A 72089-nucleotide genomic window follows, 5' to 3' on the forward strand; every position below is an offset into this window, starting at 1 on the left:
TTTTCTTGTCTCTAGGCCATAAATTATGTTGGGTGCTCTGATGCTGGGACATGCCATTCAGAAATGTAACAGAACAATGAGTACCACTGGGGACTGGTTCAGATGTGACCTATTGGGAAGGAAGAACTACCAGCCCCAACAATTACTGTGGGGGCAGTGGTCTTCTCATCAGTGGGAAGCTCAGTGACGTTATTTTGGTCGAACAATCTGTATATGGATTGAACACCTTTTTAGCCAGGGTAGCAGACCATCGTTAGCCTTCCTTCTGTGGAAATGTCGGCACTAAAGCCAGCGACGCAGTCCAGACATAATTTTGTTACAAAGATGTATGTAGCTTCAGCTGCACAGTGTTCTTTTCTGCCATCTTTACGCCTGGAGCCATCTGACTCATTCTTTGCACTGGTGTTCACATCGAATTAACATAAACTCAAGACAAAAATATCTCCAAATTACCTTAGGAATACGGACTCATTTATTTTTTGCTGTGTTAATATTCCCTTATTATCCAATTTTACTAATGCGTAGAACATTCATTTTAAATGGGAGTAGCTTTACTGACAGGAGAAACCCTGAGGTGATTTCCCTTGAGGGGTAAGAGTACATCCTGGGGCCCACACTGCCTGCATTTGAATCCCAGCTCTGCCACTTACTCGCTTTATAACCGTGAGCAAGTTACTTGACTTCTCTGTGCCTCATTTTTCTCCTAAGTAAAATGGGAATAACAGCACCTTATAGGACTGGAGCGGGAATCAAAGGATTAATCCCCATCAAGCGCTTAGGACAGTGCTGGACACATACAACATCCTCCATAGATGCAAGCTGTTGGCTTTTATTTTAGATTAACTAAGAAAATGATTTACATTACAAAATTTCAACCTAAATACTGAATACAGTATTAGGACATTGGATCCCGCTTGAGGAAATTCTCATGAGCTCAAAAGCTAGCACTCGCATATGCTGTAGAAGCCGAAAAAGGTAAAGCACAAGAACAAGGTCTTGGGTTCTAGTTGTCACTGTACCACCACCCAGCAGTGGGACCCCAGGCCTTGCTTTGGTCATCTGTGCCGCAAAGACCTTCGTCTGCACATCCTCTGAAGTCCCTGCCAGCCTCTAATGTGCTCTAATTCCTCGAATTCCCATCTTTCTGTTGTCAGCCAAGTAGTACTACTTACACGAATCTGAACAGAAATAAGTATCTGTAAAATAGTTTTCACGACATTAAAAACTGGAAAAAATAACCTGGAGGGGTCCCAAAGTCCAAACTCCAATTTGGGGTGCCTTTGTCCCTTGGACACATTTCCTTGTGTGAACACATTGATGCAAATTCCACTAAATATGGGAGAGACGAGTTCAAGAGCCTTTCCAGGATTTTGCAATGCACAGTCCTGGGATCTGGCCTAACCTCAGGGCTGACCGCCGGTGAGTCTCTGGGCCTGTGACTCCATTTCTAATCCTGATACTCTTACATTGACAATGTGATATTCCATAAATAGCTTCTCGGGAAAATACAAAATTGGTGCTACATCAAGTAAAATTATGATTAGATTTCTAAGGTCATGGGACTTCTGAAAAACTTGTTTTATCTGAGATGCCTAAAATTAAAACTCATGAAAAATGACAGAATGATGGTGTATTATACACTGATTTATTTTAAAGCATAATATATAAGAAAAGGTACAGTGTCTTAAAAAGCATTTGATAAATAGTTTTAAGTACAATTTTTAAGCTCTAATTGGGATGAATACACACCCTTCTAGCCATAAAAGTGCAATTTTAATGGCAGATTTCAGACCTCTGAAGCTACATGTTAGCTAATGGGCAAATTAACGACATTAAAAATATGCATTTATAAAAATTTGAGGAAATTCATGAACATGTTTTGTAAACATTTATAAACATCTATCATAAAATATCGGAGTTTTCACGATCTACTTACAAATATTAAATCCTATCTTTTATAATATTATACAAGTTATTATAATGTTTGCATTATAAATTCTTATGTAAACTCCCTTACGTCCTCTTCACTAATATCAAGCACAGGTTTGTATATCATATATATATATATATATATAAACACACTACTTTTTCCCTTGTGTAATGCCCCCTCATAAGGATATACTTGGTCTGTGGGGCAATCAGAGCATAGCAAAATGCTGCTTTAGCTGCTTAATTAAATGTTGGGTATCCACATGATCTGGAAATGCTGCTTCCGACTTCTGAGCAGCAACATAGCTTCTCTGTAGATCTCCAATCTGTAAGAAATACCAGAATAAGACCACAGAGTGAGATCAGGAAAAAAGAGTAAGAAAGTAAAAAGAAAAAAAAGGATATAATATCTGTACTGTAGAAAATCAAAGGTTTTTAAGGGTAAAGCGTTTGATTATGCCACTTTGATTTTAGAATTCTTTCACTTAGGTTACAATTCAATCTTGAAAAATATGAGAAAAATAAAATAACCAATTATACAAATAATTTCTGCTCCATTACGGCTGTCTAGTTATGAATTCATAAACCTTGTTTTCTTTTCCTGTCACAGGTAGTATTATAAAAATAAAATAACATTGGCATACTACAACAGCCAGCTCTATATAGTTTCCAAAAGCCTTAGGACAACTATTTGTAATGTACCATAAAGATTTTTTGGTTAGGGCATTATCTTTTAGACAGAAAATTCAAGCAAAAATGATTGTATATAAGATACAATAACATGTGGGGCGCCTGGGTGGCTCAGTCGGTTAAGCGTCTGCTTTCAGCTCTGGTCATGATCCCAGGGTCCTGGGATCGAGTCCCGCATCGGGCTCCCTGCTCAGCAGGGGGTCTGCTTCTCCTTCTCCCTCTGCTGCTCCCCCCTCCCACTTGTGCTCTCTTGCTCTCTCTCTCTCTAATAAATAAAATCTTTAAAGAAAAAAAAGATACAATAACATGCTCAGGGAGGTTTTAAATGGAGCTAGCAGAGTAATTTGGGGGAAGATATCTGGCTTTAGAAGTTTATTAAGGGTATCTCTGATTTTCAATAAAGCTGGTATTTAAGTCCAGTCCCAAAGAAAAGCACACAGTATCTGGATCCATCTGAATAGATCTGGATTCATGCATACATTTATAAAAACCAAGAGCTTTTTAGTGTGTGCATGGACACAAAAAACCTAGATAATTCAATTCTGGCAGGTTTTTGGGGTTTTTTTGAAACATGTAATACATATTAAAAACATTTCCTTTTTTAAAACCCATAGCATTTCTTTTTAAGATACCATTTTCTTTTATGGAAAATATAACCTTTGCTTAAAAAAAATCTCCTTTGAGTTAGGTATTATTAAAGTGTGATAAACTGAAAGTGGTTTAAGGAAATGGCAGCACAGAGCAGTGGAAAACACATGGGCATCGTTGGGTGCTGGGTATAAATTCCGACCCCGCCACGGCCATGTGACCCTAGGGGACTCTAGGGGGGTCTTTTAAGCTCGACCAGCCTTGGGTTCCAGTCGAATGTAAGCTGCATGAGGTAGAGGTTTTGTTTTAGTCACTGCTGACATCCTCTGTGCCAACAACAGTGCCAGGTACACAGCAGAGGCTCCATAAATGAAACATCAGTTGTATGAAGAGAGGAGTCAGGAAGGTGAGGGAAACCTACGCAACAGCTTGTTGGGAGAATCAGAGAGGGTGTGTAGAGCCCCAGGGACAGTGGCTGGCACCTGACAAGTCCTCAAAAATGACAGCTTAGTTCCAAAGCAGAAATGAAAGTGAGGATGGCTTCGTGTTTGTGCTTTGAAAAGTGACATTTTCATAATGTCTTCTGGTCTAGCAAGAGTCTTTACATCAGCAAACACTTTTAGCCATCTCCTTAGCCTTCAAACTCACTTTCCATGTTAAAGGAAGATTTCTCAGTAAAAGTTAGTTATTGGATACCTTTTATTTGTTGTTCTTATTGAAAATGGCATGATTCCTTTTAGCGCTTGGATATTAACTGACTCGTAACACAGTATTAACAGCTCTATTTTGCCCACATTGTTCACAGCTAAAATAGCTTCCTCTCATATCCCTAATTTTAGAGCAATTACGCCAGAGCCTTGACAGCAGCATCAAGGTCTACAATAAAATACAAGACTTCTTTGCTCTAAAAGCCAATTACTAAATCCTTCCTCAACCAGGAATTACTTAATGAGTATTTTTTTCTTTTTTTTTTTTTTAAAGATTTTATTTTATTTATTTATTCATGAGAGACAGAGAGGAGAGAGAGGGAGAAGCAGGCTCCTCGCTGAGCAGGGAGCCCGATGTGGGACTCGATCCCAGGACCCCGGGATCATGACCCGAGCCGAAGGCAGACGCTCAACCATCTGAGCCATCCAGGCGCCTGATGAGTATTTTTTTCATGACTAAATGTCCTATTTTAAAAATAAAATCATTCTGCAATTGATATTCTGCAATAATCTATAATGCAATCTGTAATATTTAGCCCATATTCAGTGATAAATTTCTTTAAGGTTTATTGAACTGTCCCCTGAAGTGAAGGACAGATGGATACAATATTTATAAAACCATTTCTTTCAAAACATTACTAGAATTTCCTTATGTATCTTTCCTTATTTAGCTGTACTTTTTTTAAAACCAGGAAAGAAAAAGAAACAGATCAGATGATGAACTGATAAAGAGAATACCTTATCAGAGACCGTTGCAAAATTAAAATGTGGCTCATACATATGGGGTGCTAAAGACGATGCAGTTTGTAGCAGTGCTCTTGCCTGTATTAAAAAAAAGGGGGGGAGAAAACCAAAGGTATATGAGCATCTATCAGCACGATATTTGTGACTTGTGTGTGTGTGTGTGTGATTTGGTATTTTTTGTGGGTTTTTTGTTTTTTTTTTGGTAAAAGAATCCTTTACCCAAGATACAGGACCTTAATAAACATGATCCTGTGATAGATACAGATGACATTCCTTGTGAAATATGACTTACTGAAATACAATTAATACTTACAGCTTCCCAAAATTAATGATAAAAACGCTTCAAAATATGAAGAAACTTAAGAGTAGATTTAAAGTCGAGAACAACAGATCTTGTAAAGTTTGTATTTCAATATGACAAATCAAAATATAATCCTTTCAATGCTAAAAAAAAAAAAAGCCTTATTAACCTCATTTTTATTGCTATTGATTGGTTTCTTAGGCTTCTAATTACCTGTTCTCTAATGCTACGACAAAAACAATAAAAAAAAATAATAATAAATTTCCAAGCTCCAAGTTCTGTGCTAGAAGACTGTGATAAGCATTTATTACAATGCTGACCTCAAAATAACATGTGAATGCAACTGAAAAGGACAAGCCTTCTGTTCTCTCAAGTACTCAAAAAACAAAGTTGGCATCCCCTACAGGCTCAAAGGATCCTTAGGACCACAAACTCACCATTCCAAGCTGCTGACCACCCCTCCGATTTCTAACTAAATCCAAAACCTCCACCCATGACCTGTGGACAAATGTGTGTATTTTTTTTTTAATGGAAAATAACCAATGGGATGGTAGATACTGATTTTTGTTTTATGAATAGCTATTTTTCTTTTAATCGAGGTATAATTTTTAGTAATAAAATAGAGGTTAGTAGCATGAAAACTTTCACCAAAACCTTTCAAATCAGCTTAGTAGAGAAACTGTAACAAGTAGGAAACAAAAGCACCAACATGGGAACAGAGAAGATCGCAAAAGCACTTGTTTCATATGGACATAGGTAAAGTTCCATCACAGAACAAGTTCCCATTTTAGACTACAGTTACTCAACAACACGGGTTTGAATTGCATGGGTCCACTTAGGTGTGGATTTTTTCAATAAATACAGTACTATAAATGTATTTTCTCTTTCTTATGATTTTCTTAATCACATCTTATTTTCTCTAGCTTAATTTACTGTAGAATACAGTACATAGTACGTATGACACAAAATGTGTTAATTGTGTACGTTCTTGGTAAGGCTTCTAGTCAACAGTGGGTTCTTAGTAGTTAAGTTTGGGGGGTTCAAAAGTAATACTTGAATTTTCAACCACATGGGGGGTCAGCACCCCTAATCCTGTGTTGGTCAAGAGTCCTCTGTAGTTAGTTTTTGTTGACAAAATACAAACCCATCTTTTTTGGGGGGAATTTCTGAAATAAAGGCAACATCCAAGGATGTTTCTTTTCTTGTTGTGTTACAAGTTCATCACGGTGCTTAGGAGACCAGGCGGGAGGTTAACACTATATTTAGTGTTATATTTAACGCTATATATCCCTTAATATTTATCAGACCAACCTGATAAATATTAAGACCTATTTTTTAAATAAAGTTAGAAGGTAACTTCTGCAGGTAAAGTTACTTACCTTCCTTGAGTCCCTGTTTCTTCATCTTTAAAGTCTAGAATGTAGCACTTATCTATCCTTGATTGTCAGTAATATTGTAGGAGTATATTTAGCGTTTTAAACTTTTTAGTAATAGAATTTATTATTATAAATATATAATAATATAACTTATTAATAATAATATAATTTGTTAAGCATCTACCGTGTGCTCAGTCCTAGGCTACCATGTCCAGCGCTTTTCATGCATAATCTGCTTATCCTCACAGAACACTTTCAGGTCTTGCTGTTACCTCACTTTATATGCTGTCTGTTCACTTCACAAATACGGACCCACTACCCATCACATGCCAGGCACTGTTTTTGATGCTGAAAATACAGCAGTTGGAAGACAAAGAAGGTCCCTATTTTCACGTGGCTGCCATGCTCCATTCTACATATAAATATGAACATATCTGATAAAATAAGTATGGTGAAGAAAAAATATAGTCAGAGATGTGATAGTGCCTGAGGGCTCCTTTAGACAGATGTTTGAGATGACCTTTCTAAGGAGGTGGTGATTAAGCTAAGACCCGACTGACAAGAAGAAAAGTCACTGCGGGATCTGAAAGAAGAACATTCCAAAAGCTGTAAAGTAAGAACGGGCACAGCATATTTGCAGAGCGGGGAGGCAGCTGATGTGTCCGGAAGTCAGTGTGAAGGGAGAAGTGATGAAAGATGTGGTCTGAGGGGGAGCTAGAGGCCGGATTATGTGGGACCCTGTAGGCCAAGATTTGAATCCACATTTCATTCCAAATGAAAAGGAAAGACTTTGGAGGATGCCGAGCAAAGCAGTGATAAATCATTCTTGTTTTTTTAAAAAATCCCTTCCGCTGTTGAGAGGAGGACGTGTTACAGGGTACAATTACTTGCTGACCTAAGTGGAGACAAAAACCAGTGAGGAGACCGTTGTCGTAGAGTCCAGGCAAGAGAGGAGTGGGGTCTGGAGAAGGGTGGCAGAGGTGGGGTAAAGCGGCCAGGTCCGGGATGGGGCTTGGAGGTAAAACTCGGCAGGGCCTGCCGAATGCGATGGGGTGTGGGGTGGCCACACGAGGCAGCTGGGACAGAGAGGTTTCAAGTGGGGCTCCTAGGACTTTGGCTGGAGCACCCAGCTGGTGGATGGGGGACTGGGAACGGTGCAACAGCTCACTAAGGGAGGGAGGACCAGGGAGGTACAGATTTGTCCTGATAAAACCAAAGGGTAAGAGAAAACAGAAAGATTAAGTAACTTGTCCAATGTCACATCACTAATATGTGCCAGAACCGGGATTCAAATCTAGCCAGTCAGACTCTAGAGCTCATTTTTCAACTGCAGCATGTAAGGGGGGCCTGGGTGGCTCAGTGGGTTAAGCGACCGGCTCTTGATTTTGGCTCAGGTCCTGATCTCAGGGTCCTGGGATCAAGCCCAGGCTCTGTGCTCAGCAGGGAGTCTGCTTGGGATTCTCTCTCTCTCTCTCTCTCTCCCTCTGCCCCTCCCACTTGTGTTCTCTCTCTCTCAAAGAAATCTTTTAAAAATAAACTGCAGCATGTAAAGACAGCTACACCTGACAGCCCCTCTTTGAAGAAAGCAGATTGTCCACTGTGCCAAGTAGTTCACTGACCTGCTCGACGTGGCCCTTCCGCATCTCCAGCACGGCCAGGTTGTTGTAGGCCTCGGCGTGGTGGTTGTTGTTGACCAGAGTGAGCCTGAAGCACTGATGGGCCAAGTTCATATCCCCTATGCCCTTGAACAGAAAAGCATGTATTCGCACACACAGATCCATACACTTCCGCCCGCCATCTCCTCCCTTCTTTCCTCGAGTATGTCTTTTCTGCTACCAAGCAACAAGTACTGATCATAATCAAGTGTGAATTGTATATACAAGGAGTTAACCTGAGACAATACATTCTAGGGTGACTCTCAGAAATCGCTCAATCGCTACAGAAGACCATAACTAACCAAACCTGGATTTACGATACCCGAACATTCCTTCAAACTTGTGGCTACCTTTTCTATACCAGAAATTGCATGAGAGAAACAACCTACCACAGCTACGTGGCCCAGGTTGTACCAGACATCGGCTGCCTCTTCTTCATTTTCAGCCAGAGCAAGGGCACGTTCGAACGAGGTCAGAGTCATATCATACTGCTGGGCATAGAAGCAGCAGAGCCCCAGATTGTTAAAGAGCTGACAGTTGTAAACACCCATCTGCAGGAGTCGCCTTTTTGAAAAGGAGAACACATATTTTGGTGTCAGACCAACCTGATAAATATTAAGACCTATTTTTTTTATAAAGTTAGAAATGTTTTATAATTTTTAACATCCCCAAAGAATAGAAGGTATTACAGGAAATGGAAAAAAATGTCAAAGCAAACACAAAAGCATGTCTTTTTTAAGGGTACTGGTCATGGGTAATGTGTCCAGAGGCAAGGTCAGAATCAACTTGCGTAAGTTCTTTTCCCCAAAAAATTCTGCTAGAGAAAACCAAGCTACAAAAGTGTCACATAAAGTAAAACCCACAACGTTTTGCTTCATAAAGGTTTGGTGTCAAGCAGTAAACCCCCGAGACCTTCTAATCTAATTTGAGGGCTGTGTTTAGGATTTACCTTCAAGTTCTCAGCTAAATTAAATCTTGGTTTTGGTTATCTGTAGTATTTTGTGGTTTAGCTGTGTCTACTGACCTTCCAGTGAGCTTCCACCAAGGAAGACAAGACCATCAGTGCGATCCCTACCTTATCCACTCAGCTCTCATGCTAGAGCTCAAAAAACCCATTTGTTTCTATGCATCATTAATCCCAAAGGACAAGACCATTCACATAAGCAAATGAAAATCCACTTCAGCAGCCCTGAGGAACCCATGACCCATTTTCAGGGTGGGAGAGCAGAGGCAACTGCCTGTGCCTAAAACAACACTCATTTTATCATATTTTATGCTGCCGACATATATTTGGAAAGAACTCTCATCAGCAGCCAGTTATCTCCTTGTATATTACCTAAGGGCAGAAGAGGAAATCAAAATTTAAAAATTAATCTCAGAAGCCATCTGTAAGATGAAATAAGAATGTGCTCAAAAGAGAACCAGAGACCAGAACTTATTTAGGCTTTGAAAACTTATTTGGACAAGAGTGGACAATACTTCACAGAACAGGGGAACCTGTTTCAGGTCCTCGACAGGGCTTGGAACCTGGGACCCACTGCTCTTTGCAAATCTCGTCACTGTTTCAGCTTCGGGGTCTTTATAGGCCATGTGGTGGTATTAAGGGAAGCAGTGATGGGGAGAAGTGTTTCCAGGAACTATTAAACAGTTATTCATTGACAAAAAAATGGCTAACTCATACAATGACATGGCATTAAAAACGCAATTATCCAGGTATGTTTCTGCAAGATGCCAAATATCTGCACATTTTCAAATTCTTAGATGTCACTTGAATGCTCATAAAACCTCTGGGTGCTTGAATGGTTAGTCTCCTATAGACATGGCCTATATATTATGTGTCTACATTTTCACACCATCATTACTGATGCTGCACCAATATTTCACAGGAAAGTTCTATGCAGAGAGTGTAAAGCACACCTGTAAAACCGAAGAGCTATTTCTGGCTGATCAGAATAAAAGTGGTTGCTTCCAATGCACGCAATGGCTTCCACATGAGTATTGTCCTGTTTCAGAACTTCTCTGTAGTATTCCGCTGCTGATGAAATATTGTTCATTTCCTATTCTCCAATAAGACAGAAGAGCAGCACTTCAGTGCCAGGAAATTATTTTTCTTCTGGCTGATTTATGTTCATTCATTCAACAAATATTGAGAGCCTACCACGTGCCAGACTGTGTTCTAGGCCCTGAGGACACAATACGAACAAAAAGACAAAGCTGCTATCCTCAAGGAGGGTACAGCTGGTAAGGAAGACAAGCGAATGAACAAATAGGTAATATAATGTCAGGCAAATATAACATATGAAGAAAGGCAAGGAGAGGGGTGCCTGGGTGGCTCAGTCGGTTAAGCGTCTGCCTTCCACTCAGGTCATGATCCCAGAGTCCTGGGATCGAGCCCCCGCTGAGCTGGAAGCCTGCTTCTCCCTCTGCCCATCCCCCTGCTTGTTCTCGTGCATGCTCTCTCTCTCTCTCTCTCTGCCCCCCCCTCAAAAAAAATAAAATCTTAAAAAAAAGAGGGAGAGAGAGAGACCAGAGAGATGCTCTCTCTCTCTCTACCATATGAGGGTATAGATAGAAGGTGTCTGTCTACAGACCAGGAAAAGGGCCCTCACTCAGAAATGAATTGTCCACCACCTTGATCTTAGACTTCCCAGCCTTCAGAATTATGGAAATAAATTTTATGTCCTTTAAGCCTCCCAGTTTATGGTATTTTGTTACAGCAGCCTGAGAAGACTAAGATATTGTCCTTCCAAAGAATAATCTCCACACCTAGGCAGCAACCTGACCACTGAACATAATGGCCCTGAGCCGCCTGGGTCCCCATGAACATGACTTTTCTGGTTTCCAGGGCAACAACATCCTATAGTGCAAGGCTTCAGTATTACTGTTGTCCAAGTTGGTGTCTTAGTCTGCTCGGGTTCCTACACCAAAATACCACAGACTGTGGCTTAAACAACAGAACTTTATTTTCCCACAGTTTTGGAGGCTGTAAGTCCAAGGTCAAGTGCCAGCATGGCGGGGATCTTGTGAGGACTCTCTTACAGGCTTACAAAGGGTCACCGTCTCACTGTGTCCTCAAAAGGCAGAGCGAGCACAAGCACACCCTGGTGTCTCTTCTATTAAGGGCATTAATCCCACCATGAGGGCCCCACCCTCATGACCACATCTAAACGTAATTATCTCGAAATGCCTCATCTCTAAATACCATCACACTGGGGGTTAGGGCTTCAACATATTAATTTGGGAGGAACACGATTCAGCCCAATGCAAAAAGACTCCAGCCTGAATGGATAATTGTTTCAAGGCTTTTCAGTTCTATAAAATTACCTTGGAATGTTTGTATACTTGATTGATGGGCACATAATTATGTAATCTTGAGGAATTTTAGACTGAAGCTAATTTGTGTTTTTGGCAACCCCATATGTAGTTTTTTAAACGTGTTATTGTAAAATATGTGCTTATGCTAAATAAATTTAAACACTGAAAAAGGTTATAAAATGAAAAGTAATAGTCCCCTCTCCAAATCCAGTCAGAAGTTCTGGAATAGTTTGAGTATTTTTCAAGAAACTTTGTTCATATATGTGTAGACATACATGTATGCAAGTTTTTACCATAACATAATCATTCTACACATTCTGATACATGGTTCATTGTTTTTACTCCCAGTGTCTTGACTCTTTCCATATCAGCACAAAGGGTTCTACCCTGTTACGTTTTTATTTCTGCATAGTTTTCTATCAATACATAGACCATAGTTTATTTAACCAGCCCCCTTTTGATGAAGCATTCATTTTTTTTTTTGCTATAAAAAAATACTATAAAATCATCCTTGTTCATATTTTCTGAACTTGTATGAAAGCATCCTTAAGGAAAATTCCTACAAATGAAATTGCTGGGGCCAAAGAGTATGCATGCTTGGAAATCTCATCAGTAATCGCAAACAGCCTCCAAATGGGTTGTGCCAACATACACTCCCAGCATCAGTGTTCATATGTGAGGTGTGTTCCTCACAACCTTGACAACCCTACATGTCCTGGAACTTCTCCATCTGTGTCAACCCAATTACGTCAAAAAAGGCATCTCATTATTTTAGTTTTTATTTCTTCAATTATGACTGAGGTTAGGCATTTAATACACACCTATTTATATTTCCTTTTCTGTGAACTGCCGATTCATGTCCTTTGCCCATTTTTCTATCCTATCTTTTGTTCTTTTACTATTGGCTTGTGTTATGGGGGCTTGGGTTGGAAACTGCCCTCCTGGATACAGGAGAGCTGGGGGCAGACGTGTGCCTCAGAGATCCCTGGGCACTGACTCTGTTTTCTCCTTCCAGATTAAACAAGTCTGCTGATGTGACTTAAGTTCAAAATCCAGGCAGTCCTGGTGTTTATAAACATTTCCTTCAGAGGAGAAGTATAGATGGTTTAAGGTCTTCCAGATGGGTCTTACCGAGCCCCAGTATGAAAGGCAGTGGTGTAGCCATGGTGTAGCTGGAATTGGCTGTTGTCTCATCTCTGGGGTGATTTTACTTGCATGAAGAGGATCAGCAGCCACAATGCAGGCCAGTAGGAAAACAAGGGCTAATGCAAAAGCCACACCACGATTTCGACCCACAACTGCTCTGAGGAAACACCTTGTTTCCATAAGTGTTTACAATCTTGACTAAATGAGAACCTGTATGTTTGTGTTCATGCACACTTGTGTGTGTGTGTGTGTGTGTAATTCTCCCACAACCTGGAAACCACCTGAAATTCAGCAACTTTTAAGCAATGTATAGATTGAGGAAATTAAAAGTAGTCTTTTGTCTGTCTCAGGTATGGCAAATATTTTCCCCGTTGGAAATTTTTATACTGTTTGTTTTGGTTTTATTTCTATTTGGTTTTATTGAAAATTTAACTTTATAGAACACTTATTTAACTCTATAGAAAATTTAACTTTTATCTTCTCAAATTCAGTCTTTTCTATTATGGCTTTCGACTTTTTATCACACTTAGAAAGGTCTTCCTATTCCAAATTTATACAAATAATTCATCTGTGTCTTTTTTCTGGAACTTTCATGGTTTTAAATCTGTGAGTCATCTGGCAGTAATAGACTCTTTTAGTATAAGAAATCATTATTCCTCCAGCTCTATTTTTTTAAAATAATCTAATAATCCAATTGGTTAAATAGGCAGTCTTTAGAACATTGTAAATTGTCATATGTATGAACATACATAGACTCTATTTTGCTCCTTTAATCCATTCCTGCATCAGAATTGTTTAAATTATAGTAACTCTAGAATAAATTTTGTTAATGTAGATTTAAAAAATATTTTCAAATCTATAAATGTCACCTCAAGTATATAAATAACTATGGTATCAGTTAAGTGATGTTGATAGTGGTTATTTTGGAACAAATTCACAAAACACTATAATTTAAGTTATTTAAAATAAAACTGCAAATAGCTTGAGGTGAATGTTGCAGTGGTTCTCAAACTCTGTTATATGTGAGAAACGCCTAGTGAGCTCAAACATACAAATAATTGCCTGAGTCCTGCCTTCCAGGATATCTGATTCAGTAGGCAGAGGACAGGCCACCCTTCTCAACCTTTCCTAAAGTTACTTGAACACACAGGAAACTTTAAGAACTACTAGAATAATCTCTTCTAGGGTAACATTTCTAATTTCAAATATCTTCAACAAAGAACAGTTCAGAGACCTGCCTTTTGAATGGATAAACAGAATTCCTCAAGAACAATTAAAACCACCACCAAATTTAGCAAGAATAAATCATTTTAAACAATAAGTAATGCACACTAGGCAGCACAACATGTTCGTTTTAAAACGGGAAAACACTGAAAAGATATAAGATCAAAATGAATGTGATAAATAAAAAAGAACATAAAGGAAGAGGCTCCCTCCAGGGAAGTCTGATGTACATACAAAAATCCCTAAGGCATATGTATTGTAGGCTGCAATGCTAAGGGACAAACTTTACTAAGTAACTCCAAATTTACTGTCACATAAAGAGAAAACGAATACACTGGAAATCTGTCTTCGTATGGTAAACTTTGGCACAAGGGAAATTAGCAGTTAGGTTCAAGGGGAAATACTACGTCTCACTACTTTAAATTTGCACTTAGTCCTTGATCATGCTTTCTGTGGATGATAAATTGTTCCCACAACTTGGATGCTTTCTTCTCCACTTTGAGAGCCAACTCCAATTCTACTTTTCTCCCCAAACCTTCCCCTGTAGACTTCTAAAAGGATATGGTCCTTCAAGTCCTGGTCAGACCCTGAGCACGGAAGGATGAAGGGAGCTTTTAAGGGTCTACTCCCTGTCTCAGCCAGAGTGACTATAACAGAAGGTTGGCAGGAATTCTTCCAACCAGCAACCATCAAAGATTCCATAGATGTCTAGCTCTTTCTGCCAGTGCTTTCTGCCTGAGAAGAAGGACTGAAATGGGCAGAAGGTGGAGCTTAAAGGTCAGAGAGCCACCCAGGCACCCCAGTATTAGGCCTGTTTTCTAGTATCAAATGAACTTTAAAAAATTAACGTGGGGGCGCCTGGGTGGCTCAGTCAGTTAAGCGTCTGCCTTCGGCTCAGGTCATGATCCCAGGATCCTGGGAGCAAGCCCCGCATCAGGCTCCCTGCTCAGCGGGAAGCCTGCTTCTCCCTCTCCCACTCCCCCTGCTTATGTTCCCTCTCTCGCTGTGTCTCTCTCTGTCAAATAAGTAAATAAAATCTTTAAAAAATAATAATAATAATAAAAAATTAATATATTCCTACTTACCAGAAATAAATAGAAAATACGATAGAAAAAAAGGATTCCATCCACAGTTAAACCTCGGGATGGATCTCTGCAAGAAAGAGTGTAACAGACCGAAAACTGCTATTCTTAGAAAGGCCTGCTTGTAAGGTTGGTCCCTGGCTGGCATCTGAGAAATTGGTGGGTTCCCTATATTGATATAAAACTTCCTGCTGGAGTGGAGGGGGGTGGGAGAGATTAGGTGGCTGGGTGATATACACTGGGGAGGGTATGTGCTATGGTGAGTGCAGTGAATTGTGTAAGACTGATGAATCACAGACCTGTACCCCTGAAACAAGTAATACATATATATGTTAATTAAAAAAGAAAAACTTCCCTCAAATGATAAGAGGGGCTCACACACCTAAACTTTTTGTGTGGTGCGAAAAGCTGAGTGGTGCCTGAATACCTGCTTTATGTCTCGGAGTCTGGGATTTGGGTACATGGTAGGCAGAAGGTGCCCATATGACCAACCCCTAGGAATCACCTTGAGTACCAAGTCTTTCATGAGCTTCCCTGATGGAAAGTGCTTCACACATGTTGTCACAACTTGTTGGAATTAGTCTAAAGTGTGTCCTGTGTGATTCCACTAGGGGACAACTCCTAGAAGCTTGTGTGCCTGATTTCCTCTGAACTTTGACCCATGTACCTTTTCCCTTTACTGAGTTTGCTTTATAGCCTTTTGGTATAAATCTTAGCTGTGAGGATGACTGAATGCTGAGTCCTGAGTCCTTCTAATCATTGAAACGCAGGGTGGTTTTGGGGACCCCCAATATAACATCTTCATGGAGATAATTATAAAATATTCACTGAAGAAGACCTAAATAAATGGAGAATTTTACCATGATGAAGAGTGGGAAGAAAGGCAGCCCTCCCACCCCCATCATTCATATATTCAATGCAATTCCAATCAATATGCCTGTAGGAATTGTTTTGATTTTTAATGGTTCATGATAAGTCAATCCTAAAATCAATATGGAAGAGCAAAGGGCCAAAAATAACCAGCTGTGAAGAAAAGTAGGTGGTAGAATTTGTCCAACTTGAGATCAGGAATTACTGTAAAGCTATAGTAATTAGGCAGTGGGAAGGGTACCTCAATGGGGCTCTCCATGGAATTTGACAACATGATTCTAAAATTTGTAAGAATAGGTAAAAGCCCAAAATAGACAAAACATTCTTGATAAAGAACCATACCAGGTAGTATGTGAGACTGTAGTAATTAAGATGGTATAATACTGGTACAAGGATAGACAAACAGACCAAAAGAATAGAAAGCCCCCAAAACATATTGACTATATATAGAAAAAAAAAAAAAGTTGATATTTGACATTACAGACCTTGGGAGAAGGATCAATAGATGTGCTGGACAAATAGCTATCTTTTTTTTTTTAAAGATTTTATTTATTTGAGAGAGAGAAATAGAGCACAAGCAGAGGGTGGGGTTGGGGAGAGGGAGAAGCAGGCTCCCCACTAAGCAGGGAGCCCGACACGGGGCTCGATCCCAGGACCCCAGGATCATGACCCGAGCTGAAGGCAGATGCTCAACTGACTGAGCCACCCAGGCACCCCAGACAAATAGCTATCTGTAGTGGGAAACTCATTTAAATCCCTATCTCATACCATGCTCCTTACTCTTCTGTATGTTTGAAATACATCATAATAAAAACTTAGTTTGACTAAATGCATACACTAAAATCTCTTACTCTGTTAGTAAACCACAGGCCAGTTATCATAATTTTACAAATTGTTCTCCTTGCTAGGATCCCAAGGGCCTATGAACTTACTTAAGTTGCATATAACCTCAATTTCACACCAACTTTTTGAATAATATAAGTCTTACCTCATAGATCCTGGCAATTCCACAAAGTAGGGTTACTTCTCCTGGAAACTTATCTAAGCCTTGTTTGAAAAGATTTAAAGCTGTCACTGGTTGATCCAATGAGATATAAACCTAAAACCAAGATACACTTCAATAAAAGTACTGGTTCTTAAAATAACAGTATTTGTTATGACAAGTTTGTAATTATTGCTTAGTAACAGACTATCTCCTAGATATGACAAGTAAAAAGTTTTCAGAAACGTGGATTTTCAATAGTGATGTTAGTTTTATCTTCACATGTCATATATGAAGCATCCACTCATTCCTTCAATAAACGCTCATTGTAGGCTTGCTATCGCCTTAGAGACTGAGCAGTAACTCAATAAGAAAGGAATGAGGGAAAATCTGTTTAGGATAGAACAGACGGGAGTATGTCTATAAGCGGGCACAAAGAAACCAATTAGGAGATCGAAGTTGGAGACACAGGAGAAGGAGGGGAGGACCAACGAACAAGAAGGTCTGAGAAAGAGCAGCAGTGGAGAGCCCGTGGAGAAGCTGGTTTTGGAAAAGCGCCCTCGGAAATAGAGGAGGAACAGATTTGTGAGGAATGGGGCCAGGGGGTTGAGAAAGTTAGCACTTGATGGCTTCCACTTAATTAGCAATTAGAACATTAGCATAAATAAATCATATACTTCATGGGAATTTCTAAAATAGGGAATTACAGTTTTACGCATGGAAACATAAGAGTATGACATTTTTTCTTCATGATCTTGGATCCTCTATTTCTTTTCAAATAGACTGTGCTTTGAAGAAGGCCCAAATGGATCCACAGAAAAACTGTTTATAGTGTTTAATGCTAAAGTATGAGATTAAAGGGAGAGGTATGGATGAAAATATTTCAACTTTTACTTTATACACCATTGAACTGCTTTTTAAAATACAACAAAATATATCAAGTAATATAAAACATTTAATTTTTAAAAAATTAATCCAATATTTTCAGAAATAATACTGTTCCTCAATCAGATTGATCTCTATTTCATAGCAATTATTCTTTCATATATTAAAGAAAATAAGCAAATTTTACTTTGAGACAGTCATGTAGGCAATAATAGGTTTAAGAAAATCAATTTATGGAAAAATATGTCAAACCATGTATTCAACGAAATAGTTAAAAAGCACATTTTTTTAAAACACCTGGCGATTATCAGTTAAGAAGATGACAGTCAAATAGTGTGACCTGAGTTTTAATTTCAAGGTATCTGAAAAGTTTAAAAATCTACTGTGATGCTTAGAAACTTCTTTAAGAATTTTAGGTTTTATATATAATGTACAGAAGATGGAAAACTACGGTAAACAGATCAAGATTATTTAGCACCGTAAGTTTATAGAGTGTAACTTTCATTTTGTTTCTTTTTTAGTGTGCAAATTCTTAATAAAGCCATATTTAGGAAGTAGTGGCATTTCCATTTATAGCTCTTCTTTTCAAACCCCTTTCGCACACTTTTTAATTTTGAAAAATTAGTCAAGATACAGCAATATGATGTCCTAACCAGCACTTCATCAGATGCTTCAGGTAGCCCTGGCGAGGGCCAAGAAGTAACTTTTTCTGAAAATTCTGGTGGCCCTTCACTTCCGCTGTGGTTGTGGGGGGCAGTATGGGACAGTGAGGAGGAAGACCTGCGTTGGAGTGCTGGCTCTGAACAGCCAAGTGACCCTGAAAATCCTACTTAGCCTCTTTAAGTCTCCACTGTCCTAAGAGTACAAAGGAAATGTAACAAATCTACCTTGCGGGGTGGCTATGAGGCTTAAATTCACCTGTGGGTAGAACAGACCGGATATAATACCTTCTCCTGAATAGGTGTTCAATCAAGGGGAAATACTGTCTTTGTTATTATGGCAGAGCCAAGAAGCCAAGGACCTACATAAAAACAACTCCGGTTCTCTGCAGTCTGCTTAGGTGGGAGACAGGCATGCGGTAGAAAAGAAGGCCTCTCTGGGGCCCGTTACCCACGGGGATGGTAATAAGCCCGTGGCAGTTTCTTCTGCTCTAATGGGCAATCTTTCAAAGGGGTTTTCTTCTTTTTCGTGGCAATCAATTTCTCCTGAGACAGTTACCCTCCATATGTTCTCACTTTTCCACTCGCTATAAAGAAAAATAAGTCTGAGCACATTAACTTGCCAACTATTCCTGAAGAAACTGGCGACTCTCCGTATATATTGGCCAGAATTTGAACATTTATTTTGAGAAGACAGATTTCACTCCAGGCAAGAATACTTACTTACTTTTGCCAAGTAGAGAAATGTATCTACCATTTCCTGCTGCTTCAGGGCTGATTTAAACTGTTTTTCTGCTTCACGATACATTCCTAACCTAAGAACAGCCATTTTAAAAATGAGACATTCAACTTAAAAATAAATACTACAGCACTTATTCACACACTGAGGATATGAATAGAGACAAATCACATTTCTATCTCTAAGAGTAAGCATGTACTAAAGAAGCTAATGTCATACACACATAGAAATTATTATCAGCATCATGTTGATCTAGTTGAGCACAAAGTTGCCTATTTCCCATGTTCACTGTCCATGTAACCCTCCAGTGGTGTGTCACAAGTCTGTCTGCAGCCTGGACACAGCAGGACTAACAGAGCTGCCATCGAGCCAGGGCGCATCAGTTTACCACCCAAAGAGCTTATAATCAGCTGGACATACAACAGGTGACCTGAGTAAACGCTCTGGGTCTCCATTTTATTGGAAGAACTTAGGGATGGCATTTCTTTGAAAACATCATTTACTCTGAGACAAAGGCCCATTTTTTTTTTTAAAACATTTTATTTATTTGACAGAGAGAGAGAGACAGCGAGAGAGGGAACACAAGCAGGGGAGAGAGGGAGAGGGAGAAGCAGGTTTCCCGATGAGCAGGGAGCCTGATGCAGGACTCGATCCCAGGACCCTGAGATCATGACCTGAGCCGAAGGCAGACGCTTAACGACTGAGCCACCCAGGCGCCCCAACAAAGGCCCATTTTTAAAGCCCTTTTTAAACAGTTTCGATGTAAGTAGTAATTGCTTCTTGGGTGATATAGTTTTACCATTTTATGATTCTAGAAACATTTTCTTTTCCTTTTTTATCTTCGTATCTGATACAGACTGTCCTAGTCTACAGATTTGAGAGTTGTTCCTTGCCTAACTACAACTGTCCTGATATCAGCCCCATTTCTTCTGCCCAGGGACCATTTTATTACTACTGATTCAATCATTAGAGCATTAAAGCTCAGTCAGTCATTAAAGCACACGTCAGCCTGTTCTAGATCTGTCGGGTTTTCTCCTAACTACTCATCCCTAGCCAGCTAAGAGCTGCTTAGGCACTTGATGATGCTTTCATTTTGTGAAATGAGTATTTCACAGGATGTTCCACTGTGCTACTTTCATTCGGAGCCTTGACAGAAGAACTCTGACCTTCTAGCTGGTTGTCTAAGCCTCGAGCACTGGTGTGGCGACACCCGAGCAGCTGTAGGGAGATGTAGGATTAATGGGGTTAAAAGGGACCCCCCAAACTACCCTAAAGTTAGAATGTGTGAAATGGCAGAAGCCACCCCCCCAAAGCTCCCACAACTTTTACCAGGAGTACTCACAAAATGTTATCAAAGAACTCTCAAGTTCTGAAAAACAGCATAGTTCTATATAAAGCTTCAACTGAGCATTCAAATCTTAAGCATGTGGCTGAAGTTCAGCCACACTTAATTATCCATGAGAGTCTGTGTATTTTTATCTACTATGATGTCTCTTCCCAAAAATGATTTAAAAGGGATTACAATATAATCCTATAAGATACATATAAAACAATAATATGAAAACAAATAGATTTTTTTAAACAATGGTGATGGAAAGATAAACAAATTAAAAAAACAAAAAAGAGCAATCAAAGCCATTTAGCTACCCTGGAAACCAAAGGAAGGAAGGATGGGTCATACATTTTTTTATTACTGCATCCTCAAGAGATAACTTCTTCTAATACTATCAAAAAGGAATAACCACATGGGTTCTTCTGCAAAGGAATTAAGTGGGCCACGTACAAAGAAAGTCTAGGAATAAGGAAAATATCAGTCAAGTTCATGAATACAAGCCAATATCAGAGAGTCAAAGTCCCAAGATAACCCCACCGACTGCCAACTTTTTCTCTCCAATTTAATTCAGTAAATATCGTCAAGCACCAACGCATGCACATTTCATGACGCAAAAATGAAGATCACAAACATGTCCTAAAGGCACCAATAAGAATGGAACAAAACATGTTCACAAATAAATGGAAACATATTATGGCTAATAAGAAAAAAAAAAGTGCTTTGAGAGCACAGAGGAGGAGTGAACCAAGATAGTTTCAGGGAGGAAGTGACAGGCAAGATTTTGAGAGCTAGACAGGGTGGGGTGGGGGGTGTACATCTCAGATGGAAGCAAACTATCTGCACAGACACACAGCAGAGTGCACAGCATGGGAGGGGAATGCTGAGTTGTTTGGTTTAACTGGAAAGAAGGACACAATAAGTAATGGGAGAAGGGAGTGAGAGGGGCAAGCATGGACTGGGACAAGATCAGACATGCCACACTTAAAATGCAGACTTTATCCTAGAGGTAGTGGAGATTAGTCAAAGAATTCAACAGGAGCTGTTTTTTCATAACAGTTATTCTGATGGTAGTATATAAGAAGGATTTGGGAGGGGGGCAGAGAACCCAGATAAGAAGCTAATGGAACAATTCAAAAAAACCGAAAGTCAGAATTCAGGCATTGGAGTGGGAATGGGGCAGTAGGGAGCTACTGTAGACAAAGAACTGGCAGGATTTACCAGTCAGGAGCAAGAGACACAAGTCAATTGGGGCTCCATCCTTGACCTCTCCAGTCCAAGTTAGGAGCTCTTTCTCTGAGCTTCCTGCACTTGCTTCTATCACAGTGGGAGCCATGCTTATGATGGTTTACTGTCCTCTCTCCCCCATTGGACTGTAAACCATATGAAGGAAGGACTATCTAATAAATATTTGTAACCCCTGTGCCTGGCTCGTTAAATAGTTTAGTGAGTCAGTGAATGCAGGAGTGCTGAGCACATACTAAAGATGAGTGGCTATTAAGGGACAGAGGAGAACAGTGATTAATATGGCAAGGTACACTCATTTAAATGCCATCTTATACAGATGGCAGAAGGAATGCAAATTGTGCTTTTCTTTAATTATTAAAGATTTCTTAAGATTTGTTTAGAAGCTCAGATTTCAAGCTTGCCTTCAGAAATTATATTCATAAAAGTTTAATGGTATAATGCTATAAAATTACCTTTTAGTAGAAACTACTTCCTCAGCCTAACAGAAAAAACACTTAAGTTCTATGTAAAATATCTAAGTGGAAAGTAGTCTTAATTTCAACCAAAAAAGAATAAGCATCCTTTTCATTCCATTTATATATTTCCTTTTCCTCACAGTGTTTGATAAGTAAAGTTCATAAGTACTAAAGGATGCTGACAGTAACTGGTCTACCTTGTTTTGAATACTAAAAGATGTATTTATATTTATAAAATACAATTGCCCATTTGTCTCTATTTTTCAAATGCTCCAAATGCATTTCAATACCAGGCAACACGTTTTAGATCTCATTTACTAGTTGCTGTATAATATTCATAAAATTAATTACAACTTTTCTGACCTCTCAATTAATTTGCTTAAAAATGTGTTTAAGGGCGCCTGGGTGGCTCAGTCAGTTAGGCATCTGACTCTTGATTTCAGCTCAGGTCATGGTCTCAGGGTCATGAGATCGAGCCCTGTGTGGGGCTCCATGCTCAGTGGGAAATCTACTTGAAGAGTCTCACCCTCTGCCCCACCCCCGCTTGCGTGTGCACTCTCCCTACCTCCAAAAAAATGTGTTTAAACATTAAGTGAATTAATATAAGAATATTCAGATCCTAGAGAAACACTAGAATTGTGTAAGTAGTAAGAGAACTGGCATCAGAAAGCTGAGCTCAAATTCTTGTTCTGCCACTTACAGGCTGTGTGACTTTGGACTAGTCACTTTATCTTTCTGAGGCTCAATTTTTCTCATCTGGACAAAGAGCTAATGATAATAGCAACTACCTCCAGGTGCTATGAGATTTAAGTGAGACAATGTAACATGTGGACAAGGAAGCTCTCAGCTGGGAAGCACTTTACGGATGGGAGGCATCAGGGGACATAAAAAGACTTGAGAGCTGGAGAAGAGGAATGGGAGTCAACAGACTCAGATCCAACAGGTCCGTTACTAACTAGTCTTTCACTAAGTAGTTCCTGATGCAAATCCCAGGCTCTCTCTGGCCTCAGCTTCCTCATCTGAAAAGGGGTGTTGGATCTGATGGTCTCAGAGTTTCCTATGCCCAGCACTACCATTTTATTATTCCAAAGGTATCAGTTCTTAGTGCTACCATGTTTAAATGCTTTCTCACCTAAGTCAAAGACATAGTTCTCATTTCTTCCCAAGGAAATCGACCCAGAAAAAAAGTAACGATCAGGGTTGAGACTCTAAAATATGCCACCATGTCTAAGCCCTTCACAAATACTCAAAATTTTACCTGTAGTAACATTTTCCAATCTGCACTTTCCACCACCAGTCCTTGTACTGAGAGTGCTCTGTGGAAAGGGCAGCCAAGTCCAAAGCCTTTGAAAACAATTCATTTTGGATTAGGATTTTCTTTTCGAACAATGAACAGAAACAATAAATAATGAAATAAACCGTATAATTAGCATCAATCAAAACATGCATTAGAAATCAGACAGAAACTCAAGTTGCTCATGTTTCCAGATGGCTCCACCAATTTTCCCTAAATAATCAGTTCCAGACTAGAGGGCTGGCAGCAGATGAATAGTAAAAACGGATCAAAGAAAAGCAGATGTACAATATATTAGAATACAATTTTAATATACAAGGCCCAAAATGGATATTAAAAAATCCCCTAAGTTGTATGCTCTCCCCACCCTTTATCTACCGTCCAATGATTCAAAGTGCCTCTAAACTCAGTGGCAGCCAAGCCTTTGGTGTGTCAGCCAGGAACAACTGCAGGCCCCACTTGAAGACAGATGTAGAGAAATAGAGAAAGAGCAAGTAAGCAGAGAGAAGGAGGTCTAGAGAACAGGATCATGAAGCGTCAAAAGAGCAAAGGCACTTGGATATCCATTGTCTTCCACCACCACTATTCTATCATTCTGACCCCAGCTCACATCTAGTGATGCTGAGGGTCAGACTCGCCTTTGCTGCAGACTGAAAAAGATCTTCTGAGCTGCTTTCTTATTTTACATGTGTTTATCCCTTTCTCTCTAATGTCTTCTAGTCTGTTCTTTCTAGTGTTTATTCGAGATCAGACATGAGATGACTAAATAGGAATTAGGATTTTATACAGAAGAAGTGGAAACCTTTTGGACAAAAAGGAAAGCAATCCATCTTTACACAAATTTGAAGTTCAGGTGAAGATCTGGTGAATAAAAACTCGGGTTATTAGTTAAAAGAGAATTCTCATGTTTTATTATATTTATTCTTTCTCTCAAGGTTAGAAAGCTCTTATTTTTTAGCCAATGTTAGTATAACCATGATATCCAATAGTTAAAGTAACTCTCAGATTTCAGTTCTATTAGCTCAGAATATATCCCATATTACTGTCCATGTCTTAATATGAACTCTTTCCTGAAATGCAAGCCAGATGAGTTCCTTCAATCTCCTACTGCAGAATTAATAACTTTTCCTTGTGTTTCCCCATCTCTTCTTGCTCCAGGGGAGACTTCTAAATATGCAAACTCCTTATAAAGAGGTGATGTCACCACACTGATGTTCTAATGGACCTGAAAAAATCAACACCTCTATTTGAAAGCTATGGGAATTAAAAACAAGCCACACACTACTTTCATATGCTTATTTTCCTTTTTCCCCAAGACAGAAATAAAAGTGGAAGCAAAAAAATGCGGGGAAAAAGTATAACTTTCATTAGCATTATATCTGAAAATACTGGAAAACCATATTTTCGAACAGCTCAATTCAGGACTGCATTGTAAATATCTGAACATATTAATTTTAACTTAATATTTATAAAGAACTCTTCCAGCAGATAGATCATATTCACTCTCCTATTTAATATAACAGACCTTCTAGTTTTCAGAAAAATATGTCACTCAGAAAAATTTGTCACATATTCTAATTGCCCAAGGTTAGATTTAGCACTTATTACAGGCTGCCGATTTTGCTTATGGTCCTAAAACAAGTCTTCCTACGTAAGACGCTATGTTTGTGCTGAACTGATTAAGGAAATTACCATGAATTGTTGATATAGAATAAAAATTGTAAAAAAAGATATACATTTTAGTGATCATTCATCATATGAACACTGAGGATTCACTAGACAAAACTATTTGTGACCATTTCAAATGGGCCTTAAGTTCCCTGAGGACAGGCACCCCTTCTTACACATCTCTGTTGTTCTGATATGTATCTATGCTGTTAAGAGGCACTCAGGAATGATGTGTTGATTGAATTAATTCTACTCCTTATTTCTGACTTATATTGAAAATAACTTAAGAGCCAAACAAAACTGTCATAGTAATAAGATTCATAATGAAAAGCTATTAACATTTTAAAATGTTAAAGTAATGACAGATGTATATTTCTTTAAAGTCTTTTCCAATGTTTAAAAATAAATGACTACATAATATTTAAGAATCTTTGAATGATTTAATCAATCTAATATCTAGATATTAATGAAGGCCTAGAATGTCATATAAAAGCCATAAGTTTACAAAAGTCCATAAGGAGAGGGGACCTTGGCAGATCTAGACTACATAATGTTTGTGAATACACCCAACCGAGTGTCCCAGTGTATTTCTAAGTATCAGTGCTCCCACCACTAATATTTTTTAAAAACCAGCCATCCTTTAGCTGTTGTTATAGCTGCAACAACTTTAGGATGATTAAGGAGCGTATGGAAATGAAGATCCCAGAATCAGCCCACATGCCACTTCAATTTTGCCAGTGTTGCCAATATCACCCCAAAAGGCACAAGTGAGGAGGGAAGAGAGTTAATAAGAACTCAAAGGCAGAAGTACAGTTTTCCATAAATTAACTTTACTTATCACTTCAGAATATTCTCTCTAGTTACCTACAGTATCCTCCAGATTTGTCGGTAGACAAATACAGAATCACCACCCCACATGGCACTTAGTTTTGTTAATATTGCCCACACAAATGGAAAAAGCATTAGGAATGGAAAGACAGAAGTATAGTTTTCCATGGAAGATCAATTTCATTCTTAACATTTAAGTACGACTTCACAGTACCCTCCCTATTTGTCAATAATATTCTCTGTATCTGTGTGAAATAGTTTATTGAAAAAGAAATTTGGAGGCCACGTAACTAATACAAATTACCTCTGATTTCTTCAACATGTTAAAAAGACAATTTCTCTTTTCTTTTTCCAGCTACAGTTGTAAAACATAGTTTGGAAAAAAAGGTATAAAAAATGCACAAATGCACGCTTTCTGCTCATTACCTAAATCCTTCTTCCATTGAGAAAATAACATTTGTGGTAAAAATCTAAAATGACATCTTAATGGAACAAGCTGATCCATAATAGAACTTTAATGTGATGAGCCCATAACAGAGTAAAAAAACAGATACAGGGCATCTGTCCTACTCGATACTGCTCACATCCATCACAGCACCAATACACAGGCGCTCAATAATTCCTTGTTTAAAGAATAAGCCAATCAATAAATTAATAAAAGGAAAACAGAGGAATGAACAATTCGTGCTTTTTACTAAATAAGAACAAAAATTGCTTAATTTCATGTTCTATAAAATATGTGTAAGCAGATGAAAACAACAAGAAGCATACAATTACAAACATTTAAATTTATCACTGCTCCTAATCCGTAGCTAAACTTATAAATGAAAAGTTGCTATAACATTATTGAAAATTTTGGGAAAAAATGGATAAAATTTTGGTAAAATTGGATAATTTCCATTAGTGCCATGAAGAATAGCTTTTTTATTTACTGTTGTAATGTAAGCTGTTGGCAGGATGTAGGCATTTAACAAATATTTGTAGAATTAATAGATGTCAACCCTGTAATATTTTTATTTCCGTTTGTTGGTAATACCTTCTAGTACATGTGATAATTCAATTTAACGTACGTGCTAAAGGGTATACTTTGTTGGCTTAACATTATAAACACTTTTCTGTTTCTGCCTAATTTTTATAATTATGATTTTTAATGGCTGCATAAAAGCCCGGCATGCAGCGTATTATAATTTACTAAGCTCGTGTTCTGTCATTGAACATATAGGTTATCGTCCAGTTTGCTTTGCTACTATGACCAATGCTACAGTGAACATCTTTGCAAATATAGCACTTGTTTGTGAAATTTCTTGAGAAGGGAAATTACAGAAACAAATGGAATAAGTATGTTTATAGCTATCTGTTTTATATTATCATACTCTTTTCCAAAATATTATACCATTTAAAATATCATCTAAAATATATCAGTATAACAATTACTCTACTCTCTCCCGGCATTCTCCCTAAATTTCATAAATGCAAAATTGCAAGTCCAAAATTTCTTTCATTTACATTTTTCTGTTAGAAAGTGCATCTCTAATGTGCTTGTTTACTGGCATTTTCTCTAGTGTAAATTTTCTGTTACTGGATCATTTCCATTTCCATAAAACATTTCCTGACAAAGTCAGATAAGCTTTTTCCTATTTAACAAACACTAACATTTTTAAATCGTGCTCATGTACATAATTCACCCTTCCGTTGTCCTTCTATGTTTCGTTTTGTTTTGTTTCTGTTCACTGTGCAGAGATATATATGAATCAATAAGTCTTTATCCTTTGTGATTGCTTCATAAATGCAACCAAATCTGTGAACTATTCTATTGCTTACTGGTTTAATTTTTTTAAAAATTCTTCACTAATCAAATGTCTGTAAGAAAGTCTTTAAACAAATCTTCTCAACAGTGTTGTTTAATGAAGCATAAGGATCTATTTCAAGAAGAGTCAAAAATTGCAAACAATGTTGCCTGGTTTTGGAGTATTAAAGAGTCTTTCACTGTTCCTAAGAATAAAAATATAAAATTTGTAGGTGGGGACTTTAGCTCTCAAACAGAATTTTGTATCACTTCCTTGCTACTGAGATCTATTTGACAATCATTTTTGCTGTGCCTTTTCTCTTAATTTGTGGACTTCCTCCATTAAGCCAGGAGACACACTCCCTCCTATTCATTTGTTACACACAGCTCTGGCCTTCAAGTCCTGTTCATGCTCCCAGCTCTATTTTCCTACATTAGAAGGCCTAGCATTCCAGCCTTCTATTAATCATTGCCTTTCAAACCATATTCTTCAGCAGTAGTTCCCAATCCTGGCTGAAAACTCACATTGCCTGTGGAGCTTTTATTAACAACAGATTTACCAGACATACCCATGGGGATTCTGACTCAGGAAGTCAAGCACGGATCCAGAAATCCATTATTTTAAAATTCACCAGGTGATGCAGAAACAGTAGGATTTAGGAACTACTCAAGAGCCCTAGGCTTTGAGGGGCTGAAGCTCACGTGGTGGAGGAGTAAGGAGGAGTCCTGGTGGGTGTGTTCTTGGTCTGCTACATCTGCTTAAATTCAAGCAGCCCTGCTTTTGTCTGTTTTATACAGCAGGGTCTGCATGAGATGTCATTTGAAGAGAAAGGTTGTGCTGCTTAAAGAAAAAATTTGAAAGTCACTGCTCTATTTGTTTAACGTTTTCAAATTTTAAGATTTTAAGATGTTCACATATTTTTTTCAATCAATGAATACGAAGAACAGTGAAAGCATTCTAAAATACTCACATAATACGTAAAGGTTAAAGTCTGTTAGACTCTTTAGAGTCCTTAGAATCTTTAGTATATAAGTTCAGTTAGTGCAGAGAATAAATCCTATTTTATTTCAATGTGGTTCCTATTCCTCAACCCCATTATATCAATGCCACGATGTAGAGCGACATCCTCAAGATGAATCTATTGATAAAGACACCATCACCATGATCTACAAACAGTGTACAATCTGTCTACTTTCTGAACCCATTGTCTGCAACTCCTCCCCTCACAGACCTCATTCCAGCCACCCTGGCCTCCTTACTGTTTCTTGAGCAATCCAAGCGTGCCTCCACTCAGGGCCTTTGCAGTTAAAGTTCTCTCTGACTTACATATTCTTCCTACACGAGACTGTAGGGTCCGCCCCCCTTTGTTAGGTCTCTGTTTAAGTGTCTTTTCGGAGTGGATTTCGCTGACCACCTTCCACCCCATCCAAAATAGCATCTTCCCCTGTAGCACTGTCCAATCCCCTGCCTGGTTTCCTGCTCTGTTGCTCTCATAGTACTTATTATCCCATGACACGTGATGTGTTTCTAAATTTGCTAGTTGTCTCTATTCCTTGCACAACCAGGATATGATCTCCAAAAGGGCAGAGATTTTGTCTGCCTGCTTCACTCTGTGATCTCAAGGCCTTAGAACAGTGGCTGGCACACTGTCTTGGCTCAGACATTTTTAGATGAAAGAATACATGTCTCTTCAATAAATGAACTAATCCTCAAAAAGTCAAGATACATGAAGAGGGCACATTCTGCATGGAGCACTGGGTGTTATATGCAAACAATGAATCATGGAATACTACATCAAAAACTAATGATGTAATGTATGGTGATTAACATAACATAATAAAAAAAAAGTCAAGATACAGCTTTATGCTATGTAGAGATTGACTCCTTTATTTGGATGTTTCTTTATAAGGACAGTTTAACTACATGATTTTACATGTCACATTGAAAGCCTCTGCCCACCTTTATATTAAGTGAAAATGGCCTAAACCCACTTACTTACAGAAATAGGCATGATTTCTGCTCCAACCTGGGTTTCCTCTCTTCCCTACATGGCCACATGCACTAGCACTTCGTGACAGACAACTTCCACATTGTGTGTATGGGGTGCAGGCTCTCACCAACAGTTAGTACCACATCTTCCAAGACGTGCAGTGGTATTTCCACTTGGATAGTCTGTCACAATTTCAAACTCAAAATGCCTTCAAGTGAATTACCCAGCTTCCGTAGAAACTGACTACTTCCTTCCTTAATTATCCCATTTCTGTTAGTAAAACAATCCTTCTCATAGCACCTTTAGGAGGCAGATTTGATGTGTGTCCTTTCTCTGTCCTCCACATCTAATCTATCATCATGTTCCACCACTTTGTTCTTTAGATTTTTTTTTTTTTTTTTTTAATTTATCTGAGAGAGAGAATGGGAGACAGAGAGCATGAGAGGGGGAGGATCAGAGGGAGAAGCAGACTCTCCGCCGAGCAGGGAGCCCGATGCGGGACTCGATCCCGGGACTCCAGGATCATGACCTGAGCCGAAGGCAGTTGCTTAACCAACTGAGCCACCCAGGCGCCCCCACCACTTTGTTCTTTAAAATGTCTCTTTGGGAGTGCCTGGGTGGCTCAGATGGTTAAGCATCTGCCTTCGGCTCAGGTCATGATTCCGGGGTCCTGGGATCGAGCCCCACATCGGGCTCCTGGCTCGGCGGGGAGTCTGCTTCTCCTTCTCCCTCTGCCTCTCTCCCTGCTCATGCTCTCTCTCCTGTATCTCTGTGTCTCAAATGAATGAATAAAATCTTTAAAAAATAAATAAATAAATAAATAAAAATAAAATGTCTCTTTGATGCTCCCATTTCTTAGTAGATGGACAATTTATTTCTCACTTCATACCTTGCTCATGTTTTTACACTTTTTTACATTTATTTTCCCTCCTTCCCCCAAAAAATCTGACTGACTTTGTGGCTCTTTACTAATATCACCCCTTTGGGATTTTTTCCCTTTGCTACCTGTTGACAATTTCACAGCTTGGCAATTGCTGCTTTGTTTCATTATGCCAATTTTATTTTCTCAGCTAGATTGCATGGCTTATAGAGTCAGGAAAAAAAATATTTTTATTAGTTGTCCTAGCACATAGCACAGTGGTTGACACATAGAAAACACAACTGAGGAAAACGTTTTTATTTTCCTGAATATTTAACATATGGTTATAAAGCTTTTTCCCTAAACTAATAAGAAAATGAGGAAAAATACTATCATCAGACACTGCGGAATTAACTACGTTCAATTTGACAGAATTTGTGAGGTAACTGGTCATTTGCATATTGCATGTAAAAAGTGAAACAAATGAAGTCATATGCATATACCCTTAAAACTCTGCCAAGAAGCTACCAAAATGATTGAATATTACTGAAGCTGGGTGATGGGTGATACTGGCACTTTATATCATTCTCTCTACTTGTGTGTGTTTGAATTTTTCTATCATAAAATGTTGAAGGAGGGGGAAGGAGGGCATTACAAAGAAACCAGAAATACTCATATGAGTAAACCTATAATAATACACTATATAGACTACAGGAAAGCAATGGATCAACAATGCCAATTATTAGGATGAAAAATAACCTGTAGCACAAGCACATTATGCAATATTCTCAATTATCTGTATCTTGCTCTTCAATGGATATCTACATACTCTATGGACCAGGCACAGTCCTTACCACTTCTATATTTATAACAAATTTTCCTATTGAAACTGACAGTGGATTTGAAAGTATTAGTAATGCTCCAATTTTTAATAATTCCCTCTGTTTATAAGGTAAGAAATAGAACATTTCAGAATCAAAATCCCCAAAGTCAGGAAAATCACAACAAGAGAAAACAGCATGAATTCAAAACTTACAGTCTTAACATCATTTTCATGATGAAAGATATATTCAAACAAAGCCTATGAAGAAAAAAAATGCCAAAAATACATTAGATTTTATTTTAACAAAAGCACTCTATTGTTATATCAAAACTGAGAGACCATTTTGACAGCAGCTGGGTTGAACCAAAATAAGAAGGTACTTTCAAAGTACCTTTATAAGTAAATGGTCTATCCATTATCTGTTACAATCACCATTTTAAAATACAGCAATTTATACCTGATTCCTGTTTTTATAGAATACAAACTGGAAAACTCAAAGAACTAAACAGTGTTTTTCATATTACACATACTATTTTACTAGAAAGAGACAAATGAAAAGACCAACTTTGGAATTATCCTAAAACAGATTCAGCCCATTCTTTCACACACTCTACATATATGATATAGTGATTATGATATGGATAATGACACGTTAGACATGGGGAAAATCTGGAAGTTCCTTTTGAAACAAAGTAGAGCTTAAGTGTAAAATGGGAGGTGTAGATGACTTCACTCAACTCATCTGGATAAATAAATATTTCCTGAACTACCCCTTGGTGGTATCACGTTTGTCCGTAAAGCCATTACTGAACACTTGCAAAGAGGCTAGCGTATCAGGGTTATTACCAGAGAAGGCTTAAGAGGCAACCAAAGAAAGAAAGAAAGAAATCAGGACAAGGCCCTTCTTTTAAAAACTATACTACACCTCCACTTGTTGTGTTATAAAGAAGAAAAGGTAAGAGTGCAGTTGGTGCTACCATTGCTGTGAAAAGTTACCACAGACAACTCAAGCAATCTTTATGAGAAATGAGTCCTGATGAGTAAAGGCGAATTGGAAGCCAAAGACAGAAAAGGTGGGCATGATTTCCACAACACACTAAAACACAAAGTCTAGTTCAGTTTAAATCTATTACCACAGACCAGGTCTGTTCTAGAAGCATCTTAGTTTGAGGGAGATGCCTTCAGACTGCACTCCCCTGACAGAAAATAGCAATGGGGGGGTGGGGCGCCTGAGGGGCGCAGTCAGTTAAGCGATTGACTCTTGGGTTCAGCTCAGGTCGTGATCTCAGGATCATGGGATCGAGCCCTATGTCAGGCTCCACGCTGAGCTCAGAGTCTGCTGAAGTTTCTCTCTCTCCCTCTTCCTCTGCACCACCCCACCTCCTCTCTCTCTCTCTCTCTCAAATAAATAAATCTTTAAAAAAGAAAACAGCAATGGTACCAACTAGCCATCCAGCTACCTCAAGTAAATGGCCTAAAAAGGCAGGGGAACCAGATATTCCATATGAGTTGCTATTAATACTCCATTCTCACAAAGGTTAGGGAAATAAGTATAGCTTGACAATTCTAGTAAAATGAAGTTGACCAGATTGCTGTCAAATAAGAAATTAAGAAAAATGTCATCAGTGTTATTATAGGCTAATTCCCTATCAACTGACATTTCTTTTTCTGATTTTAATTTCAACTCTGTATGGCTAGCATCCATTCTTATATTCCTTAGTGTCTGACATTTAATAAATATGTTAAACACCATTAGAACTAAGATTCAGAATGAACTCAGCACTCATGCACAGAATTCACAGAGCTTATAGCTACGAACCTGGGCTAGGCTTAGACCAGTTTCAGCACCAGCTAAGTGCTCATGTCTCTGAACTATTCCAAGCTCAACTCCAAGTTTATCTTTACACTGAAAAGGTTATGGACCTTTCAGGCTCTTTCTCTCTGTCTTTCTCATTCTCTCTCACCACGCATACACACACTTACTTTCACTTTCTCTCTTTAGTTTAAAGGAAAATCTCATCTTTTTTAAGATTGATTTATTTATTTGAGAGAGAGAGGGAGAGAGCGTGCATGTGCATGCGAGTGGGGGGAGGGGCAGAGGGAGGAAATCTTCAAGCAGACTCCCTGCTGAGTGCAGAGCCAGATGCAGGGCTCGATCTCATGACCCTGAGATCATGACCCGAACCTAAAGGAAAAGTCGGACGCTCAACTGACTGAGTCACCCAGGTGCCCCAAGCAACTAGTCTTTGAGTAGTTAGAATTATTAACGTAATTCTCAATAAGGATCACTCAAGCCAGTCAGTGATAGGGAGATGCCTGCCTCATTACTAATTAGAAGTACATATTTTTTTATCTTCCTTTTTGACAGTCCTAAAATTCTACAAGGATAGAAAATTATTTTTGAGAGTTGTCCAAGATGAAAAAGGAAAACACACACACACAGTGATGACCTTCTAAGCTTCCTTCCACAAAGATGATGCTGCATATCTGCTTTCTTTGTTATAAGTTGCTATTCCTTTATCAACAATAGACAAACTATGGAGAGAGCCCCAATGTCCAATAACTGATGAATGGATAAAAAAGATGTGGTATATATACACAATAGAATATTACTCAGCCATCAAAAAGAATGAAATCTTGCCATTTGCAATGACATGGATAGAGCTAGAGAGTGTTACGCTAAGTGAAACAAATCAGTCAGAGAAAGACAAATACCGTATGAACTCACTCATATGTGGAATTTAAGAAAGAAAACAGATGAACATATGGGAAGGGGGAAAGAAAAAGAAAAGAAGACAGGGAAACAAACCATAAGAGACCCTTAACGGTAGAGAACAAACTGAGGGTTGATGGAGGGAGATGGATGGGGGATGCGCTAGATGGGTGACAGGGATTAAGGAGGGCACTTGTTGGGATGAGCACTGGGTGTTGTATGTAAGTGATGAATCACTGAATTCCATTCCAGAAACCAATATTGCACTATATGTTAACTAACTAGAATTTAAATTTTTTTTAAAGTTGCTGTTGTTTATCAGAGGAAAAAGAATTTCCTATAATAATGGTATATAGACTTTATTTCTGATTGACTTTCCTTAACTCAAAAGACTAAGAGAAATTTTACATAGTTCAGTAATTAAACATTTCCATTTCAATCAAGACATCACCTTTTCTTCATAACTTTTTTTCTATTTTCTACAATGTTGTTATGATAATACGTCTAACATTACTTCATAACATACAATCATTTTAAGTACATACCTTTGCCAATTTAGGTTTCTGGGCATATTTTGTTAAATTCAGTCTAGATAAGTTTATAAAAGGTCCATCAGGACTTGTAAGCATGGAAGCCTATGGGGAAAAATGACAGAACAAGAGATCTGAGACTTTCTCTTAAAACATAAATTGAGCTTAATGAGCAGAAAAATTATAAAGGCAACATAAGTAAAAAAGAATCACCTGTAAAAAATCTTCCATATAACTTTCCACTATAACAATAGCAAAAAAATGATATAACATAAAGTTACTTTGGTAATACAAACTATGGTAAAGCTGACAGAATTTACCGTTCCCAGCCTGACAAATCTTCCAGATGAGCTGGTGATAGGGCGAGCTGTGTAGGCAGTTCTGGGAGTTCTGATGGCCTGCTCCATGGTGCCAGGCCTTCCACTCTGTGTGCCAGGTCTAAGGAAACCTGTAATGGGTCTTCCAGCTTGAGTGACTGGCCTGTGAAAAGTGTACATTGTGAAAATACAAAGAAGGTCAATAAAGGAAGATTCTTCTACAGTCTGGTCACTATTTAAGGACAGAGGGTATGAAACAGAAGTACAGGGGTGCCTGGGTGGCTCAGTCATTAAGCGTCTGCCTTCAGTCCAGGTCATGATCCCAGGGTCCTGGGATCGAGCCCCGCATCGGGCTCCCTGCTCCATGGGAAGCCTGCTTCTCCCTCTCCACTCCCCCTGCTTGTGTTCCCTCTCTCGCTGTGTCTCTGTCAAATAAATAAATAAAATCTTTAAAAAAAAAAAAAGAAAAGAAACAGAAGTACATACCTGATAGCTGGACTAGGCCCTCCCGTCTGATTAGTTCCAGGGAGTTTCAAAGATGTGCCAGGGCCTGTGAGATGAGATGGCAAATTCAATTAATATATTAGTTGTTAATCTGTAAAAACTGTCAGCTAACGTAATTTTCAGAAATGCGCCGGCCTGGTGCAAAGGACATTAATAACAGGAAATGTATTTTAGGGAAATGTGTTTGAGACTGGTATTTATTGAGTATCTATCATGTTATTTTATGTTATCACATGTAATCCTCACACTAAGTCTGTAAGGTAGGTAGTATTCACTCGTTTAGCAAAGGCTTAGAGGGTTAAGCAAAGAGGTCAACCTGTTAGTAGAGCTGGGGTTCAAACTCAAGGCTAGCAAGCTCCAAAGCACCAAAAGATGGCTCTATACTCATAGTTTATTTCTGATATAAAATCTAGAATTGAGATATTTTAGCTCCAAAAGAGCAAAATGATGGGGAAAAAAGAATTTTAACATGAACCATATGTATTTTTTTTTCTCAATTTTCATTTGAAGCTTTAAAGTTATCTTTCAAAACATATAAATGACTGATAACTGTTATAACTATCAAATACTAGCAAGACCACCAAATGTCATGGTAATCACTAAATACCATTTGCACCAGCACATCTGCAAGCTGGGGACTGGGCTTCTGTGACAATCCCAACAGCATTCACAGGCCAGCATATCACCCCGTCACCTCACATCAAGCATTAGAGCAAATCACCTTCAATTATTACAGTGAAGTGATGTTTTCCAGTGATCTTTTTTTTTTTTTTTTAAATCCTTTAGAACACTTCTGTTGTTTGGGTGCTTCCTGGGTTGCAACTCTCAGATAAACAATCTTCTGATATACTTAGATAAGCAGTTCAGCTAGAATGCATTTTAAATATAAAATATTTTCAAATGCATAATATGGCTTTTATTAAAAAATGGCTTTATACAGCAATCTCACATCTTAAGTTTAAGATAATATAATTGAATTGGGGAAGGAAAGTCTTTGTACTATATGGCAGGATAGAGACCATTTACTTGATACAATGTTTTTTCATGTATATGTCTTGTGTTTCTTTTATATACAAATAGTATTCTTCCTCCTAAGGGCATTTCATTTACTTAAGGGAAAACCCAATACTTACGTGGAACTTGAGCAATAGCATTTTCATCCAGCATCATTTCTGCAATTCCTTCCTGATCTACATCAATTTCATCTACGTACACCATTTCGGTTAGTGCTCGTGCCTTTAAAATCCAAGCTGCCTATAAGCATGGATAAAATAAAGCATATATTAAGTAGTATTAGAAGTACTGCCTATAGGGGCGCCTGGGTGGCTCAGTCAGTTAAGCGACTGCCTTCAGCTCGGGTCATGATCTCAGGGTCCTGGGATCGAGCCCCACATTGGGCTCCCTGCTCAGCGGGAAGCCTGCTTCTCCCTCTCCCACTCCCCCTGCTGTGTTCTCTCTCTCACTGTGTCTCTGTCAAATAAATAAATAAAATCTTAAAAAAAAAAAAAAAAGAAGTTCTGCCTATAGAAGCTTTATTATTGTCTAACTTTGTATTGGGCATGTTTACCACTTAGTGCATTATACTAATTTAAAGGACTATGTCAAGAAACTAAGACAGGAAGGCAAGGTCATTACTAATCAAGAAATACCCATTAGATCAATTACCTAGTAAATAAAAGTGTGGTATTACCTGGTAGTCTTCTAACATGCCTTTTTATAAGTAAAAGAAGATCTCTAGAGAAAATTTTACTGGAATAGTAATTTGAAAACAAATTAATTAAGCTTCGACCACAGTGCTCTTTCTGCCTTCAGGACCAGAAGTCAATCATGAAGACTTCCCTGATGGGGAAACCTACTAAACCTACTAAACCTACTTACCTCTTATCTTTGTCCTAGAGCATTCTCTTTACACTTCTATTATATGTACTTACCATTTTCGAGAAACTCTAATTATTGGGCACAGGTTAGCCCTCCCTTCCCCAGAACACAAGCCTTTTTACCTTGTTCAGTTCTGAATTTTCCATAACACCTATGGTTTTTTGCACACATTAGGTATTCCAAAAATGGTGAATTGAACTAAGATCAATTTCTCCCAATTCCCAGTAACTAATCAACACAATCTTGGTTGCTTTGTGATCTAGTCAGTAGAAAAACTGCTATGGGGGGAGGGGGAATGGAAAACATAAAGAAGGAATCTGGATATCAGCTTTGCTCTACCTTGAGAAATTAGATGTCAAGGTCTGCACGTTACATATCTTGTTAAACATTTAAAACAGCCTTATCAGAAATGTTTACCTTTCTGCTTCACTAGAGACTAGAAGCAGAGAACAAATAAGTCCTCATGTAAAGAACCCGAGATGCATTCAGTCAGTCAGTCCATATCTATTGAGCACCTCCTAGTTACATAGCACTGGGCTAGTTCTAAAAAGGAGACATGAGAAGATTAAAACTTGGGATTCTAATTTCCCTGAACACATCACCTACTTGAATTAAGTGACAAGGCAAAGCAGTGCATGATAGGTGACAGGTGTGTGGTATAGAAAATAGTTTTATAGGAATTAAAAAGGAGAGATCTTTTTGTGGGCTAAAATAATTGGAATGCATATATTAGACAAAAATTTGTAAGGAAAGAAGAAACTCTTCATACTTTCACTTTAATGGGAATAAAGAAGGCTGCCTTCATTGCATCCTTAGGTTCCTAAAATGAAATTATATTTGGTTAGATGATTGGGTTTTTTAGCTTATACTTTCCTGGGTAATAAAATATTTCAACTGTGTGGATTTAACACAATTGAATGAACAGAATATGGAATCAAAGACTTAATTTGTAAAAAAAAAATCAATTCCAATTGGAACTGCATCTAATTATGGGATCCACTAAAGTGTGGAAACAATTGGAGGTTTTCAATCCTCAAAGATCAGGAAGGTTGGCAGATCTATACAAGTATGCTCAGGGGTCAGGGAAGTCATCCCTGGCTTGAACTAATGGTTTAATTTAACTTCAAAGATGGAAATAAGTAATCCTGATTTATCTTGAGTCCCCACAGCTCAGACTGCCCTGCAAGGATCTGAGGGCTTTCATTTCTCAAAAGGGTGTTCCTTGTTCAGCAGTCTGGTGGACAGGAAGGACCTGCAGCATTTGCTTTGAAACAGTAAAGCAGGATGTGGGCTCCGCTGGTTCACTCCCATATTACCAGGGAGCACCTGCTACATACATGCCAGGTCCTGGGAACAGAGATGAGTAAGCCACAGGTCTTCTAGCTCACACGAATTTCAGTGTTGTAGGAAAAGCGCAATAATAAAAGTCTGGAGCATACTATGGGAAGAGAGAAAGACGCACCCAACTGCCTGGGGTGGGGGTGGGGGGGGTGGAAGAAAGGTAGGAGAAAAGAGTTTGCTAATGGCCAAGACTGGAAAGCGTTTACTAGGCAAAGCAATGGGACTAGAGCAGGCTAGCTTGAAGGCTGGTGGCAAGTTTGGCGAATCCAAATCAGTTGAGTATGGTTGAATCAGGTTCAGCTGAGGCAGCAATCAGAGAAGAAGCTGGAGAAAAAGGCAAAGGGTGGATGAGGGACCCTGTACGCCACAGTGAGATATATGGACTTTCATCCTGATGAGGAGGAGCTCATGAAGCTTCAAAACTATGACTTGGAATTCTAGTTAAATCGACTTTTTAAAAGCCAAGTTTTTATTATTATAGTATCATTTAATATAGCTGGGCATTAATTATCCCTGCACATCTCTTTTTAACAATTTGCATGTATCTACTGTTATAGTCCACTCCATCATGCTTCCTGACATCCATCTGCCTACTAACCTCTCAAATATTAAGAAGGTACAACTTTTTTTTTTAATATTAGGCTAAGCAAAACAAAGTAAATTCACTGTTCCCTACCCACCAAATGAATAATGCTTCACATCTTTTTAAAATAAGAATTCACTTTTCCAAAAAGGTAAATAGATCTATATTTATTTCAGTTTCTAGAACCTAATTCTTCAGAAGTAGAAATAATGGTGGGAATCTTGTATATTTAAAGATCTATAGTAAAATCTACTTAAACCATTACTTAATTTTAAATTTCATCAGTATTTGAGAATATTAATCTTCCTGATTTTCCTTCTGTCCTAACAAAGCTGACCTTGAAAATCACATATCACTGCCTGATTAAACATCAGACTGTATTCAAGAACTGCTCTTGGCAATGTGAACAATTCTTAGGATTTTGATGAAAACAGCAGATGGGGCTTTGGCTTTTTTTAAAAAAAGTTTTTTATTTTATTTTGGAAACAAGCCAAGTATGTTTTACAGCCCTAAAATCCTCTGTTTAAATTAAAAAAAAAAAAAGTTCAAAACTAATCAGTGATTAGAGTAAAATGCATAACAAGGCACAATGGATGATCCCAAACTGCCCCTTGCATCTGAATAAAAATATAAATTGGTGCTATCAGATATGTTTAAGTTGTTACTAAATGACAGGGTCATGTAGTAAATACATTTGAATACCTATCCATTGGAAGTCTAGTGAAATCAACAAAAATCATAGAAGTGTAGGAACTTTTCTAAAGGGAAAGCATAGATTCTCCTCATCTAAGTGAGTAATCATCATGTCAATTATGTCCTTCTTCGTCTGTGAAACATAATCCCATCTCCTTCACCTACTGAGGCAGTCTACATGACATTACTCTTGAGGCAATATCATCAGGGATATAATGCCTTGCTTGTACTATCTTCTGTGAGGTTGATCCAATTTTTGAAAATAAATATATGAAAAGGTAAAAACTCTAGTGACTGAGCAAAACACGTTTAAATTGTCCTGTTCCTTTTAAGACAGAATTTGAGGCCACTAGTTTAAGACATAAAAGAAACAATTTTGTTAGGTTATTATTAGAATAAGGCCGCCAAAGAACAGCCTGTCTAACCGGATTGAGCCATCATAAGAATCAGTAACATGTGACACTCTGCCTGCTCTATGAAAATGAAAACTTAGACACAAAATATTGAATTGTTACTGTAAAGCATCATTTATTTTGAAATTGTAAAAATGTGCAAAGGAGGAAGGCAAAATGTGTAAATAATGAGCTCAAAAGAATCCTGTCAGACTTGTTCCCTTTTTATTCTTTTACATCACTATCCAGTAGATAATTCAGTCTACTTTAACAGAACAGGAAAGTAATACTAAATACAGATCCTTCATCAAGTCCCTGTGCTGGATGGAAACTTTCAAACGCCATTTACAGTTTTAAAACCATACCAACAATGCAATTATTGGTGTTTTAATTTAATTTTAACAAAATCTTCCAAAATTACTGAAAACAAAAAGCACATTACTTACTCTATTTATAATTTAGGTCCTTCTGAAACGAATTGTACATATATTATGCAAAAAACAGCTTTGTACCATCTATCAATTTGGAAATCATGATTATGAACATTGTAGACAATGTTTAAATCCTTTTCAAGAACAGAGTGCTACATTTTAACCTATTTACGGTGCCTGTTTAATGCCACAAAGACCTCTATCAGAGTACCTTGTATCTTGTTTTCTTCTAAAAGGTTGGATGCTTACTCATATGAACCACATATGAGGTTCCAAACTGTTTATTTACCTAAAAACCACTGTTACAATTCTCTCTTATGTGGCAGGGCAAACACCTGTCAATATTTAAGCTCTCTGATTTGTAGCACTTTCATCCCTTTGCCTTATTCCCAGACTTACTGGAAACCCTCTTGAGTTAAAAGATTCACCTCCTCTCCTTGGGTTCCCTCCAGACTCATTCACTGTGTCTTATCCAGTTAGCAGGTCTCTGTGGCCGCCTCCTATCTCTAACCACAATGATTTAGTAGACATGGCTATCTGGCCAGTGTCCCTTCCTTTCTTCCTCGTGGTGGCGGGCACCACTGTCTAAAACCAAGCCCTTCCCAAGCAGAGTCAGCCCACTCTTTACTCAAAACATATTGTCCTATCCATCACGGACTTCTTGGACACTTGGGGCTCTGCTGACTTCTTGGCTCCCTTTCTAAGCTCCTGGTTCCCCTTGCCTCCTCCTCTATTTTTCTCATCCTCTGGTCAATATTGGTCATTTCTATTTAAGCTCCAAGTCCTAAGAACATAAGACTACTCATCCATAGACATAAAAATATTGGAAATATAATACTTTACATAAAAAGGTACAGAATGTCTTGTAGAGATGGCTACTTTTATAATGGCATTAATAGATATGCAGCAAGCTTTCTAATCTACAGGAATAAGTAAGCAATTGGAACTATAGTATTCTCTAAACTAAAGGTTGCAGCTAAACCTTTACCTGAGACACTGGCAATTCAGGATCTGGTTCCTGGAAAGCATTAAGAAGGTAGTAAACATTTTTAAGAAATACAGTTTCTACAATAAAAAGTCTTAGTGACGAATTAGGTATGTGTAGGTGGAATCAAACTCATTCAATAAAAATCCAAATATTAACTTTAATCTTTCTCCACAACTGCTTTCAAGTTTGAGATATACTAATACTAATATTGGTATTAGTGTAAAACTAATATACACTGAAGAGTGCTGGATTTTCTACACGTAGGAAATTCTAATTACTCTAACCTCATTTAAAGCACAGAGAAGGGCGCCTGGGTGGCTCAGTTGGTTAAGGGACTGCCTTCGGCTCAGGTCATGATCCTGGAGTCCCGGGATTGAGTCCCACATCGGGCTCCCTGCTCGGCAGGGAGTCTGCTTCTCCCTCTGCCCTCTTCCCTCTCGTGCTCTCTGTCTCTCATTCTCTCTCTCTCAAATAAATAAATAAAATCTTTAAAAATAAAAAATAAAGCACAGAGAAGTTATCTTAACTACTTGTTTAATGAAGACACAAAATCTCAGAAATTAAAATAATTTTACAACTATACCAAGGAAACATTTCTTTATACTCAAAAATAAGTTCATGGTGGTTAAAACATTCAGACTTTAATCACTTGGGGAGGAGGAAGAAAATCCACATACTATAAACCTTTCTGCTCCACACATATATAATGGGATTAGTGGCTGAAGATAAAAAATTAATTCTGACTGTAATGTACTCTGAGAAATGTTTATAAATAGACTACGTCATATATATTAGCGTCAGGTGCTAATAAGCTCAGCGTTTTTTTCTGTCCAAATTAAATAGAAATCCACTAGGAAAAAGTCAGACTTGTAACAAATTTATTTACAAAACATCTACATTTATATATCTATGGTTAGCAACCTGCATTGAACACTTAATTGGCAGCATGTTTTATTAGGGAAGCTACTAAGAAACAAAACAGAGAAAGAAAAAAAAATCCTTCCTTGCCTTGCTTTCTACAGCTCTAAAACCCAAGAAGAATACCCTAAATATTTGTTTAAGAATATATTATGTGCACAAGAAATGTGTAAGCCATCTGGTCACCATACAATGATAAGCAACTTCTGTAGCAAAACACACAGTAGGAACATGAGAGGCAAAGGCTAAGCTAGGCTAGAAAAAGTGAAGGCCTCAGAGGGTGGGATTTAGAGAATATTTGGCAAGCAGCTGAACCAAACACAAAACAGCAGCCAAGAATACGTGGCAACTGGAGGTTTTCAATTCCAGTGTGTATAAGGAAGATCTGGAAAAGTACAGATTGCCTAGAACCCACAGTCCATACTTAAACATACTGATACAGGCAATGAGATGACAGAAGAAATAACCTGTCTATTCTTTCCTCTATTTGTAGTCATGTCTGTATGAGACATGTCTCTCATTTGAGTCTCGAGACAACCACTGGAGGGAGGCAGGTCAGTGTTCTTACCCATTTGACAGATGAGGAAACCAGCTCAGAGAGGTCATATAATTTGCTCAAGGTCACACAAAGAAGCCAGAGCTCTTCCTTGCCAGTGCATCTTGGAGATTAAAAAATGAGCTGGACATAATAAGGCAGGATTGAAGCATAAAGTGTAGGAGAGGTACAAGATAAGTTCCATACAGAAAGGGAAAAAAACATTGACTAGACAGTACTTGAAAAGGAACACAAAACAGGTATAAGAGCTAGAAGCCTCTAATCGTAAGTAAAAGCTGGAAGCCTGTTATCCTGCCAAGGGCAAGAAGGTGCTTCCAGTGGCCCAAACTCAAACTGCCGGCTCAGCCTCAGTGTTCCGTTCACTGATAAAGGTCTTTGTGCTCCATGTGGTGGTTCTGCCCCACAGGAACACATTTGTGATTTACCAGGCAGGTAAAGAGCATGCGGGGAAATGATAAGCAATGAGAAGGTCAGAGAAGACAATGAGAGGCCCAGAGGATGGGAAGGTGGAGAGACAGGTGAAGTTGCTTAGATGGAAGAAGGAGAAAGGCTTGGAACCAGGAGTGAGGCAGAGAACACGTTAGTTCCGCAACATGCCCCTGACATCCCTGGCACCTCGCAAGGTGCTTAAAACATTCTATGAGGAAGGCACAGAATTATATAAATTTCAATACAATGTATCAGATGCTATATTCAAATTAGGGGCCAGTTATAGATGACTTAGAGGGAGAGGGGAAAAACGGAATACATGGGAGATAAGGGAGTCAGAGAAAAGGGAAGGAGATTATTCTGGAAATTACTGAGTGCCAGGGATCTATGAACTATATTCAACATCACTTTATCATCAATTTCACTGAACATTTTCCTCACAGATGCTTCCCAGATTACCAACAATCCTTTCAGAAAAATACCAATGACAGAATCCTACTTGCAAATATCTCTAGCTATATAGAGAAAATAGCAGCTAACATTTGTGATCACTTACTGAACTTAACGCTTACAACAACCCTTTGAGGCATATTATTATCCCCATTTTACAGATGAGGAAACCCTGAGGTCAAGGTGTACAGGCAGTGTTTGAACCCAGACACTCCGGGTCAAGAGCCTGCACTTGGCTGAGTATGTGAGATCATAGCAAGGCATGAAAGCTGGCTACTATATGGTGAGGGAGACCAAGGCTGGGTATGGCTGGTCTGGACTGGAGATCCATCAGGAGTAGCAGGACTAAGAAGGAAAAGTCAGGATGTTTTAATTTAGAGATAGGGCAAAACTTTTTTTTTTTTTTTTAATCACTGGGACTTTCATCTTTGGGTCTCTCAATTATAGTCTGTTATTTAAATTAATCCACCCAAATAGGGAATCACAAGTTAGGTTCATTTGGTCTAGCAGATTATTTCCATGGGTATCAACACACTTGAACCTAGGGGAGCCTGGGTGGCTCAGTTGGTTAAGTGTCCAACTCTTGATTTTGCCTCAGGTCAGGGTTGTGAGATCAAGCCCCGTGCCAGGCTCCTGGTGTCAGGCTCCATGCTAGTGCCTGCTAAAGCTTGCTTAAGATTCCCCCTCCCTCCTCTCCCCCTCCCCCAACAACTTTCTCTCTCTCTCTCCCTCTTAAAAAAAAAAAAGGGGGTGCCTGGGTGGCTCAGTCGTTAAGCAGCTGCCTTCAGCTCAGGTCATAATCCCAGGGTCCTGGGATCGAGCCCCGCATCGGGCTCTCTGTTCAGCAGGGAGCCTGCTTCTCCCTCTCCCTCTGCCTGCTGCTTCCCCTGCTTGTGCTCTCTCACTCTCTGTCAAATAAATAAATAAAATCTTTAAAAAAAAAAAAGAAAAAAGAAAAAAGGAAGCACCAGGCCTAGCCCTAGAGTCAGAAGAGCTAGGCTTGATCCTCAGGGAGTCACTTAGCTGCATGACCTTGAACAAATCATACAACCTCTGTAAACTAGTCCTCCTCTCAAATTGGAGCAATAGTGTCTATAGGATAGTTTTAAAAAGAAAACCTTGCATTTTTAAGAATACTTCATAATTTTCAGAGTCTTTTCACATATGCTATCATAGTTAAAGAAAAGTAAGGTGCTATCACTTTCAATAAGAAGTATCAGTCACATAGAATTTCTTTATAAAAACAATCCTATAACGAACAGAAAAGCACCAAACTCGCTATTACTTCCCTTCTCAGAACTCAGAACTAACTCCCAGTCGTGGCACATCAAATTAAGACTTCCCTTTGACTCTGCTTCAAAGTGAGTGAGTGAGAGGACAGGGAGTGGAGTGACACTGCCTAGAACCAGCAAATACTAATTAGCATCACATCAGTTTGCTTCCTTCCTTCCTCCCCAGGGTAAGGCTCTCTCTCTTAGGTTGTTGCTATTACTTCAGGGAATCAAATCTCTAGATAATTCTGAATGTGACTTCTTAATTGCCACCAATACTTACTCTGGCTAATGAGTCTGACCCGGCTTTGCTCTGAAACCACTGAGACATTCAGAAGTTAACAGTAACAAGAAGGAAAAAAAAAATGTAAGAGAACAGAGAAATGGATGGATGTCAGAAGGTTTAGGGAGATCTAGGGACCAAGTAGCCAAGTAGGAATGTAAACTATAATTCAGCGGGAATACAAATTCATTAAATGAAGTGCTCCACAGAGTATAAGAATCAAAAGATTAAGTTTGGCTGTCTCCATGGCCCCAAAGAGGAAATAAATTAGATAATTATACAGAAAGATGGTTTTGTTTTGTTTTGTTAGGCTTGGAGCACCAGATCATTGTCTCAATCAACTGCTAAGATGTAGCTCACTGGGGACCCCTGGTTCCATGTCTTTCCTCTAAGCCAGTGGCTTTCAGCCTTTTCTCTATCTTCAAATCATTTACAATAACAATCCCCTCCTCTCTGTAACATCTCTCATTATAAGCAGAGATTGGGGAGGAGAATGTGAATTCCCATTCTGATATACAGCCAACACTCCCACTCCCAGAATCACTGATTTTAATAATTTGAAAATCTATCAGAAATCTACCCTATAATAAAAGCATACTGTCTTTTAAAAACCTCACTGCCTGAAAAACCTGCATGTTTTATGAACTGTTTAATTATAATGGAGCTAAAAAAAACTGGGGCTGGTTTTAAAGCCACGCATCTGACATATGGAACACAAAGAACAGTAATCAGATTAAGGAACTAATCAGGATGATGGACATGAGCTGTAACAGCAAGCATTCCCTCTAGGTCACATTGCTGTGTGGAAAGAAGACCATTTTGCATTTCTCCCTTTTATATCTTACAACTTATAACCACTTTTTCAATCACGATTTAAAGAACACTTTGAAAAAAGACAATGCCTCTCTATGAATTTCTTGCTCTTACTGTATTTTATCAAGCAGGGAGGCTACAATAAATTAACCAGTTATCTTTCTTTCTTTTTTCTCAAGAGATCAGAACCTAAAAGTCATGCTTACAGACCCTGCCTTCTTATTTCTCACTACTCTGCACCTGGGAAAAACAGTTCACAGTCCATCTTCTTCAAGAACCTTTCCCCATTACCAAATACCATGTTATTACAGTCAACCTATCCTTCAGTCCTTTTGTGTCCAAATTAAAATGTATTACTCTAAGGAAACATGCTATTCCATAGTATACCTCCCTGACTAGCCTAACCACCCTGACTTTGGCAAGAATCAGAACTGAATAAAATCCAGATGTCCTAATGGAAAGTACAAGGTACAACTTAAATATTTTTGATGATAGTATACCAAAATTGTATCTCTTAAAGGAGAAATAAATGTAAAAGGAATAGTCTCAGAGGTGGGCTTATCCTAAAAGCCTGATGTATCAGAACCAAAATGGGTTGAGAAGCTCCCTGGACCAGCTTAAAGAAAGATTAACAAATAACAAATCACTTTAGAGAGGTTCTCCTCACCTGGGACAAAAATAAGCAAAACCAAAAGTGAAAAATAACATCCAAAACAAAAGCTATTTTTGTCTTGGGAGAGCAAAACTGAATCCATTTGGCACACATAAAAATATTTTAACTTCCTTGCTCTTCCGTGTGTCCAGACAGTGCCTCAAAGTAATTCATTTGTACTAAAATCAGTTTGGTGGCACAGGAATGGTAATTCAAAGTGGGGAAAAAATACTCTAAAATGTGGAAGCCTCAAAAAAAACAGCCCATGAGGCTAAAGGAGCATGTGAAGATAAATCAGCTAACTGCAGAGCTGAGGACCATCTGCTTCTTCTCTGATCACATTTCTGTTAGCTTTTCATAGATTGGGAGTCTCACCATCATTTAACTTCCTCCACTGAAACAATGAGAGTATCATAAGAAATGCCAGTGATGATAACTACTATCAGAAACACTCTCTTGGAGGAATCTAGGAAGAATTTTCTTAACTGATTAAAAAACAATAGGTGGGGGCGCCTGGGTGGTTCAGTTGGTTGGGCATCTGCCTTTGGCTCAGGTCATGATCTCAGGGTCCTGGGATCGAGCCCACGTCGGGCTCCCTGCTTCTTTCTCTGTCTCCCTCTGCCCCCTCCACCCCCACCCTGCTCATGCTCTCTCTCTCTCTCAAATAAATCAATAAAATCTTTAAAAATAATAATAATAAGGTGTACAACATGTTCACTTGCTATATTTATATATTGTAAGAAGATTGCCATTATGGTGATAGTTTGCACCTCTAGCACATCACATAATTATCATTTCTATTTTGTAGTGGGAATAATAAAAACAAAAACAAAAAACTGACCCTCAAATCAAGAAATGAGTTAAGAATGTCCATAATGCAATTACATTTATTTGAAAAGGTAAATATATGTATACGAACCTATGTGGGTGGAAGGACACAAAGGTCCTCAGGCAACTAAGATGATCTTTGTAAACGGGAGGGAAGGTGGTACACATGGATAATGCCATCAAAACACAAAGGGGTGCCTGGCTGGCTCAGTCAGAAGAGCATGCAACTCTTAATCTCGGGGTTGTAGGTTCGAGCCCCGCATTGGGCGTGAGATTACTTAACAATAAAATCTTTAAAACACACACACACACACAAACACTAATACAATCAATACACTCATTCGGCAGATACTTAATGAGAGCCCCTGTGTACCAGTCTCTGTGCCATAGCCAGACAGATACGCCATCCTGGATTCATGTTGTAAGGAAAGGAAAGAGAATTTTCAAGTTTTTAATCAAAGGAAACTTCTTAAGCTTCCTAAGGCTCTTCATTAGTTGTATCATCACCCCAACATAAATATTTTTAAATGTTTTAATTAAATAAGAAAAAGGGAAGATTTCTACATGCCGGGGGAGATCATACCAGGAAATATTTCCAAAATGAAATAACATATGGGTACAAAATACACAAATTTGTGATAAGAAAAGCACACAGTGAAGGAACTCTCATGCACTGTTGGTGGGAATGTAAGTTGGAACAGCCACTGTGGAAAACAGTATAGAGGTTCCTCAGAAAATTAAAAATAGAAATACTATATGATCCAGTAATTCCACTTCTGGGTATTTACCCAAGAAAACGAAAACACTAATTTGAAAAGATATTTGCACCCCTGATGTTTCCTGCAGCATTATTTACAATTCCCATGATATAGGGGCACCTGGGTGGTTCAGTTGGTTAAGCGTCAGCCTTTGGCTCAGGTCATGATCCCAGGGTCCTGGGATCGAGCCCCACATCGGGCTCCCTGCTCAGCGTGAAGCCAGTGCTTCTCCGTCTCCCACTCCCCCTGCTTGTGTTCCCTCTCTCCCTGTCTCTCTCTCTGTCAAATAAATAAATAAAATCTTCTAAAAAAAAAATAAAATTATAAAAAAAAATAATTCCCATGATATAGAACCAACCATATCCATGGATAAAGAAGATGTGGTATATATGGTATATATGTACAATGGAATATTACACAGCCATAAAAAAGAATGAGATCTTGCCATTTGCAACAACATGGATGGACCCTATGCTAAGTGAAATAAGTCAGAAAAAGACAAATACCATATGATTTCATTTAAAACAAAACAAACAAACAGAAAACAGAAACAGACTCAAATAAAGAGAATAAACTGATGGTTGCCAGAGGGAAGGGGTGCAGGGAGTGGGCAAAATGGGTGACAGGGAGTGCGAGATATAGGCTTCTAGTTATGAAATAAATAAGTCATGGGAATAAAAGGTACAGCATAGGGAATATGGTCAGTGATATTGTAATAGCACGGTATGGTGACAGATGGTAGCTACACTTGGGGTGAGCACAGCATATTATAGAGAAGTTGAATCACTATGTTGTACACCTGAAACTAATGTAACGTTGTGTGCCGACTATACTCATATTAAAAAATTAAAAATAATTACTTAAAAAAGAAAAGCACACAGTGGAAAAGCATAGTGTTTAAAGGTTGAGTCAAAAAATAACTAACATAAGGGGCGCCTGGGTGGCTCAGTCGGTTAAGCGTCTGCCTTCAGCTCAGGTCATGATCCCAGGGTTCTGGGATCGAGCCCTGCATCCACTCCCTGCTCAGCGGGGAGCCTGCTTCTCCCTCTCCCTCTGCCTGCTGCTCCCCCTGCTTTTGCTCTCTCTCTGTCAAATAAATAAATAAAATCTTTAAAAAAATTTTTTTAAATAACTAACATGAATGAACCCTATAAACTTTTCAGCAGCCCTATCCAGCTATCAAAAGCCCAGTTTGGTAAGGTAACTCAAGTTAAACTTCTATTCCTGACAAAATACTGCATTATTCTGGCAATATATATAGTTCCTACTTAACTACCTCAGGAAAACAAATAAAAAGGACTAGAAAGGAAAAGAATATCATAAATTTCTTCTAGATCTGGTACTGATTCTCCTAGGCTTACTCTGATATTTAGAGGAGCTAAACTTATCAACCCCTGCTCATAACAAGAAAATACTAACAAAGAATAAGATTTTTTAATGTCTATGGTATTAGACATTAACTATGTATCACATTATAGACTATTCTTTGAAATCCACAACAAATAAGCCAATAGAATAGGCCAGGACCTAACAAGACCTACTACCCTAATGATCTTAACCATGTAAAATGGTTAACCAATGCCAACAGCAGTATTTCCCTATATAAACCTGTGTCTTTTTCTTCATTATCATTATCAAAATCACAGTTCCACCAAACATACCTTGTAACAAGTCTTTAATCTGCCAAGAGGGCCCATAAGGCCTAATGATAGCTGTACAAGAAACCAAATAAAAAGACCCAAGCCCTTACCTTATTTAGCTGCTAATTCAGGAGTTGTAGACAAAGTCCTTAATCTGTTTATCTTACTCTTCCTAGATAAAAAGGAGCAAGAAGATCTCTACAGCCCCATCTAAACCATTAATGAAAACACTGCTGCTTTGCCCTGCACTTTCCAAAATGATCTCTCCAAGATAATAAGGGAGAGATCTGTCCCTCTGCCTCCAAAAAAGGCACCAGAGATCACATAAGTTTCAGAATACTGTCTCAATCAAAATTGGTTAGGTTTCCTTCCTTCAGGACTTTCCAGAGCCTTTAATACAATACACAAATATGTCAAAATTCTTTACCATTTAGCTAAAATCTGGAAAAAGGCACAGTAGATGGGAAAATGTACTGGGAAAAGTTGAGAAACACACCATTTTGAAAAATCTGGCTACGTAAGGGCCAAAGAGGCAGCATAATATAGATAAAGAGAATGGGTGTACCAGCTTTGTAATTTGGAACAAATTACTTCACCTTGTGCCCCAGTGTACTCAATCTGTAAAATGGGGGAAATAGTACCAACTTCCTAAGATGGCTGAGGATTAAATGAGATGACTTATAAAACCCTCTGAACCAAGCCTGACACAGAGTAAATAATAAATGTTAGCTATTATTTTTGTCACCTACTTTGCAACGTTATTCTAAGCATTGAAATCCATATAATTCACACAACTCATGCCTGGCAAGTAATAAGCACTCAACAAAAGATCATTTAATTGAACACATATAAAATTCTGATCACAGTGCCTAGCACAAACTAAATCTGGATTCACAGGCACAGTACTATACTGAATGCACTATGATTATGTTACTAAGATTATAGGATCTTTTTATTTAAAGATTTTTTTATTTATTTGAGAGAGAAAGAGAGGGCGAGAGAGCACAAGCAGGGGGAGTGGCAGGCAGAGGGAGAGGGAGAAGCAGGCTTCCCGCTGAGCAGGGAGCCCGAGTGGGGCTGATCCCAGGATCCTGGGATCATGACCTGAGCCGAAGGCAGACGCTTAACCTACTGAGCCACCCAGGTGCCCCAAGATTATAGGATCTTAACCATTAATAAAAACAGTACTGCTTTGCCTATAACAGTGTTTCCCCAGGAGACTATGTCTCCCTAGTATGATAACAATGAAGATATCTGACCCTTGCCCACTACCAAAAATAAGTTTCAGAACTATTGTATTAATCAAAATTAGGCAAAATTAAGTTTCTTTTCTTCAGAACCCAGGGCCTTTAGTATGAATCTTGAATCTCTCAGTAGGGAATATACAGTTCCCAAATGCATTGAATGAGGAAACTTCCTTTCACTGAACAACAGTTCTTGGGACTATTGCTCTGTGGAACACAGAATGGAAACTGCCCTAAATCAATGGAAAAACAGAAATAGCATGTACTTTACATTGTACTTTACATTGTACAGCATGTACATTGCAAACCATTGTGCCTAGAACAATGTCTGGTACATCACATAGAGTTTTAACAAACTTTTGTTGTACAAATGTAAAGGGGTCAAGATTTTGTAACATTCCCAGACATATTTGATTGTGGAATTTTTTTTTTTTTTTTTTGGTTTTTTTTTTTGAGCAGCATCTGTGGGACTACTGTGGCAAGAAACACACTTAGAAAAATGCTTCCTGGGGCAGCTGGGTGGCTCAGTTGGTTAAGCACCAACTCTTGATTTCTGCTGGGGTCATGGTCAGGGTCCTGGGACCCAGCCAGGCATCAGGCTCCCGCTCATCAGGAAGTCGGCTTGAGGATTCTGTCTGCACCCCCCCCCCCCCGCATGTTCTCACTTTCTCTCTCTGAAATAAATCTTAAATTAAAAAAATTTTAAAAAAAAGAGCTTCTCCAACAAAAACGCAGTCCTATTAACTAACATGAACTAACACAAAAAAAGAATCTAGCTTAGTATTCCCACTAACGTGGATTGTTCTATCTGAAAGTCAAAACGTTCACCTCAACAGGTTATCCTCCATCCACTTGCTGGGAACAAAGGCAGAGCCTAGTAACAGTGTTCACACATATGCCTCCACTTATGTAACTCCCCTCAATTGCCCCTTTTTCCTAACATCTCCAAGGCAACACCACTAGAGGAAAAGGTGGAGAACCAGTTTTTACTGGAAGCACTGACAAACTGCCACAGCTATACTCTTATTCTCCTTTTTTCTCCTTTTTGCCTCTTCCAGGAACTACCTACCACGGGAGTATATGACCATTCTCTCTTTAATATCTTAATTTATCTTACTATTGTAGTACAGTAAAAGTTTAAGTTTTCTTAAAACCATTATCATCATTCCTTTAGGGGGTCTTTTTCCCCCCCATTCCCCACTCCTAATAGTAAATGTATCTCTTCCCCTCCTAGATTCGCATTTCTCTAACTTGTATTATTTGCCTCAAAATGCACTCATGTCCCAGAATCAAAGCCTCCTTCACTCTTGGGACAACAATCTTAAGATGAAGTGGAGAGGGGCGCCTGGGTGGCTCAGCCGTTAAGCGTCTGCCTTTGGCTCAGGTCATGATCCCAGGGTCTGGGATCGAGCCCCACATCGAGCCCCACAATCGAGCCCCACAATCGAGCCCTACATTGAGCCCCACAATCGAGCCCCACATCGAGCCCCACATCGAGCCCCACATCGAGCCCCACATCGGGCTCCCTGCTCTGCGGGAAGCCTGCTTCTCCCTCTTCCACTCCCCCTGCTTGTGTTCCCTCTCTCGCTGTGTCTCTCTCTGTCAAATAAATAAAATCTTAAAAAAAAAAAAAAATGAAGTGGAGAGATCACAACGTTTGATCAAAAACAAAAAACAAAAAAAAACTATTCCAACGAGATGAGAAGTTACAGATCTTTGTTTATACATCATTGTGTTAGAAATTAATAACGCACACGCAGCGAGCTTCCGAGTCCATCCATATGCAAGTATAAATGAATTATCAAAGTTCTGCACCCAAGTAAAATTCGGTGACTTTTTAAGTGTTCCTTTAAGGGACCCGTAAAGGAAAGGGGCTGCTGAAGTCTGAGGAGGGGGCGGCCAAGACACAGCACTCGAGGGTCCCGCGGGGACTCGGGGACGCCGCCGACAGGGACGAGCCGGCCACGGCCCTAGGGGGTCTCGTTCCAGATGCCTGTGCTGACCACACGGTCAACTTCGCCCTGGGCCTTCCTCCCTGGAGCCCCCACCCGGCACCCCCAGTGTCCTCTGCCTCTCGCTGGGATCCACAGGGCTGACGGGGTCCGGCTGGTACCTGGTCATAAGGGGACTTCTCCAGCATCTGCGTGCACAGATCTGCGCAGAGCTGGAACTTCCTGCGCCTAAAATAGCTCCAGGCCAGGAGCAGCGGCTCCATCTCCGAGCCCATGGCGGCGGAGCGCGGCCCACGAAGGACCAGGGCCCGGGCCAGGGAGGGCGGGGGCGGGGAGCGGGAGGCGTCCAGCTCTGCCGGGCAACGCTCGGCGGCAAGGGCCTTGCCTCAGAGGTGTCCGCCTCGCGCCTGAGAACAGGAAAAAGAAAACCCGGCACGAGCAGCACTCAGCTACAAGGCTTGTCAAACCTTGATTGCAAAAAGGGTGTGCTTTTAAAGGATACATATTTCATTAATTTCGAGAAGAAGGCACCATGGCTAAATTAAGAGGTAGTGACTTAGACACCTCCGACTGGGGTCCTCCACTCTCGCAAAGGAGGAGCGGTTGCCTAGCAGCCGGACGCTCTGCTTACTTAGCGAATCTAAGGTTCTCAGGAGTTGACCCTCATACGGGTCACTGTCCTACTCTTCCCGTGTGCGCGTCCTTGCCCCTGTCATTTACCGTTCAGACTCTAGACACACAAGCATGAGAACAGTTTCTTCAATACCATACTGCCCACCAGAACCCAAAGACCTACATCCTAAAACTCTCCAGTTTGTTTCAAGTCCTCAAAAAAATCTGTGTTCGAATAGAAGGGGGCATTGAATACTGCTTAGTCCAACCGACGCATTTTACAGGTGAGAAACAGATGGGCTCAGAGAGGAGCAATTATTTACCTGAAGTCGCATGAATTTAGGGAGCTGGCCTGTGATCTGGCTACAGGCTGTTAATACCGTTTATTCAACGATGCATACAGATTCTGGATCACAAATTGGTGACGTTTTTGCAAACAAAATAATGCAACACAAAAAGTTAAAAGGGAGCTTTTTGAAACGCCATCTCCAAACAATTGCTGTTTGTCAAATGCTTACTTGTGCAGAATGATTTCTTTAGGCACAATTCTGACTTCCCTCTAGAGATTTACACAGATGACAAATATCTTTAATGGTTATGAAAAAAGAAGTGTGACCGGGCTAAATCCACGTAGACTTCATTATTGAGGACTGGCAGATCTTTTTTCCTTGCCTCCTTCCTACCACAGCCGGAGAGGCAAGAGAGGAAAAATTAACTTAATACTGAAGAACTTTCTGGTCAGGTCTAAATCTCCTTTATAGATAAGAAACAACAACTCTTAGCAAAGATAAATCACTCACAATTTTCTCAAACTACTAGGGTACCATAATGCAGACATTATATTTAATCCAGACATTTATATCTTTCATAGATATCAAAATAAAACTACCTTTCTAACCTGAGAAATGGGTTGAGGGTGGGGTTTTTTTTTTTCTCCTTTACTAAGCAGTCTTTCTTGAATTTTTGCATCTCAGAAGCAAATAGTTATGTTTATGGTAATTAGTCCATTTTTGTTTCCCTCAAAGTGCCTCTAGAAATGTATTTAAGCAGCCTCTTGTTTCTGGGAGTCAGGTTTTAGGACCACACATGCTGCCAATTGCACTTGAGCTCAATATTTCAAAGGGACTTTTTGTTTTCTGATACAGTATAAGCAGATGCTATATAAGTAATTCTCAACTCCAGCTCCATATTAGATTTTTAAAATAAATTTTTTATTTTAGAGTTCCCCTATTGTTAACATTGTTAACATTTTATATTACTATGGTACATAAAATCACAACAAAGGAACCAATATTGGCACACTGCTATTAACTCCACAGTTTATTTGGATTTCAGTAGGTTTTCCCTGATATCCTTTTTCCATTCCAGGATCCTACTTTAGATACGTTATTACATTTAGTTATTACGTCTCCCTTCCCTCTTCTGGTCTGTGACAGTTTCTCAGACCTTGTTTATAATAAACTTGACAGTTTTGAAGAGTACTGGTCAAGTATTTTGTAGAATGTCTGGAAATCTTTTAAAAACAGATGCCTGATTTCCATCCTTAGAGCCCTGATTTAAATGGTTTGATGTTAAATAAATAAATAAATGGTTTGATATAGAGCTAAAGCATCAGTTTTTTTTTTTTTTTAAGTTTCCCAGTCAATCCTAATAGGCAGCCAGTGTTGAACACCATGTTGAGTTCTACATGGTCTTGCATATATTGAGATTATTGCCAACTTCCTACACAGGAACGAGGTTTTTGTAAGTGGGAAAATAAATAAATAAATACATACATACATAAATACATACATACATAAATACATAAATATATAAATAAGTATGGGATTTAAAAAGAGGCATTAAAAATATTTTAGAGCCTTAATAATTCATCTTAGCTTCTTTCAGAAGTCTGCTATTTGTTTTTCTTTTAGAGAAGTCAAATGGATGAGGAAAATTGTGGATTACTTAGCAAACTGCTGGATGTGAAACATGTCCAAATGTAGCATAAACTGTGCCTTTAAAAGGTTATAAACATTTGTTATTTTTTAATCATGTAAATATGTTAATCAATTGTATGAATGTATAGATAGACTTTATTACATTTTTTATAATTTCTAATCCATAATGCAGAAGCCATTTTTTTAAATGGCATGCAACTAACGGGAAGAATAGCAAATATAACAGTTCCTAGTGAAAGCGGTAGATAGGAATTACTAGAGCCATTTTCGTACGGAAGAAAATGAAGCAGAGAGATACCTTAATCCCTTTGAAAGGGTCAGTTTCACAATCAGAGCTAGATCTCAGTTAATGGATCCTTATCTTTTGCTCTCCAGCAACTAGGTATCTCTTTAGGTTAATTCGGTTTAAAGTCAAATGCCAAAGATAATGTAACTTTAAATACCAAAGTTTAAATGTTCTTCAATCTTAAACGGGTATTATTCGGGCCATTTAAACTTAACCCAAAAGAAAAGCAAAGTTAAAATGGGATCTTCTCTTGGTCAACAAGTATTTGCGTAGGCCCTATGATTGGTGAAAAGAACACAGAGATTAAAAAAAGGGGCCTCCAGGGTGCCTGGGTGGCTCAGTCAGTTGAGCGACTGCCTTCGGCTCAGGTCATGATCCTGGAGTCCCAGGATCGAGTCCCGCATCGGGCTCCCTGCTCGGCGGGGAGTCTGCTTCTCCCTCTGACCCTCCCCGACTCTCATGTGCTCTCTCTCATTCTCTCTCTCAAATAAATAAATAAAATCTTAAAAAAAAGGGGGGGGGGCCTCCAGCCCCAAGGGTACTTAGCAGAAAGAGCACTGGATTTGAGGTCAGACTTACTAGCTGTGTTTTCTCAGGCAAATTAGGAATCAATATAGGATGCTGGTTAAGAAGTGGGCTGTGGAGCGGCATTTCCTATATTTGAACTCCTGACTCTCCCAGACATTAAATGTGGGGATCTTGGGCAAGTGGTATAGTAGTCCTGTGCCGCACGTATGTGCTTCATCTATAATATGATGTGTGTTTGCTGCGTTCTTTAAGAATTTTTGATTCTGCATTAAAGGACAAGGAAAACAAACAGGATGGATGAAACTCATAAGAAATGTTAACTATAGATAGTAAGTATATTATAGACCTATAGGACATGTTAAACATAGAATAGACATTTATGTGTTAAACGCATTGAAAGGATGAAAAAAATGAAAGTGTTACTTGTGGATAGAAAGAGATGGAAAGCAAAATAAACCTTAAATATTCATAAAGCATGGATCAGCTTTATCAACTCAAATTGGCTACCCATTGGCATCACACATTCTAGCACACTTGCCCTCTGCTTAAAATACATACTGCTGCTCACCGGGTTATCACAGAGCTACAGCCATAGCCATGCATATTTTAGAAGCCTCTTCATCTCTCCAACAGAGCAAGCATGTATTGGCACCACAAAGCTTCTTCCATCTTTAAACTTTCTTGCCTGCCCTTAACTCTGCTCCTTGTAACCACACCATCTGCAGTAAAGGAAAGTGGTGCAAAGAGAATCAGAACATAGGAACTTTGAGCGACCCACAGGCAATGTGGTCCTTCCACCTATTTGCGCTAAACTCTTAACCTTTCCCTTTGCTTTTTGCTGTAGATTTTAAGTTGATTCAACAAACTAGCTGGTTTGAGCATTTTAATTTGGTCTATGAACCTTTCAATTCCAGGACTTCTGGGCTAGCCTACAAGTTTCTGTACTTAGAGGCCACCATGGCATTTCTCCACTACATATAAAATGGGGACGATGATGACTACAACAACGATGATGATGACGTAGTGACTATCTTATGGGATGGTTATAGAGATCAAGCCAATTTAATTTAGGTAAGGCATAATTACATCACCTTTTCAAAGAACACAGAAACACATTGGGATGGAAACCAACAATGTATGTAACCAGGGATCACCTCAATTTTCAGTCAGACACATTTATTACATGCCAGAGAAAGAGTACTTTGAGACAATACCAAAGAAATTGGAGGTTGAAATTTATGGGGGCACCTGGGTGGCTTAGTCGGTTAAGCATCTGCCTTTGGCTCAGGTCATGATCCCAGGGTCCTGGGATCAAGCCCCACATCAGGCTCCCTGTTCTCAGGGAGCCTGCATCTCCCTCCCCCTCTGCCTGCCGCTCCCCCTGCTTGTGCTTTCTCTCTATATATGGCTCTCTGTTGAATAAATAAATAAAATCTTTAAAAAAATAAAAGAGTGTGGAATATCACATAATGGGGTTTGCACATTCAATGAAAAGCCACCAGGAAAATTTTATCAGGAAATAAAAGCAACTTGACTGACTTATAGTAAAGGCAGAAAGATCACTTAGGATACTATTGCAATAGTTAAGGTACAAGATTCTGGAAATAATGGGCATGGACAGAAGAGGCAAAAAAAAAAAAAAAAAAGTTAAAGAAATAAAATCAGCAGGACCTGGACACTGATTGGATAGGTGGAGGGCATTTGGCTAAGGAAAGAGAGAAAGCTAGTCTAACTCCCAGTTTTCTAGGTTGTGAGTGTATGGATGGGGGGCCAGTCATCAGGATTAGAGTGAAGGGGAAGGAATGGGTTGAGAAAAAAAAAAGATACTAAATTCAGTCTGGGGCATAATGATTTTATTGTCTCTGGGACAGCCAGATGGAGATACTCTGTTAGTAACTGGAAATAGATGCATGTAAGAGGCCATGGAAAGAGGTCGGGGATGGAGATAAAATTTGAGACTCATATAATTTTGTATCTACTCATTGAAGGCAATGGAGAGGATGAGATTACCCCCCATAGAGAGTTAGTAGAATGAGAAAAGAAAAGAACCAAAGACAGAACGCTGCAGATTACCAAAATTAAGAGACAGGTAATGCAGATGTCCATCGACAGAGGAATGCATAAAGAAGATATGGTCTATATATACAATGGAATATTACTCGGCCATCAAAAGAATGAAATCTTGCCATTTTCAATGACGTGGATGGAACTAGAGGGTATTATGCTAAGCGAAATAAGTCAGTCAGAGAAAGACAAATACCATGTGATCTCACTCATGTGAAATTTAAGAAACAAAACAGAAGAACATAGGGGAAGGGAAGGAAAAATAAGATGAAAATTGAGATGGAGGCAAACCATAAGAGATGTTGAACTCTAGGAAACAAACTGAGGGTTGCTGGAGGGGAGGTAGGTGGGGGGAAGGGATAATTGGGTGATGGGCATTAAGGAGGGCACTGGATGTAATGAGCACTGGGTGTTACATGCAACTGATAAATCCCTAAAGTCTACCTCTGAAACTAATTTTTTTTAAAAAAGGGAAAAACAGACAGGTAATGAAAGAGGAAAGATAAAACATACCAAGAAGAAACGATCAGACATGTAAGAAACCAGATATAAGAAAACCAGATAGTGTGGCATCATGAAGCCAAAGTACAGAGAGAATTTCAAAAAAGAAGAAGCAATTCAACCATGTTAAATTCTGGCAAGATATGATGGAAACTAAAAAAAAAAAAAAAAAAAAAAAAAAATTACCAGATTTGGCCATTAGTCATCTATTTACAATATTTCTCAGTGATACCTCAGTGGAGTCAAGAGAGAACAGGCAAAGAAATCTGAGTGCAATTGGCTGAGGTGAGAATCAGACCTAAGAAATAGACACGGGAATATTGGTTATTCCTTTCAAGGAACAGTCACTCATGCAAATGATTTTAAAATACTTGCAAAGCCACATGCATATGCTTGAATGAATAGAAGTTTATACTTTACGATGTTTCACCATATAATAGATACTGTAAGATATTTTTTAAGCTATAGGATTCTACTACTGATAGTTGCATATATCGTTACTAGATTCTGCAGTAGAAATTTTTCTCTAAAATGGATATGATCTGAAGTAACATGTTTACCCTCTTTTTGCTCAGGGAGAAGTGATATTTTTATACTCCTGGACTCTACTGAAAAAGTGAGCTCATTATTAGCACCAGGATGGTACTTATTCTACTTTTTAAGTTAAAAAAAAAAAAGCCATGGAGTCTAGAACAATTCTCAGCAATATATAAGCAAATGCTACTCAGTATTAAAGTAGGAGTCACTGGGGTGCCTGCGCGGCTTAGTCAGTTAAGCATCTGCCTTCGGCTGAGGTCATGATCCTGGAGTCCTGGGATTGAACCCCACATCAGGCGCCTGCTCAGAGGGTAGTCTGCTTCTCCCTCTCCCTCTGCCCTCCCCCGACCCCTGCCCGATCATGCTCGCTCACTCTCTCACTCTCTGTCTCTCTCACACTCTCTCAAATAAGTAAGTAAAATCTTTTTTAAAAAATAGAGTAGTCACTAACAGATGTATCTATTTACCAATATAACAATGGCTATCACTTATTGAACTCTCACTCTGGGTGGGTTGGACACAATATAAGGTTCTATACATGCTCTTAACTCTCCCCCCAACCCTGCAAGCTTGGTACTATTATTGTCCCCATTCTACAAAGAAAGAATGGAAACTTAGACTTAGTTGTTTGCTGAGTCATCCTGCTAGTTTGTGGCGGAACCAAGATTTGACCTCATATTTAGTCAAGATCCCACACCCTCCACCAAATGTGCAACTTGTATTTTTTCAAGTGTACAAGATGCTCTAGCCACACCGAATTTCTCCTATTCCCTCTACACTTCATGTACTTTCAGCCTTCCTTGCTTTTGCACATGATGTCCCATAGCTGCAGTGTCTTATCTCCTTCCCCCATCTCTTTTGTCTGGTTGGCATAGATCCAAGCCACAATTCAACTCTCTTTAGAACTCTACCGATTCTCCAAAGACCTGTCTACAGGATACTCTCAATACTCCTCTTATATAAAACCTGTTGTGCTACATTTTAATATCTCTGTCCCTAGTAAACTTTAATGTTATCCATACCTTCCCAAAAGCCTAGCACATGTGGATGCATGATAATAGACATCTCATAGATTTTCGTTGAATGAAGTTCAGTGAATACTATACTTTTCTACCAAATTCAAAATTGACAGTTATATTTTGAAATAAATAGTAATGTTTGAATATGCATTTTGACATCTATCTAAATGCTTAGGGAACTAATTTTGACCGTGTCAAAACGTAGTGCTATACAACTTGTTTTCGTTAAAATGCCAAAGCCTTTGAAGATCAGTCTATATAAATATAGTCTACCTAAAGCAAGTTGAAGATTCTTTTCAAAAAGAATTAAAAAGGGATAATCCTTAAAGGGTTAAAAGTCTATCAAACTGATTTTTGGTCTTTACTTTCTAAAATGATCAATTCAAAGATTTTTTACATATTTTAATATATATGTATAGTACAAATTATCAAAAAGTTCGTTTGTTTTAAGCTAGTGGGTATTTTTTCTAATCCTTTTCTATATGTGTAATTCCAATCTTGCTAGATAAATTTTTCTTAAAATCTCAAATAAGCTTTTTTATTTTTTTCAGACTTCTTTGACACTTCACATAGCTTCTGATACAATCCCCTTGATAATTTGTTATTCACCAAGCATTTATTGAATGCCTACCTGTGCCAGACACTTTCTAAGCTATGGGTACAGTGATTATTAGAGCTCTGTCCTATCATGGATGGGAGAAGAGATTACAACTATTGGTAAACTACTAATATACCTATCCTAAACCATGGCCAACATCATGATACTCAACTCAACGATACACCCTTAGAAACATTCCCAGTAAAACCTGGAATAAGACAGCTAGCACTACTATTATTTAATGTTGTTCAGAAAATTATAGTCAATGCAATGAACAAAGAAGTTTGGCTATTGGAAAGGCAGAGCCAAAATGTTGTTGTTTGCCAGTTGCAGATAGTTGTCTTTCTAGGAAATTTTGTTATTTGTAAAGTTCTTGTTTTTTTAATATTTCATGTTCTGTAACTTATTGCACACTCTGAATCAGTGCCTTGGAATGCTACCTTCATTATATGATAAATTCTAGAATAGAAGGAATACTGTTTCTGGGTGGTCTGTTCAGGGTCATTGACATGAGGTCAATATTTTTTGAAAGTATAGCACAGTTTTAATTTCTGTAGCTCTATTTACAAATCTTTTTTTCACAGTCTTCACACATCTTTTCCAAGTCTTCAAACTTATGTGAGCCTTTATTCATAGAAAAGCTATTTTATGCTATAAAGGTAGTCACACTCCAATATTACTGATGTTTCAAATGCTTGAACCATAATTTTTCCTAACCTACTACGAAATATTCTCTTAATACTCTGCTGCTACTATAGTAAACCCCAAATCAAAAAAGCCCTATAAAACCAGTGACTTCCTTGAAAATAAAGATAATGCTTCTCAGTTTCTGCACCTGAGCTGCCCTCCATTAACCTCAAATTACTGACCATCTGCCAGGATCTATTTTCTTCTTGTGGCTCTTGAATGAAGCTATTACCTGTTATTTTGGCCAAGGCTTTAAGAAAGTGAAAATACAATTATTAAACATTCCCTTTTATTCTAAATTTGCTTGTTTCGGTCTGAATTTCACAAGCAATTATGCATCCACTCAGGTGAGCCATCTAGGTGTTCTTAGAAATATTTATCAATTCCCTTTGATTCATATCACATATGACAGCCTAAACAATTTTAAACCAAGCACATAAAGAGAGCCTGATTACATTCAATTGCTTTTCCCATCAAGCTTCTTGTACTCTGAAAATCAGATTCTGAAGTCTGAAAAATGAGTTAATTCTTAACAATTGAAATAGGCTTAGACCTCTGTTGGTGTAAATTCTATTTACGTGACAGACAACCACTTCTGACTCCATCTTGTCCTCATGCAGTTGGACATGATATGAAAGAGTACCTTATTTCTATTCACTGGTAAGGGGTCATCCAGATTCTTTAAAATCTTTAAAAAAAAAGAAAAATAGACCTAGATTCTTTTCACTGAAAAAAATGACAAGGATCAAAACAAAAATCTACCTATCATATGACATTTACATATAGAGAATCCTAGTATAAATATTTAAAATATAAAATAAAAGTACAGTAAATTGCTACAGCCACTGTGGAAAACAGTATGACGTTTCCTCAAAAAAATAAAAAATAGAAATACCGTATAATCCAGTCATTCCACTACTGGATATTTCAAAGAAAACAAAAACAGTAATTTGAATAGATACATGCACTCCTATTTTACTGCAGCATTATTTACAATGGCCAAGATATGGAAGTGACCTAAGTGTCCATCTATAGATGAATGGATAAAGAAGATGTGGGGGGGGGGTGTGTGTATGTGTACATATAATATGTGTAGATATGTTGGAATATTACTCAACCATTAAAAAGAATGAGATCTTGCCATTTGCAGCAACATGGATGGACCTAGAAGATATTATGCTAAATAAAATAAGTCAGTCAGATAAAGACAAATACCATGTGATTTCACTTATATGTGGAAGCTAAAAAAAAAACCAAACAAATAAAAAGCTGGATCAGACTCATAAATACAGAGAACAAATGGATGGTTGCCAGAGGGGCAAGGGTAGGGGGATGTGCAAAATGGGTGAAGGAGAGTGGGAGATACAGGCTTCCAGTTATGGAATGAATAAGTCACAGGGGTGAAAGGTACAGCATAGGGAATCAAGTCAATGGTATTGTAATAGTGTTGTATGGTGATGAATGGTAGTTAAACTTGTAAGCATAGTGTAACATAGAGTTATCAAATCAGTACGTTGTACACTTGAAACTAATGCAACATTGTGTGTCAACTATACTTCAATATACTTCAAATTTTAAAAATACAAAATAAAAGTACAGATTTTAGAAATGTGGTACATGCTGTATTAATACATCGCTGCCTTCTACTCTGATCTGCCACAAGGTCAGTTACATACATGTATGGGAGGAGGGCAAGTGTCTTTGATTTGGCTAGAGTACTGCTCATTTTTAAAAAAATTAAGTTCCAGAAATGCTCTAACACCACCATCCAAACTCCGCAGCAAGACTTAAAAGTCCAGGGGGCACCTGGGTGGCTCAGTCATTAAGCGTCTGCCTTCAGCTCAGGTTATGATCCCAGGGTCCTGGGATCGAGCCCCGCATCAGGCTCCCTGCTCAGCGGGAAGCCTGCTTCTCCCTCTCCCGCTCTCCCTGCTTGTGTTCCCTCTCTCACTGTCTCTCTCACTGTTAAAAAATAAATAAAATCTTTAAAAAAAAAAAAAGACTCAACAGTCCTGTAGCTCCTGGCTACTTCTCTGACAGTATCTCATCCCCTTATCAACTTGCTTACTCCACTCATGTGACACTGGCCCCTTGCTGGTCTTTGACTGGGCTTAGCAAGGCGATTTTGCTCTTAGTCTTTGCTGACAGCCACATTCTTCCTCCACATATCCACTCTGTCACTTAATGAAGAGTTCCCTTCACTCTGTCACTTCAGGAAGATCCCCACTGAAATGTTATTCATTAAAGAGGTCCTCCCTACAAACCAGCCCATCTCATTTCCCTGCCACTTTTTTCTCTGTAGTACCTACCCTTAACAAATTTCGTAAGTATGCACCTACACATTATCATCTCTGTCTGCCCCTACCTTCTCTTCCCCAGAACGCAAGCACCAAGAGGTGACACTTTGCTGTATCCCCAGTGCCTAGAATAGCGTTTGGCACATAATATGCCCTCAAAAAAATATTTGCTGAATGAATTGCTTTCTTTCCAATAATACTGTACTAAATAATACAAGTTGTAGGTTACTATTTGAGTTTAACGATCCAACTATTGATTAGCATTTTGATAAATATTGACACTTGGTAGTAAGGATTATTTAATTGAACATAATATCTATACTTCTCATAAAACCAAACAGAAAATTGTCATCTCAAGAACTTCTGTGTCTTTGTCCCATTCTATTCATAATCTCTGGCCTCAGCCCTCTCTTTGCTGTTAGGGTCAATAGCAGAGTGCTACCCTCATGGTATTCATTACTAGACAAATTTAGCACAGACGCGATGAAGAATGAGTCCAGAAGAGTCATCTGCCCAGCAGACTGCCTCCTCTCACTTACATCCTGACCACCCATCCCTGACCCCGCACTGGCTCTGAGAAGAGGAGAATGTCTAGAGCTGCATGGTGGAACGTATTTTGTCTTCTTGTGAAAGTGTCATATTCACACTTACTAGCACTCCCCTTCCCTTCCTCAATATCTTGAAAAAATTGTCCACTTCACACTGAAGTTGTTTTTTTTTTTTAAAGATTTTATTTATTCATTTGAGAGAGAGAGAGCACAAGCTGGTGGGGGGTGGGGACCAGAGGGCGAGGGAGAAGCAGACTCCCCACTGAGCAGGACTCTGGGATCATAACCTCAGCCGAATGCAGACATTTAACCGACTGAGCCACCCAGGTGCCCCCACTCTGGAAGTTCTAAAATTCTAAGCATTTGTAGGCTGTTGAATTCCATTACATGACTCCTTTTCCTTCAGGATATTGTGGCAGACTGTATTATTATCCCCGGTTATTCATTCACTCCTCCCCTGCAAGAAGATTAAACATCCTCACCCATTGTTGCCATGTGACTTGACATTGAGTTGGCCCCCATTGACATTGAACCTGGCTATATGACTTGCTGTGACCAGTGGGTTATGAGCAGAAAAAGTATGCTACATGTTCTAAAACTTTAAGTGCCTTTCTGTGGTTGGCTTTGCTCTTTTCCCTCTGCTCCTTCAGCCTGAGACCTAGAATGAGAAGAGGTGTAAAGCAAAGTACAGCTAAGCCACATTACAGTAGCTGACCTACAATTGCCTCAAATAATGTAAATGGGAAAGAAATGTTGGTTATTGTAAGCTACTGAGATGCTTGGATCATTTATTGCAGCAAAGCTAATATCTTCATACTCATCCTTTTTCTCCCATAATTAGAATTCAAATATCCATTTCTACAAAATTAACAAGATGTGAAGAAGTCCCACATGAAGAACACTACTAATTTTACTGAAGGGCATATAAAAAAAAAATAAACAAATATCATGTTCCTAGATAGGGAGATTATATAGTGGAAAGTTTCAGTTCTCTTCAAATTAACCTATAAATTCAGTGTATTTTCAATAACTAGAATAGTTGAATCTGACAGTCATCAGGAAGAACAGCCCCCCCAAAATTTGAGAAAGAATAATGATAAGGACAGTCTTGCCCTACAAGATATCAAAAACGTACACTGAAGCTACATAATCAAAACAAGGTGTACCAGAATAGGTTCACAAAGTAGATTGATGGAATAGAATAGAAAAGCCAGAAATGGCTACACATATGTGATGATTTAGCATATCATAAACATGGTATTTCCTCCCTACACTACCCAACCTGTTCTTTCTGAAGTCATTCCAATCTCAGAAAATGGTACATCCATCCTTCCAGTTGCTTAGACCAAAAGCCTTACATATATGCTTATCTTCTCTTTCTCAAACATACCCATGCAAATTCATTAGCAAACCCAGTGTTGGTTCTACCTCAAAAATAGATCCAGAATCCACCTCTACCAAACCACTTTGCCCCAACTATCCTTATCTCTTATATCAATCACTGCTTTAGGCTCCTGGGAGCTTTGCGTTAGTCTTTGTCCCTTTATTGACACTACTCAACCCAGCAGCCAAAGTGATTCTTTCAAAATATCCTAAGTCAGATCATGTCACTTCTTTCCTCAAAACCCCTCCAGTGTTGGCCATCTCATTCAGATTTAAAAGCCAAAGTTCTGAACGCTAACTCATAAGACCCCCCTCACCCACCTCATTAGATAAGATTAAACTTATCTAATGCCCCCTTACATTGGCTCATTGTACCCAAGTCACATGGGCTTCTATGCTATTCCTTGAATGGACCACACACGGTCCCATATCAGGTTATTTGCACTTACTCTTTTTTCTAGCAGGAAGACTCTTTTCCCAGATGTCCATGTGAATTGCTTCCTCTCTTCCTTCCTGTTCCACATCAAATGTTATTAGAGTGATCATTCCTGACCACCAAAACTAGTTACATAATTTCCCCAGTGCAAAATGAAAATGCAGGGTTTTTTGTTATTGGAATTTCAAAACAACAGAGCATTACAACATTCAACATTTGGAAAGGTTCAAAGCTAACACATATTTTTCTATTGCTTCATCAACTGTACATTAAGCCACTGACACAAAAGGAAGACAACTAATTTTTATTTATATAAAACATAAACATAAAACTACTTTTATATTTCTGTTACATGCAGTAAGACACTCTCTATGATCATGTTGTTTCTATCTCCTTTATAATTTGTCTACACAATATTTCACAAGATATGAAGCAATAAGTATTAGAAAAATAATGATGTTCAAAATTTGTATGAGATGATGTCAATGATTTAACAGTATACTTCCTAATCTTCCTTTTTTTTTTTTTTTAAAGATTTATTTATTTATTTGAGAGAGCGAGAATGAGAGAGAGTACATGAGACGGGGGAGGGTCAGAGGGAGAAACAGGCTCCTCGCTGAGCAGGGAGCCCGATGTGGGACTCGATCCGGGACTCCAAGATCATGACCTGAGCCGAAGGCAGTTGCTTAACCAACTGAGCCACCCAGGCACCCCTTCCTAATCTTTCTTAAAGGTGTATTGTGTTCAAAGGCTATAAACCCCTTAATTTATAATTACAGAGTTGAGAGCCTTCCCATGTTTTCCTCCTACCACAGAATATTTTATTTCTGACACTTTTTCTGAAATCCGTACTTAACCCATCCCATTTTTTATTTGTTCATTATTGTTATTCCAGAAGGCCAATCCCATGGTTATGTGTAACCAATATGAACTTTCCTTCTGTGGCACAGATTTTCCTGCAGATGTATTACCATTGTGTGTGACATTGTTTAAAACAATCTTTACTCTTCACATCTGATAAAAACAACCACAACAATGTAATAATAAGTATTATATAATACCTTTGGAGATGCTGGTCTTCTTTTTGATCTTCCAGTTCACTGGAACCCAATTAAAGTTCACTTATTGTCTAACAAAGAAATCAATCAATGCCATTGAATTACTGAAGTATTTTAATTAAATCCTTTTTTCATTTAATTCCTGTTTTGAGAAGGATTATTAGTTAGCCAAATGATTGCTTTTTGGGGGACTATTCCACAACTCTTTTTTTTTTTTTTAAGATTTATTTATTTGAGAGAGAGAGAGAGCACACACAGAGGGAGAAGGAGGGAGAGAAGCAGACTCTCCGCTGAGCAGGGAGCCCGATGTAGAGCTCAATCCCAGGACCCTGGGATCATGACCTGAGCTGAAGGCAGATGCTCAACCACTAAGCTACCTAGGCACCCCAGTCCACAACTCTTGTGAAATGAGCATATTGCATATGTGCCTTCTTAATTGACTACTTACTTTCTGCAGCAATGTTATAATGTTAACACTGCTTTTCTTACAGATAAATTTTAGAATCTAATTTCATAATTGTTAAGAGTTTTCCCCCTTCTGTCTAGTTTCTGCTTGTTTCTCTACTTTTAGGCTAATGCTCTACATTATTGTTCACATTTATTGAAGTTTTAATTTTAACTTTTTTCCCCAGTCTTGCTCAGGAGGAAAGAGGAAAGAACTCAAATAACTCTTTGAATAATGATTTAAATGAGCCTATTTCTCTTGAAGTCTTCCAAGAGTCCTGTCATTGTGTCAACCCTGTTAGAACATGGATCAACATAAATTATAAAATATTCATGTTTGCTTTCCATAATTAGATTTTTATTTATGGGACTGTGTATTAGCTGATATTTAAAATTTAATAGAAAAGGATAAAAAATTTCAACAACAAAAGTTAATTTGGAGGAAAGAATATGCATTCAGATATGCTATTACTCAGGGGCACCTGAGTGGCTCAGTTGTTTAAGCGTCCGACTCTTGATTTCGGCACAGGTCATAATCTTGGGGTCATGAGGGGCATCTGGGTGGCTCAGTCGGTTAAGTGTCTGCCTTCGGCTCAGGTGGTGATCCCAGGCTCCTGGGATCGAGCCCCCCATCGGGCTCCCTGCTCAGCAGAGAGCCTGCTTCTCCATCTCCCTCTGCTGTTCCTCCTGTTTGTGCTCTCTCTCTCTCTTTCTCTGTCAAATAAATAAATAAAATCTTAAAAAAAAAAAAAGATAATAATCTTGGGGTCATGAGCCCAGCATCAGGCTCTGTGCTCAGTGTGAAGTCTGCTTGAGGATTCTCTCTTGCTCTGCTTCTGCCCCTCCCCCTACTCTCTCTCTCTCTAAAATAAATGAACAAATCTTTAAAAAAAAAAAAGATGTGCCAATGTTCAAAATGCCTCATTGTGACCTTTAAAATTTTTTTCAGTGCATAATAAATTAGTGACTGTCCTTTGAACAAAGCCAATTACTCTTAAGAATGAGGTTTTTAGGGCGCCTGGGTGGCTCAGTTGGTTAAGCGACTGCCTTCGGCTCAGGTCATGATCCTGCAGTCCCAGGATCGAGTCCCACATCAGGCTCCCTGCTCAGCAGGGAGTCTGCTTCTCCCTCTGACCCTCCTCCCTCTCATGCTCTCTGTCTCTCATTCTCTCTCTCGCAAAAAAAAAAAAAAAAAAAAAAAAAGAATGAGGTTTTTATTCTAAGCATTCATAGAAAATTCTCTACAGACTGTAATGAACATCATGAACAGACTAAAAATATTGTCACATGTATTTTTATCAATCAGAGGTCAAAATAGTGATATTTCTAAATCAGCAGGTTATAATCTTTTTATTATCCCTTAAACACCTTTCATGAACAGCATACCTTAAAAGATTATGTGAACCAAACTGCAAATATTAATTATCAATTTATTTTTCAATGCTTATGAATCAAGATTTTATGTTAGAATTTTCTGATTAATTCCCCCACAAGATAGTAATTAATTAATTATAACTTTATAGTGGAGAAACCTGGTAGGCACCAACTTAACTGAGTGACCAAAGTTCACATAACCAATAATGGAACAAATAGATATCATCTGCCTCTGGATCTGATGTACTGAGACAGACACAACATTGCTTTTTGTACTCCTACCAACAACGTATAACATGAATCTAGTAGTGAGGAAAAACATCAGACAAACCCAACTGAAGAACATTCTACAAAATAATCTGCATTCTTCAAAATGTCAAAATGATGGAAGATAAAGAGAGACCCAGAAACTTCCAGATGAAAAGAGACATAGAAACTAAAATGTAATATACGAATGGAATCCTGGATCATATCTTGAAATTTTAAAATATTTCCTATAAAGGATATTAATTGGACAAAGGCAACACTTGAATAAGGTTTGTAGATTCAATAATGGTACTATATCAATGTTAATTTGCTCCTGCTTCACCCTCTGTTTTCAGTAGACCCTGCAGGACTGTAATAGATCAGGCGGGGTCTCTCTCTATGTTCTTGCCCTTGCCCCAGTCAACCACTGAAGCTTGTTACTCTTAAACTTGTGGTGGGAATGGAAAGATGTTCTTGGTCCTTTTTGTCCAGCCTCTGGAGCTTAGGCAGGTCTGTGAGTCTGGGCCCGGGCAGTTAAGGCTTTTTTCGCACTCTTGCCCTCTCCCTGTGACAGTCAAATGCTACCTTGTATCTCTGTGTGGTCTTTCTGGGGGTAGTTTTCTGTTCCCAGCCCAGCAGCATCAGACCTCTGCTTTGTGTTGGTATTTATATGGTATTCCTGGGCCCAAGAGGATTCCCAGGCCCTCCCTAAGGACTAATGGATTTTTGTAACTCAGCACTGGATCTTGTCTGAATCCTACTGTCCACGAAAGTGGGCAGAGTTCTCTGCCTGTCCCCCAGAAGCAGGGGATCACCGAGCAAGCCTGTGTGCCTACACCACGAAGGGGGCCATTCTCCGTTTTCCTGCTCTGCCTTTGCTCTGATTTCTTTATCATGAAAGTCCTTGAGGATCTTATAGCTGCTGGGGAGACCGACATAAATGAATTATGCAGGGAGATATAAAATTACAACTTTGATAAGTATTAAGAAAGAGACACCCGGTGTTATAAGAGGGTACGAGAAGCGTAGCCTCTTCAAGAAGGATTGACTCAAGAATGGCGACAGAGTACCAGTCAATCTGCTAAAGGGCCTAGAGGAAGGCCACGCTCCCAGCACATGAGGATCAACATATAAAGAGTCCCCATGGCAGGGTAATAGGGCATGTTCTAGGAAACAAAAGAAAACAAGAAGACCAGGGTGGCAGGAGGCCGAGTGAGCTGGAAGAGAAATAAAGGTGGAGAGACAGGAGCCAGACCACGCTGGGCTTCTTGGCCTGGTTAAGGATTTACTCTTAATTTTAAGCAGTGGGAAGCTGCTGGAGAATTTCTAGTGTTGGTGGTGGTAGGGGGAGTAACTATAACTTGATTTGCAAAGAATAATATTTAAGCAACATACAGTTGAGATCCTACAATGTTTGTATTTTTTTAATTTATTTTTTTTAAATTTTATTATGTTAGCATATTAAAGCCTTTAAGTTCTTGAAGATAAACCAGACTGTACCAGAAGGAACCACACATAAGAGAGTAAATAACATTTGAATTACTCAGTGATAACGCCAATATTTTGTATTTATTAGCAAGTGACCTGTCTACACTGTATTAGATGGATAGAAGTTGTAATTCAAAAGAAATTTTAAATTAACTTATTTAGTTACATTTAAATACATGGCATTATGTTGCAAAATAAATTATGAGTAAATCTGTATTCAGGAACATTTATTACAAGTATATTTATTTTTAAAGGGCTACAAAATATGTAAATCAGATATTTGTTGAATGCTCATAGGGTGCATAGGACAAAATAAAAATAAAAATAACAAAATGTAAAGATATTGTTTAGAGATAGTGTTTTATTTGTTGATTAAAATACTTTCCTAGGATAGTAAAGTCTGTGACTTTGAAATATATATGGTATTTTACTACTGTCTTGTCTTTTATATATCCTGGCTTTATCTTCTTTTAGCTCCAATTATCATATCTCCTTTTTCTGGAACTGTACTATCTACAACTAGACTGTGGTTGCATCTCCAGGAATTAGCCTCCTACATCAAAATCAGCTTAAGACTTATCTTTTCATAAATACTTTTACCTAAGTTTATAATTTTTTGCACAACCTATAGTAAATCTACTTTTGTCTCTTATCTTTCCTACATTATTTTTAAAAAATATAGTAGGTGTTAATGATCAATAGAAT

At 38.6% G+C, this 72089-nt stretch overlaps 1 protein-coding gene across 4 annotated transcripts; it reads right to left on the reverse strand.

The window, feature by feature from the left end:
• Window positions 1–1629: 1629 nt before the first annotated feature.
• TTC8 (tetratricopeptide repeat domain 8) lies at window positions 1630–53649 on the reverse strand. 4 transcript variants are annotated; one of them, XM_034992534.1, is made up of 15 exons: window positions 53500–53649; window positions 36372–36492; window positions 35221–35284; window positions 34738–34897; window positions 34433–34522; window positions 31388–31432; window positions 28569–28640; window positions 23184–23275; window positions 18881–18968; window positions 16616–16726; window positions 9908–10047; window positions 8380–8554; window positions 7955–8077; window positions 4653–4736; window positions 1630–2255 (listed from the first exon to the last, which is right to left on the reverse strand). In XM_034992534.1, exons 1-15 carry the CDS (start codon window positions 53611–53613, stop codon window positions 2139–2141), a joined length of 1596 nt encoding a protein of 531 aa, XP_034848425.1. In that variant the 5' UTR covers window positions 53614–53649; the 3' UTR covers window positions 1630–2138. The 4 variants fall into 4 exon arrangements, with proteins under 4 accessions (XP_034848425.1, XP_034848422.1, XP_034848423.1 ...); XM_034992531.1 differs by lacking the exon at window positions 28569–28640 and having other exon boundaries at window positions 23184–23269; XM_034992532.1 differs by lacking the exons at window positions 28569–28640; window positions 53500–53649 and adding an exon at window positions 35960–36105 and having other exon boundaries at window positions 23184–23269; window positions 36372–36453.
• Between the last annotated feature and the right edge of the window lie 18440 nt (window positions 53650–72089).

This window comes from Mirounga leonina, unplaced genomic scaffold, assembly GCF_011800145.1.
Source record: "Mirounga leonina isolate KUSES-001 unplaced genomic scaffold, KU_Mleo_1.0 Mir_82, whole genome shotgun sequence".
Classification (NCBI taxonomy): Eukaryota; Metazoa; Chordata; class Mammalia; order Carnivora; family Phocidae; genus Mirounga; species Mirounga leonina.

Excerpts from the sequence above, each read along its gene's own strand:
- TTC8 (XM_034992534.1), bottom strand. The coding sequence starts at position 53,613 with ATGGGCTCGGAGATGGAGCCGCTGCTCCTGGCCTGGAGCTATTTTAGG. Across the intron at positions 34,523-34,737 it reads GATTTGTCAGGCTGGGAACG|GCTTCCATGCTTACAAGTCC; the intron begins GTAAATTCTGTC and ends TTTTCCCCATAG. Across the intron at positions 31,433-34,432 it reads AGAAACCTAAATTGGCAAAG|GCTTTGTTTGAATATATCTT; the intron begins GTATGTACTTAA and ends TTTTCTTCATAG.